The sequence below is a fragment of the Coregonus lavaretus genome, assembly GCF_964263955.1.
Source record: "Coregonus lavaretus genome assembly, chromosome: 12".
Taxonomy (NCBI): Eukaryota; Metazoa; Chordata; class Actinopteri; order Salmoniformes; family Salmonidae; genus Coregonus; species Coregonus lavaretus.
The window spans coordinates 5,909,781-5,981,435 of record NC_139999.1 but is presented as its reverse complement, the minus strand read 5'-3'; the positions used below and the strand labels follow the sequence as shown (position 1 = coordinate 5,981,435).

Here is a 71,655-nt window from a genome sequence, read left to right as displayed (position 1 = left end):
ATGATGACCTTACCTCCTCATAGAGGGTCCTGAGGAAATTGATCTCATCAGTCAGAGCTCCCACCCTGTCTTCCAGGTCTGCTTTCACCAGGTATGCTGAGTCCACATCCTGAAAGGACAACAAACTGTAGTTACCCATAGCCTAGCGGTTAAGAGCATTGGGTCAGTAACCAAAAGGTCACTGGTTCGAATCCCCGAGCCGACTAGGTGAAAAGGTGAACAATCTTGCCGATGTGCCCTTGAGCAAGGTACTTAACCCTAATTGCTCTGGATAAGAGCGTCTGCTAAATGACGAAAATGTAGCTACCACTGTTTGTCGAAACATACCAGGTGCAATTTAGATTAATCATTTCATTGCAAAGCTACTAGTTTAGGTTGAAATTGGTTTTGACGTGGTTGGTTGAGATGTTCTCTGTCTCCCCCTAAACACCCCAGGCCCGGTTCTTGTTCAGTGGTGATATGATATTTTATGAGCTTAACGTTTTTTTCATCTCGTAGAAAGTGGGCCAGGTTTGGTCATACTGTTGTCTCTGTCTCTCTGTGTCCTTTCATCTGCAGTGTTTGTCTAGCTTACCCTGACTCCCATGGTGCTGCGCTGGATCGCTGAACGCAACATCAAGTTGATGTCTTAGTGTGGTATTGTGTCCATAAATGAGTCCAATATGTGTGTTGAACTTCAGAGACTGCACCAAGAAAACACAAAATCTAAGGTGTCACTGGGGAAATGGGATGTTCTCACCTTTTTTAGGATTACAAATTCGTTCTCCAGATTGTTTCTCTTGTTGATCTCATCTTCGTATCTAGGTCAGAAGAACAGGTGACGAGATACTGGATTAGGTCACAGTAGCAAGGTTCTGGCATCCGTCATTTAGGGTTAAATAAATAGGTTGAAGAAGGCTCCTTGGCTCTGTCTCAGTTGCTTACAAATCTGTTGAAGGCTATTGAGACTTTTTGTGTTTGAAGTCCCCCACCAGCCCCTGCATGTTCCTCAGCTCTCCAGACAGACAGACAGACAGACAGACAGACAGACATACAGACTCCTACTTGTGTTTGAAGTCCCCCACCAGCCCCTGCATGTTCCTCAGCTCTCCAGACAGACAGACAGACAGACAGACAGACAGACAGACTCCTACTTCTGTTTGAAGTCCCCCACCAGCCCCTGCATGTTCCTCAGCTCTCCAGACAGACAGACAGACAGACAGACAGACAGACAGACAGACATACTCCTACTTCTGTTTGAAGTCCTCCACCAGACCCTGCATGTTCCTCAGCTCTCCAGACAGACAGACAGACAGACAGACAGACAGACAGACAGACAGACTCCTACTTCTGTTTGAAGTCCTCCACCAGACCCTGCATGTTCCTCAGCTCTCCGTCCAGCTTGGTCTTATCGTTGTTGACCACGTCCATCTGGCGGCGGAGGTTGGCCATGTAGGCCTCGAACAGCGGCTCGATGTTGGAGCGGCCCGTCTGCTTACCGTGCAGCAGGTCAAACTTAGTCTCTAACATCTTATTCTGCTGCTCCAGGAAACGCACCTAAAAGGGAGGAGAGCGAGAAGCCCTTAGCTGATGAAATAGTCGCAACAGTCCAAGCATGGGGAGGAAGATGTTGAGTGTAGTCTGCTAATACATGTACATTGTAGCAACTTTAATAGAGACCCTGGTACAACACTTTGTCTCTGTTTTAACCTCTTGGTCTAATGGTTTAAGTCTGGGCTGACAGTCGAAGGGACCTGGGCCCAAGTCCTGGTTGGACTAACCACCTCAGATTGCTGCAATATTTTGTCTTGACATGTCATTGTGGCCCTTTACCTTCCAAACGTGTTTTCTGCAGTAATGTATGGGCTTGGAGCGAACTGTTTTTTTTTTTAATTTTAAAATTGTATTATTATTTTTGATTATTTTTTTAGGGGGTGGATCAGCTTTAATATTTCAGATAGATTGTAACTTCCATCAATGTAATTGTCTGCATCACTTCCAATGTTTCTTTCTCACAAATATATATATATATATCAAATTTTATTGGCCACATGCGCCGAATACAACAGGTGCAGACATTACAGTGAAATGCTTACTTACAGCCCTTAACCAACAGTGCATTTATTTTTTATTAAAAAAAGTAGAATAAAACAAAAAAGTGTTGAGAAAAAAAGAGCAGAAGTAAAATAAAATAACAGTAGGGAGGCTATATACAGGGGGTACCGGTGCAGAGTCAATGTGCGGGGGCACCGGCTAGTTGAGGTAGTTGAAGTAATATGTACATGTGGGTAGAGTTAAAATGACTATGCATAAATAATTAACAGAGTAGCAGCAGCGTAAAAAGATGGGGTGGGGGGGCAGTGCAAATAGTCCGGGTAGCCATGATTAGCTGTTCAGGAGTCTTATGGCTTGGGGGTAGAAGCTGTTGAGAAGTCTTTTGGACCTAGACTTGGCACTCCGGTACCGCTTGCCGTGCGGTAGCAGAGAGAACAGTCTATGACTAGGGTGGCTGGAGTCTTTGACAATTTTGAGGGCCTTCCTCTGACACCGCCTGGTATAGAGGTCCTGGATGGCAGGAAGCTTGGCCCCAGTGATGTACTGGGCCGTACGCACTACCCTCTGTAGTGCCTTGCGGTCGGAGGCCAAGCAGTTGCCATTCCAGGCGGTAATGCAACCAGTCAGGATGCTCTCGATGGTGCAGCTGTAGAATTTTTTGAGGATCTGAGGACCCATGCCAAATCTTTTCAGTCTCCTGAGGGGGAATAGGCTTTGTCGTGCCCTCTTCACGACTGTCTTGGTGTGTTTGGACCATGATAGTTAGTTGGTGATGTGGACACCAAGGAACTTGAAGCTCTCAACCTGTTCCACTACAGCCCTGTCGATGAGAATGGGGGCGTGCTCAGTCCTCTTTTTTTTCCTGTAGTCCACAATCATCTCCTTTGTGTTGGTCACGTTGAGGGAGAGGTTGTTATCCTGGCACACGGCCAGGTCTCTGACCTCCTCCCTATAGGCTGTCTCATCGTTGTCGGTGATCAGGCCTACCACTGTTGTGTCGTCGGCAAACTTAATGATGGTGTTGGAGTCGTGCCTGGCCATGCAGTCATGGGTGAACAGGGAGTACAGGAGGGGACTGAGCACGCACCCCTGAGGGGCCCCCGTGTTGAGTATCAGTGTGGCAGATGTGTTGTTACCTACCCTTTCCACCTGGGGGCGGCCCGTCAGGAAGTCCAGGATCCAGTTGCAGAGGGAGGTGTTTAGTCCCAGGATCCTTAGCTTAGTGATGAGCTTTGAGGGCACTATGGTGTTGAATGCTGAGCTGTAGTCAATGAATAGCATTCTCACGTAGGTGTTCCTCTTGTCCAGGTGGGAAAAGGCAGTGTGGAGTGCAATAGAGATTGCATCATCTGTGGATCTGTTGGGGCGGTATGGAAATTGGAGTGGGTCTAGGGTTTCTGGGATAATGCTGTTGATGTGAGCCATGACCAGCCTTTCAAAGCACTTCATGGCTACAGACGTCAGTGCTACGGGTCGGTAGTCATTTAGGCAGGTTATCTTAGTGTCCTTGGGCACAGGGACTATGGTGGTCTGCTTGAAACATGTTGGTATTACAGACTCAGTCAGGGACATGTTGAAAATGTCAGTGAAGACACTTACCAATTGGTCAGCACATACATATATACATATACATAAACACACATATATATATATATATATATATATATATATATATATATATATATATATATATATATACACACATATACACATACATACACACACATACATATATATACATACATACATATATACATACATCCATACACACACACATATCCTTTTTTAAATGATATTTCCCTTCATTACTTTCCAACCCCACCACCCCTTCCCCAATTGGAGTAAACTAGTGAACAACAACGCTTAGGCCTCTACTTCCAGCCCATACAGTGGGGGAAAAAAGTATTTAGTCAGCCACCAATTGTGCATGTTCTCCCACTTAAAAAGATGAGAGAAGCCTGTAATTTTCATCATAGGTACACGTCAACTATGACAGACAAATTGAGGAAAAAAAATCCAGAAAATCACATTGTAGGATTTTTTATGAATTTATTTGCAAATGATGGTGGAAAATAAGTATTTGGTCACCTACAAACAAGCAAGATTTCTGGCTCTCACAGACCTGTAACTTCTTCTTTAAGAGGCTCCTCTGTCCTCCACTTGTTACCTGTATTAATGGCACCTGTTTGAACTTGTTATCAGTATAAAAGACACCTGTCCACAACCTCAAACAGTCACACTCCAAACTCCACTATGGCCAAGACCAAAGAGCTGTCAAAGGACACCAGAAACAAAATTGTAGACCTGCACCAGGCTGGGAAGACTGAATCTGCAATAGGTAAGCAGCTTGGTTTGAAGAAATCAACTGTGGGAGCAATTATTAGGAAATGGAAGACATACAAGACCACTGATAATCTCCCTCGATCTGGGGCTCCACGCAAGATCTCACCCCGTGGGGTCAAAATGATCACAAGAACGGTGAGCAAAAATCCCAGAACCACACGGGGGGACCTAGTGAATGACCTGCAGAGAGCTGGGACCAAAATAACAAAGCCTACCATCAGTAACACACTACGCCGCCAGGGACTCAAATCCTGCAGTGCGAGACGTATCCCCCTGCTTAAGCCAGTACATGTCCAGGCCCGTCTGAAGTTTGCTATAGTGCATTTGGATGATCCAGAAGATGATTGGGAGAATGTCATATGGTCAGATGAAACCAAAATAGAACTTTTTGGTAAAAACCCAACTCATCATGTTTGGAGGACAAAGAATGCTGAGTTGCATCCAAAGAACACCATACCTACTGTGAAGCATGGGGGTGGAAACATCATGCTTTGGGGCTGTTTTTCTGCAAAGGGACCAGGACGACTGATCCGTGTAAAGGAAAGAATGAATGGGGCCATGTATCGTGAGATTTTGAGTGAAAACCTCCTTCCATCAGCAAGGGCATTGAAGATGAAACGTGGCTGGGTCTTTCAGCATGACAATGATCCCAAACACACCGCCCGGGCAACGAAGGAGTGGCTTCGTAAGAAGCATTTCAAGGTCCTGGAGTGGCCTAGCCAGTCTCCAGATCTCAATCCCATAGAAAATCTTTGGAGGCAGTTGAAAGTCCGTGTTGCCCAGCGACAGCCCCAAAACATCACTGCTCTAGAGGAGATCTGCATGGAGGAATGGGCCAAAATACCAGCAACAGTGTATGAAAACCTTGTGAAGACTTACAGAAAACGTTTGACCTGTGTCATTGCCAACAAAGGGTATATAACAAAAGTATTGAGAAACTTTTGTTATTGACCAAATACTTATTTTCCACCATAATTTGCAAAAAAATTCATTAAAAATCCTACAATGTGATTTTCAGGATTTTTTTTCCTCATTTTGTCTGTCATAGTTGACATGTACCTATGATGAAAATTACAGGCCTCTCTCATCTTTTTAAGTGGGAGAACTTGCACAATTGGTGGCTGACTAAATACTTTTTTCCCCACTGTACATACTATATACATTTTATAGACACAGTCAAATTCTACAATAATTATATTTTGTTTGTTTTTACTCCTGAACTTCCTCCGATCATTTTCATGATGTCCATCTGGTTTGCTTCTATGTGCCATATTTTTCTAACTGTGCTCTTTCACAAAAGCTCTCAACCTATAACCTATATACTTATTATGGACACAGTATTATTTACATGAGTTATGTTGTTGTTATTAGTTGTTATTATTAGTCCCATCCTTCAGCTCCATTCAACACCTCCCATCTATCTCTTAACGCCATCCATATTAGATTTCAATTTTCCATATATTTCTCAACTGTATTGTGATGTGTCACAAAAGTTCTGAACCTTTCTCTTTCTACAGATCATAAATTGAAAATAAACATTTTGCTAAAAGTATTATTATATTATTGATCGATTGACTATGACTTTTCAGATCACCCACTAGTGCTATCTGCAGGGTTAGCTCCAGGTAAATATTGCAATCCTTCAGCCATTCCTGGACCTGAGTCCAAAAGCAAGCTACAAATGGACAGTACCAAAACAAATGATGTAATGCTTGTCTCTTCGCAGCAAAATCTGCAGAGCTGGGAAGATTGTATCCCCCATATAAATAACATTCTATTGGTAGCAAGATTTTGATATAATAATTTAAATTGAAAAATTATCTGTTTTGAATCCGGCGTCGTTTTGTGTATCAGTTCATAAACACTATGCCATGGAATTGGTACGTCAAAAATCTCTTCCCAACTATTTTGCAATCTATATGGGACGGCTGTCAATCCTTTGGTCCTTAAATGAAACTGGTATACTTTTTTATTTATCACAATTTTTTTAACCAATTATATTCTTTAATGCAAGGCCGACAGACAAGTTCCTTACTTTTTCCCCCTTCCACTTTCCTTTTCCATTTTTGCGGTAATGCTGCAATTATTTGGTTGTAATTTTGGGTAGAGCAGACATTTCCATATGTTTTTGTTAACTGCATGTGCGACATAACTCCACCAGTTCTAACGATAACATCATTTACGAAGATTATACCTTTTTTAAACATTTTGTAAAAAAAAGAAGTTTTTTTTAATCAATTAGTATATTTGAGTTTAACCACAATATTTGTTGCATTATTTGTTCTGTCGTTTCTGGAGGATTAAATTGAAATTGCAACCAACTTTCTATGGCTTGTTTTAGAAATAGTGATATTTGGGAGATTATTTCCTTTTCAAATAACTTAAAGTGAGAGGTTGTAATCTGAATAAAGGGAAAAAGGCCATTCTGGAACATTGGGTGAGACAATCTTACTAATAATCCAGAGTGAGTGCATTCATTTTTTTTCTAATGTTCTATTGTATCCATGACATTCATGATTTCCTTAAGAGCATGAGGGTGATTGTTTGTAGTGTGATTTCCTTTACGGTCCATTGAGAAATTTAAAACTGTATTATAATCTCCCACCATAATTATAGAGTATTGAATTGCTTGCAGAGTTGATAATTTATTATATATATTTTAAAAGAAGTGTGGATCATCATTATTTGGTCCGTAAAGGTTAATGAGCCATATTTGTTTATGGTCCAATAACATATTTAAAATAATCCATCTACCTTGCGTATCTGTTTGGACAATTTGCACATTCGGATCGAAATTACTGTTAATTAATATCATCACCCCTTTTGAGTTTCTTTGCCCATGGGAGAAGTATATTTCGCCCCCCCCCCCATTCCCTTTTCCACGCAACTTCATCTAGAATTGTTGAATGAGTTTCCTGTAAACAATAGATATTATATTCCTTTTCTTGGAGCCATGTAAATATTGTTATTCTTTTGTTATTATCTGCTAAGCCATTACGATTATAACTGGCTATACTTATTTCACCACATACCATAATGAGATACAAGTTTCAAATCTATTTATCATTACATATGTTTGTAAATGTACCAATAAAAAATACCATAGCGATTGACTGTCCATTTAGCTGTACCATGATATTTGCAATGTTACTAAATAACCCTCTAATTGTTCTCCACTAATTCCCCCGCTAAAGGCCCTCCCCATCCCAAGTTGGGCCGTCATCCCCCGAGGGGCCAGGACCCATCCATCGAAAACAGCACACAGTGCCACCCACAAAACACAAGCAGGTCAACCGCCAAAAGCATTTCCAATGCTCTCACCTCAATATATATACAGTATCTCCACCCCTCACATTTTTGTAAATATTTGAGGGAAAATGGCTAATTGGGCCCAATTTGGACATTTTCACTTAGGGGTGTACTCACTTTTGTTGCCAGCGGTTTAGACATTAATGGCTGTGTGTTGTGTTATTTTGAGGGGACAGCAAATGTACACTGTTATACAAGCTGTACACTCACTACATTACATTGTAGCAAAGTGTAATTTCTTCAGTGTTGTCACATGAAAGGATATACTCAAATATTCACATAAATGTGAGGGGTGTACTCACTTTTGTGAGATACTGTATATATAGCTATTTAACAATATATATCCATTCAAATATCTTGCATATCATATTTTCCATCATTATCGATTAATATGCGTAATAATGTCGGCAGTTCATGCGTAGGACTGTTACCTATAACCCAGATTGCCATTGTATTACATTACATTTTTGACAAGCAATTTTTTATTTTAGCAAACAATTATTGTGGTTCATCCTATATTCTCACTAACATCATTACCCCCTTGCAACAGATGTGGGATAATGTGGGAGTGAACTGTTTAATTAATAGACCTTTGAAGCAATCAGAAGCAATCTCCCAGACAATCTCCCAGAGTTGTTTGATATCAGCTGTGCTGAGTAGACAGATAACAGTTGATACACAGTAGAGAACAGTGCTTGTATGTTAAGTTCATTATTCTGGTTTTAACAACTGACTGAGATCTCTCTAGGATCTCAGTATTCTCTTCCCATTGACTGTCTGCGATCAACACAAAAGCTCCCTCCCTAAACACTTTAGGGGATGTTCCAGTCTTGGATGATCACACCACGTCTGACCTGTTTTTATCAGGTTACCACCGAGCTGAGAGAAATAGGACATGGTGCTTTAAATGTATTTTACTTGTTATTTGACGTCTTTAAATGTATTTGACTTGTTATATGACTTCTTTAAAATGGGCTTTGCATCCCAAGTGAATCACACCATTAGGGCATGATTTGTGTCGAGATATCTCAGGTTTCGGCTACCTCCTAAGGGGAATAGGAGCTTGTTATTGCAGGAAACCCAGAGCTGTAGAGCTGGTGATCTGTAGCGTAGAAACAGGGCACAAAGCCTCTATTGTAACTCTGTTACCCACTCCGTGAGAAAGGGGAAATATCATGTAAGCTGAGCGGTGAATCAGTGACCACGGCTGTGAAAGAGCAGGTGACTTTTTGTTTTCATGGGTTAGCTCAAGTCAAACTGATATCCAAAGTCAAAGTCCAGAGAACGCGTTTCCACCGCTCCATGGTCCAATGGCTGCGAGCTTTACATCTTTCATGAAGCTCCCGACGAACAGTTATTGTGCTGATATTGCTTCCAGAGGCAGTTTGGAATTAGGTAGTGAGTGTTGCAACCGAGCACAGACGATTTTTACACCCTACGCACTTCAGCACTCGGCGGTCCCGTTCTGTGAGCTTGTGTGGCCTACCACTTCCACGGCTGAGCCGTTGTTGCTCCTAGACGTTTCCACTTCACAATAACAGCACTTACAGTTGACCGGGGATGCTCTAGCAGGGTAGAAATTTGATGAACCGACTAGTTGGAAAGGTGGCATCCTATGACGGTGCCAAGTTGAAAGTCACTGAGCTTTTCAGTACGGACCATTATACTGCCAATGTTTGTCTATGGAGATTGCATTGCTGTGTGCTCAATTTTATACACCTGTCAGCAATGGGTGTGGCTGAAATAGCCAAATCCATTCATTTGAAGGGGTGTCCACATACCATTGTATATATTTATATATATATATATATATATATATATATATATATATATATATATATATATATTAAACCACGAGTGTCATGGATTCAATGAAAATGAAGGTACATATGTAAACTAGACACTTTAAACATTATATTTAGAAATAAATGTTTTACATTTCAACAATGTATTTGTTTTTTAAGCTGTTGAATACGGACTTCTGGTGCCAAATTCGTCTGTAAAAGTGCACCTTGTAGATGTATGCTTGTGGTCTTGTGATCATTTTGAGAAATCACATGAAACTTCTATGAATCATAATAGACGCCTTAATAATGCATAATAATAAAAATCTCTCACTATTGTGATCAATGGGATTAAATGGGTTAATGTTCCAATGCAATGAAAACAGACACAGATGGCTATCACTGTTTGTTCTCCCTTTTCCAATCAACGGCTAAACCAAACTAGCTTTCGCTCTTTTTTTGTAGCTGATTCAAAACACAGACAGAGAGACAAAACAATCAGTGCCATCTATGATGATGACTAAAACCAAAGTAGCTTGTGTAGCTGGCTTCTAATTGAATGAATGTATTGGTCAATCTAAGCAGGAAGCTAGTATAAACATTGGGACGTATCCTAATCATTCTCAGTGGTGACTACATACCTTATCGATGAATGACGCGAATCGGTTGTTGAGGCCCTTGATCTGCTCCTTCTCGTGGATGCGGGTCACCTGCAGGTTGGGGTCGATCTCCAGGTTGAGCGGGGCCAGCAGGCTCCTGTTGACAGAGACTGAGTGGAGAGGACTGCTGTGGTAGCCATTTGAGCCCCCCGCGTACAGAGAGCCGCTACCCAGGGACATGCCACTGAAGCCCCCACTGTGTCTCCGCACAGAGCCACTGGAGCTGCTGACACGCTTGGACCTCAGGCTCATGGTGAAAGGAGAGACGGACAGGAGACGGAGAAGTGGAGGGAGAGTCACAGACGGATAGATGGAGAGGAGGGAGAGTCAGAGATGGATAGATGGAGAGGAGGGAGAGTCACAGACGGATAGATGGAGAGGAGTGAGAATCAAAGTGATGCTGCAGAAGAAGACAGGACAGCAGCGGGGCTGTCTGACCTCAGTGAGTTGTCTCAGGTGTTCTGCCCTCCTTATAAAGTCATCTTCCTCAAGGTGGGGGTGGTCCTCTGGTTCTGTTATTCTCACTCTGCAGAACCAGTTAGACACCCCATTCAGCTCTCCTCTTCCTACCCCCCCCCCCACCCCTCTCTCCCCCCACCCTCTCTCTCTCCCCCCCCCACCCTCTCCCCCCCTCCTTCTCTCTCTCTCTCTCCCCCCACCCTCTCCCCCCTCTCCCTCCTCCCCCCACCCCCTCCCCCCTCCCTCTCTCTCTCTCTCTCTCTTGCTATCAGATGCCTCCCTCTCCTCCAGCTGCGCAGCACAGTAATATTTATTTGTTTTGATTGGCTATGATTCATTGATGATTTCTTAAGTTCACTAGTTCTGGCTACAATCATTTCTGTTTTGTCATATAATATATCTCACTATATCAAGATATTAGAGCAGTAACCAGTCTGCCACCACACCCAGATTGTCTTTCTGAGCTGAGTGTGTAAACAGGTCCATCCGGCCCACAGTTCTGTGGTGACTCCTGGGAGAAACGGTTTCATCTCTCTCCAGCCTGCTGTAGTGCAGTACAGTATATGCAGCACTGTCAACCACCAGAAGTGGGGTTAGAATACACTGTCAGAGGACAAACAGTTTCAAGCCCTGTAGCTGCAGTGGTTTCACACCATGTGTTGTCAGCCAGTTGGTATATTTTGTGAATTATTTCTATGTTGAAAATATATTTTGTAACGAAGATAAACAGACAACGTGGATTGGTTTACTTAGGAAAGGTTTATTGTAAAATATAGTGCAACTGAATGTTTCCTGCATAAAATATTGCATGCAGGTCTTTATTAAATAAAGCACTTGAAACATTTGAAAGCATTTGAACCAGAAACAGAGTTACAGATTTTGAATATAATGATTTATATAAATCATGTTTTGGCATGTCTTCTAGGCTTGGTCTGACTTCCCTATTAACTTTCTCACAAGTCTTTTCTTCTTCCGTGGTATTGGGTTGATACTGGGAGACTCTACTTCCTTTTCCTCTTTCTTCTGTGGTACAGTTCCAGCGGTCATCAGCTCCACCTCTACAGGGTAGTGGTCACTGATACTCAGAGCCTGCATCATTTGAGGGAGTAAAAGATTTATGAAGTAAGGGATTACCTAAAAACACTAAAAAGCCAACTCAATGGAGAATCTCAATTGAAAATGCTTTTAGTCCAAGACTCCAACAAATGGCTGAAAGATGAAATATGACATACCATAGCTTCAGATAAGTGAAAGGCTTTGTGGTAGTTGAAGGGCTTGGCTGAGTTGGGGACCATCGCCTCCAACATGTCAGCTCCGTACATCACAATCCTGATAGGATGCAAAGGAAACCAAAATATGACATGATATGTGTCTTCAGAGAACTGCTTGCAATTATGAACATATATACATTACCAGTCAAAGGTTTGGACACCCTTACTCACTCAAGGGTTTTTATTTATTTGTACTATTTTCTACATTGTAGAATAATAGTGAAGACATCAACATTTATGAAATAACACATATGGAATCATGTCGTAACCAAAAAAGTGTTAAATCAAAATATATTTTACATTTTAGATTCTTTAAAGTTAGCCACCCTTTGCCTTGATCACAGCTTTGCACACTCTTGGCATTCTCTCAACCAGCTTCACCTGGAATGCTTTTCCAACAGTCTTGAAGGAGTTCCCACATATGCTGAGCACTGAGGCTGCTTTTCCTTCAATCCGCGGTCCAACTCATCCCAAACCATCTCAATTGGGTTGAGGTCGGTGTGATTGTGGAGGCCAGGTCATCTGATGCAGCACTCAATTACTCTCCTTCTTGGTCAAATAGCCCTTACACAGCCTGGAGGTGTGTTGGGTCATTGTCCTGTTGAAAAACAAATGATAGTTCCACTAAGCGCAAACCAGATGGGATGGCGTATCGCTGCAGAATGGTTAAGTGTGCCTTGAATTCTAAATAAGTCACCAGCAAAGCACCCCCACACCATAACACCTCCTCCTCCATGCTTCACGGTGGGAACCACACATGCGGCGATCATCCGTTCACCTACTCTATGTCTCACAAAGACACAGCGGTTGTAACCAAAAATCTCAAATTTGGACTCATCAGACCAAAGGACAGATTTCCACCGGTCTAATGTTCATTGCTCGTGTTTCTTGGCCCAAGCAAGTCTCTTCTTCTGATTGGTGTCCTTTAGTAGTGGTTTCTTTGCAGCAATTCGACCATGAAAGCTTGATTCACACAGTCTCCTCTGAACAGTTGATGTTGAGATGTGTCTGTTACTTGAACTCTGTGAAGCATTTATTTGGGCTGCAATTTCTGAGGCTGGTAACTCTAATGAACTTATCCTCTGCAGCAGAGGTAACACTGGGTCTTCCTTTCCTGTGGTGATCCTCATGAGAGCCAGTTTCATCATAGCGCTTGAAGGTTTTTGCGACTGCACTTGAAGAAACTTTCAAAGTTCTTGAAATTTTCCGGATTGACTGACCTTCACGTTTTAAAGTAATGATGGACTGTCGTTTCTCTTTGCTTATTTGAGCTGTTCTCGCCATAATATGGACTTGGTATTTTACCAAATAGGGCTATCTGCTGTATACCCACCCTACATTGTCACAACACAACTGATTGGCTCAAACGCATTAAAAAGGAAAGAAATTCCACAAATTAACTTTTAAGAAGGCACACCTGTTAATTGAAATGCATTCCAGGTGACTACCTCATGAAGCTGGTTGAGAGAATGCCAAGATTGTGCAAAGCTGTCATCAATGCAAAGGGTGGCTACTTGGAAGAATCTCAAATATAACATATATTTTGATTTGTTTAACACTTTTTTGGTTACTACATGATTCCATATGTGTTATTTCATAGTTTTGATGTCTTCACTATTATTATACAATGTAGAAAATAGTAAAAATAAAGAAAAACCCTTGAATGAGTAGGTGTGTCCAAACTTTTGACTGGTACTGTATGTAAAAACCTTTGCATAGCAGTTAACCATTTCCATTAGTTCCATAGGGTTCTTTTGGATAACCTTTTTGAGAAAGGATTATGAGAAATTGAGAAAGGACTATATTGTACTGTATTTGATTTATCTGATCCAACTCATAACCTTTTTGTCGTAAATCATGAGTCTATAGCCTGTTTGGAGTAGGCCTACCTGTCGTATGTGTGGTCGTTGCCTGTGTTGGCCGTGGTGTCCACATCATCTCCAATCACCCAGTGGAATTTCTTGTCACTACGGATACGGATATTTGTCATGCCTCTCTTGGTGACATAACTTCCATCCGCGTTGAAATCGCCCAGGATCATGATGTTCTGCCAGAGACACAAACAGTGATACCACACTAAAGTACTTCTATATTCTCTTTATTTTTAAGCTAAATGCTATCAACAATTATATAATGTTGTGATAAAAAAAAAAAGTGGATAGCACTTTATTTTAAGGTGCGTGTTAGCCATTAATGTGTAGTTTATAAGTGTGTATATATATGTAGTTAATGAGTCCTTTATTATGTCATACGTTAGGCCTTAATTAACAGTTTTCTTATTCAAACAGTATAAGTCATGTGTTACTTAATAACCTCATCGTTAGCCATAATAAAGTATGTAATAAAGAGCGAGTTACACAAGAAACAGACTCTTAGTAAGAGGTCTCAATGTGGAACTAATGGCATAGTACCTCAATGTGTTCCCTATTCTAAAGTGTTATCTTCGGTTACATCTTAGAATAGGGAACACATATTATGTACTATGTTGTTATTAGTCCTACACTGAGACCTCTTACTAAGAATATTGTTCCTGTGTAACTCGCTCTTTATTAAATACTAATATGTCTTTATTATGGCTTAAAAGGAGGTTATTAAGGATTTTCCAGTAGCACATGACAATGTTTGAATAAGAAAACATTTAATTAAGGTCTAATATATGGATAATAAGACACAATAAAGACCTTATTAGTTACTTATATACACACTTATAAACTACAAATGTGTGGCTACTATTTGTACCTTAAAATAAAGTGTCAGTGAACTTTAACTTTCAAAATAAGAAGTGTGTGCACTAGTTAGTAAACCTACATCAGTCTTCCATTTTCTCTTCACTACTTTGACGACGTCGTACAGCTCGTCCAGTTCCTTCACGGAGTCTTCAGGCTTGGTGTGCACCGGGATCAACACGAGGTCTTTCAGCACTGTAGGATATAAAGCAATCATGTCATATCCTGTATGTAATGGCCTGGAACCCAACTCCAGGTCTACTGTGAACAGTCTGGAGTAGGTACCATAGTAGGGTTAGGAGTTGATCCTGACCACATAACCTGATCAGAAAAAAACGATGCATGCTATAACTAGGCCTCAGAGCTTCCCTTTATCAGGTCACATAGTCAGTAGGAACTTGGGGCCCTAATAATAGGAACTAAAGAGGATAGATGAAAATTAATGATGACGTACGTGAAGACATGACTATAATACTACCTGTATTGAGACAGGTGAAACAGGACTCTCTAGTGAAGGCATGACTATAATACTACCTGTATTGAGACAGGTGAAACAGGACTCTCTAGTGAAGGCATGACTATAATACTACCTGTATTGAGACAGGTGAAACAGGACTCTCTAGTGAAGGCATGACTATAATACTACCTGTATTGAGACAGGTGAAACAGGACTCTCTAGTGAAGACATGACTATAATACTACCTGTATTGAGACAGGTGAAACAGGACTCTCTAGTGAAGGCATGACTATAATACTACCTGTATTGAGACAGGTGAAACAGGACTCTCTAGTGAAGGCATGACTATAATACTACCTGTATTGGGACAGGTGAAACAGGACTCTCTAGTGAAGGCATGACTATAATACTACCTGTATTGAGACAGGTGAAACAGGACTCTCTAGTGAAGGCATGACTATAATACTACCTGTATTGAGACAGGTGAAACAGGACTCTCTAGTGAAGGCATGACTATAATACTACCTGTACTGAGACAGGTGAAACAGGACTCTCTAGTGAAGGCATGACTATAATACGACCTGTACTGAGACAGGTGAAACAGGACTCTCTAGTGAAGGCATGACTATAATACTACCTGTATTGAGACAGGTGAAACAGGACTCTCTAGTGAAGGCATAACTATAACACTACCTGTATTGAGACAGGTGAAACAGGACTCTCTAGTGAAGGCATGACTATAATACTACCTGTATTGAGACAGGTGAAACAGGACTCTCTAGTGAAGGCATGACTATAATACTACCTGTATTGAGACAGGTGAAACAGGACTCTCTAGTGAAGGCATGACTATAATACTACCTGTATTGAGACAGGTGAAACAGGACTCTCTAGTGAAGGCATGACTATAATACTACCTGTATTGAGACAGGTGAAACAGGACTCTCTAGTGAAGACATGACTATAATACTACCTGTATTGAGACAGGTGAAACAGGACTCTCTAGTGAAGGCATGACTATAATACTACCTGTATTGAGACAGGTGAAACAGGACTCTCTAGTGAAGGCATGACTATAATACTACCTGTATTGAGACAGGTGAAACAGGACTCTCTAGTGAAGACATGACTATAATACTACCTGTATTGAGACAGGTGAAACAGGACTCTCTAGTGAAGGCATGACTATAATACTACCTGTATTGAGACAGGTGAAACAGGACTCTCTAGTGAAGGCATGACTATAATACTACCTGTATTGAGACAGGTGAAACAGGACTCTCTAGTGAAGGCATGACTATAATACTACCTGTATTGAGACAGGTGAAACAGGACTCTCTAGTGAAGGCATGACTATAATACTACCTGTATTGAGACAGGTGAAACAGGACTCTCTAGTGAAGGCATGACTATAATACTACCTGTATTGAGACAGGTGAAACAGGACTCTCTAGTGAAGGCATGACTATAATACTACCTGTATTGAGACAGGTGAAACAGGACTCTCTAGTGAAGGCATGACTATAATACTACCTGTATTGAGACAGGTGAACAGGACTCTCTAGTGAAGACATGGCTATAATACTACCTGTATTGAGACAGGTGAAACAGGACTCTCTAGTGAAGGCATGACTATAATACTACCTGTATTGAGACAGGTGAAACAGGACTCTCTAGTGAAGGCATGACTATAATACTACCTGTATTGAGACAGGTGAAACAGGACTCTCTAGTGAAGGCATGACTATAATACTACCTGTATTGAGACAGGTGAAACAGGACTCTCTAGTGAAGGCATGACTATAATACTACCTGTATTGAGACAGGTGAAACAGGACTCTCTAGTGAAGGCATGACTATAATACTACCTGTATTGAGACAGGTGAAACAGGACTCTCTAGTGAAGGCATGACTATAATACTACCTGTATTGAGACAGGTGAAACAGGACTCTCTAGTGAAGGCATGACTATAATACTACCTGTATTGAGACAGGTGAAACAGGACTCTCTAGTGAAGGCATGACTATAATACTACCTGTATTGAGACAGGTGAAACAGGACTCTCTAGTGAAGGCATGACTATAATACTACCTGTATTGAGACAGGTGAAACAGGACTCTCTAGTGAAGGCATGACTATAATACTACCTGTATTGAGACAGGTGAAACAGGACTCTCTAGTGAAGGCATGACTATAATACTACCTGTATTGAGACAGGTGAAACGGAGGATGTAGGGCTCTCTAGCGAAGGCGTCCTCGTCTCCCACCTGGGTGTCCTCATACTGATAGCTGTCAGTCAGCTTCACATGGTCCTCTCTGTCACCAACATACATGAGGCATCCATCATCTTACAGCTGATCACGTTTACCTACAGGGCCCGTATTCATAACGTTTCCCTGAGTAGGATCAGGTCCCCCCGCTGTTTATGTACACTTGTTCATTAATTATCTAAAAAGGCTAAACTTATTCTAGATCAGTTAAATTCAGGTCTTAGATAAGCCTCAATGTAAGTGAAATCTGATTGTGTTGTCTAACAACACATTGTGTCGGTACCTGTAGAGGAAGACAAACTGTTCCTTGTAGGTGTCTCGCCCCAGTCTGGTACTTTTAACCATGGTGTAAGGATGCTTCTTGTTGGCCCTGCCAAAAGGATATAACACATGATGCCTTTTTCTTCAGTGGCATTTATTTTATTTTACCTTTATTTAACTAGGCAAGTCAGTTAAGAACAAATTCTTATTTACAACGACGGCCTACACCGGCCAAACCCGGACGACGCTGGGCCAATTGTGCGCCGCCCAATGGGACTCCCAATTACGGCCGGTTGTGATACAGCCTGGAATCGAACCAGGGGGTCTGTAGTGACGCCTCAAGCACTGAGATGCAGTGCCTTAGACCGCTACCGCCACTCGGGAGCCCAGTAAGGTGTTAATCAGTGTATTATATAGATGTGGATATATGACATGTATACAGGAGAATTGCTCGGGATTCAGGTATTGTTGTATCTTTTAGAACAAATGGTAGCAAACCTTGTGTCATTCAGCTCTCTAAGGAACGTTGTCATGGCCTGGCCAGTCCTATCAACCACTTCTAGGATCAATAAGACACTGTAGCGGGACACAATCTGGACATATGGAATAAAATGGAATGCAATGGATTAAATAGAATGGAATGGAATGAATTAAATAGAATGGAATGGAATGAATTAAATAGAATGGAATGGAATGAATTAAATAGAATGGAATGGAATGAATTAAATAGAATGGAATGGAATGAATTAAATAAAATGGAATGAATTAAATAGAATGGAATGGAATGAATTAAATAGAATGGAATGGAATGGATTAAATAGAATGGAATGGAATGAATTAAATAGAATGGAATGGAATGAATTAAATAGAATGGAATGGAATGAATTAAATAGAATGGAATGGAAGGAATTAAATAGAATGGAATGGAATGAATTAAATAAAATGGAATGAATTAAATAGAATGGAATGGAATGAATTAAATAGAATGGAATGACAGACTCAATGTTGAAAAATAAGTTGAATAGAGAATATTTCCTGAATACTGCAGGATAATCACCTTGATGAGATATTTCAGGACATTCTTATCAGCCACTTTGCTTGTGCCCAATCTTCTGACGTTGAAGGATGCCACCTTCATGATTGGTTCAGGTAATAGAGCGGTTATTATACATCTTAGTAGTAGGCAGAGAGTCTAGTCTATATACTGTCTGTATATGTTTGTCAAGATGATTAGTAAAAAATAGATATTTCACAAAAAATTACTTGAACAAATATTGTATGTATTATATGTTTCCATTCTCTTACCATACAAAAAGAGTTTAGACTTCCTGATGTTTTATGGTAGAAATTATCTGGTAGAAATAATTTGCTATTATAGTCCCCACAAAGTGTTCATCGGAGTCCGGTTCAGTCCTGGTCCTTTAATTCAGCTGTAAATTGTCAATAGATATCAGTACAGACTAAAAGGCTTTAAAGACAGAAAGCAGAACACTAGCCTTGCAGACTGTCTGACCTCAAGAAGAGCGGAAGCCTCAAAACATCTGACATATGCATACAGTTGCTTCCTGTGCAGTCTCACAGCAGTTTTTCACACGAACAACATCAACATTAAATATTATACTAATATTTCTCAGTTAACATCTTACAAAATAATAATATTGTAAACAATTTTATATGACATTAACTCAAAGAAGATTATTGAATAAGGTTGATTGATAATAGTTATCCTAAGTATTTAGTCTATTTGATTCGTATTTAACTTATTCTTTATTCAATTTCCTTACCGTGTTATGATGATGTACCCAGGAGCCGAAGGATGCTCTGATGCCTTTAGTAAACAGCAGGAGCCGAAGGATGCTCTGATGCCTTTAGTAAACAGCAGGAGCCGAAGGATGCTCTGATGCCTTTAGTAAACAGCAGGAGCCGAAGGATTCTCTGATGCCTTTAGTAAACAGCAGAAATCCGCTTCAGAGAGAACGTAGTATGGCCTGAACTGCACTAGATAACCCTCTCTCTACCTGTAAACCTGGGCGGTGGCTAAAGCTTTATAACATATCACTTCCTGTATCAGAAGAACAGTTTGTGGTATGGAAATGTTATCTATGCGTTTGCATACTTTCTTTCCATTTCCAACAACATCACAGTGAAATTTGTGTCACTGTGACACACTGATAGTGTGCTGAGTGTTTCACTCAGGCAGGCCACTTTCTTCCTAACCGCTTGGTTGTGAAATGTGTAAATACAGTACTTAGTGCCTTAGAGACCAGGTTGTATATAGTGCCTTAGAGACCAGGTTGTATATAGTGCCTTAGAGACCAGGTTGTATATAGTGCCTTAGAGACCAGGTTGTATATAGTGCCTTAGAGACCAGGTTGTATATAGTGCCCCAAAAACGTATTTGAGATGGTGACCACGTTATTATTGGATCTAGAGTGACCTTTAGTGTTGGGAACCTGTCATCTGGTCCCAGTGTATCCAGGGGCCCTATTTCTGTTCTTTATTAGGGGTAGCTCCACTCCTTCCATATTTTGTTAAATGTTTATTAGTCAGGATAGAGAGACAGAGGAAAGATAGGAGGAGAGCGTTTTCTGAAATAGCAGTGGGACGGATTTAAACCCATGCTGCAGCGGGCCAGTGGTACTGTAGGCCATATGTGCTACAGAGGCAGAGGCTTACACCACTAGATCAACTAGATCACTTATACCACTAGATCAACTAGATCACTTACACCACTAGATCAACTAAATTTACACCACTAGATCAACTAGATCACTTACACCACTAGATCAACTAGATTTACACCACTAGATCAACTAGATCACTTACACCACTAGATCAACTAGATTTACACCACTAGATCAACTAGATCACTTACACCACTAGATCAACCTAAACCACAAGGCCCCCATTTATTTTGGCCCCTCTGATCATCAGGGCAAGTTCCAAAATGTCAAGACCTCTGTAGCTCAATTGGTAGAGCATGGCGCTTGTAATGCCAGGGTAGTGGGTTCAATCCCCGGGACCACCCATACGTAGAAATGTATGCACACGTAAGTCGCTTTGGATAAAAGCGTCTGCTAAATGGCATATTATTATTATTATTATTATGACCAGGATGGCCTTCCATGCAAATAAATTCATAACAATAAATGTAAACAGGCCCTAAAAAATATGATTATTTTGTCATGTTGGTGTGGTGTTTTGTTCTAATGTTAGTGTAGGAAGAAGCTCTAGGCCTGTCCTGACTTTCACAGTTTATACACTATAGTACACACTATAGTACACACTATAGTACACACCATAGTACACACCATAGTACACACTATAGTACACACCAGAGACATCTAGAGATGTCAACTCTGACAGGAGGCCCTGGGGCTACAGAATCCAGTATAACCACAGTACTTATCTGGAATAGGAATGTCTCATCTGTCATGGAATCCAGTATAACCACAGTACTTATCTGGAATAGGAATGTCTCATCTGTCATGGAATCCAGTATAACCACAGTACTTATCTGGAATAGGAATGTCTCATCTGTCATGGAATCCAGTATAACCACAGTACTTATCTGGAATAGGAATGTCTCATCTGTCATGGAATCCAGTATAACCACAGTACTTATCTGGAATAGGAATGTCTCATCTGTCATGGAATCCAGTATAACCACAGTACTTATCTGGAATAGGAATGTCTCATCTGTCATGGAATCCAGTATAACCACAGTACTTATCTGGAATAGGAATGTCTCATCTGTCATGGAATCCAGTATAACCACAGTACTTATCTGGAATAGGAATGTCTCATCTGTCATGGAATCCAGTATAACCACAGTACTTATCTGGAATAGGAATGTCTCATCTGTCATGGAATCCAGTATAACCACAGTACTTATCTGGAATAGGAATGTCTCATCTGTCATGGAATCCAGTATAACCACAGTACTTATCTGGAATAGGAATGTCTCATCTGTCATGGAATCCAGTATAACCACAGTACTTATCTGGAATAGGAATGTCTCTGTCTATGAGTAGCTCAGAAGTTACTCTAAATCTGAGTAGTGGAATTTCGTGATTTTAGGGGCAAGACCATTTGGCCCAATCTGCCAGGGCACCAATGCCATCTGCTAGGGCACCATTGCCATTTACCAAAATAGCTAATTAAATTGATTTGATAACCGAAAAACACCAATAAATAATTAGCCTACATGCCAAATTGTAGGTGATAGCCTACGAGTACTGACTACAGTCTGTCATACTCGAGGCACTGTTACATGTTAGTCATTTAGCAGACGCTCTTATCCAGAGCGACTTACAGTTAGTGAGGGCATACATTTTTCATACTGGCCCCCCGTGGGAAACGAACCCACAACCCTGGCGTTGCAAGCACCATGCTCTACCAACTGAGCTACAGGGGACCTGTAGATAAGAGAGAAAGGCCAGTGCCTGTTGTGCAACATCACCCACCTTGCAAAGGAGGCTGTCAACATTCTGAAACTATTTAACCATAAACGTAATTGTTTAAAACCTGGACGTTTAAAAAAAAAAATGTATGAGGCATATCTTACCTTGTTCTGACCATAGGAATGTTAAGGGTATTATTTTATAAACACTTCCTCATATGCCATTGAAACCAGTATTTCTCTCATGTTCTCAACTTCCTTTCATTGTCCAGCAGCCAAATACACAATCCTAGTCATTAACAACCCATGCGCAGCGCTTTGGAGAACGGTGCTTTCCCGCTAATTGCATTTTGGAACATTCGCATTTATAGCCTCGCTTGTTTGATCAACTACTAGTTCATGATAGTTTTACATGGATGTGAAAACATGAACGTTGATTATTTTTCCAGCAGGAGTCATGGTTTCATCTTTCAATGTCCAGAAATTTGGGACGCGCAAGATTTCAGGCCCACAGAGCCTTGCTATCCTTGTTAAGGTATAGTATGATAGTCGGATGTGGCAGGGCTTGAAAACTATTACAGACTACAAAGGGAAGCACAGCCACGAACTGCCCAGTGACACAAGCCTACCAGCCGAGCTAAATCACTTCTATGCAAGCAACACTGAAGCATGCATGAGAGCATCAACTGTTCCGGATGACTATGTGATCACTCTCTCCGTAGCCGATGTGAGTAAGACTTTTAAGCAGGTCAACATTCACAAGGCCGCTGGGCCAGACGGATTACCAGGACGTGTACTCCGAGCATGCGCTGACCAACTGGCAAGTGTCTTCATTGACATTTTCAACATGTCCCTGACTGAGTCTGTAATACCAACATGTTTCAAGCAGACTACCATAGTCCCTGTGCCCAAGGACACTAAGATAACCTGCCTAAATGACTACTGACCCGTAGCACTCACGTCTGTAGCCATGAAGTGCTTTGAAAGGCTGGTCATGGCTCACATCAACACCATTATCCCAGAAACCCTAGACCCACTCCAATTTGCATACCGCCCCAACAGATCCACAGATGATGCAATCTCTATTGCACTCCACACTGCCCTATCCCACCTGGACAAGAGGAACACCTACGTGAGAATGCTATTCATTGACTACAGCTCAGCGTCCAACACCATAGTGCCCTCAAAGCTCATCACTAAGCTAAGGATCCTGGGACTAAACACCTCCCTCTGAAACTGGATCCTGGACTTCCTGACGGGCTGCCCCCAGGTGGTAAGGGTAGGTAACAACACGTCTGCCACGCTGATCCTCAACACGGGGGCCCCACAGGGGTGTGTGCTCAGTCCCCTCCTGTACTCCCTGCTCACCCATGACTGCATGGCCAGGCACGACTCCAACATCATCATTAAGTTTGCCGACGACACAACAGTGGTAGGCCTGATCACCGACAACGATGAGACAGCCTATATGGAGGTGGTCAGAGACCTGGCCTTGTGGTGCAAGGATAACAACCTCTCCCTCAATGTGATCAAGACAAAGGAGATTATTGTGGACTACAGGAAAAAAAAGAGGACTGAGCACGCCCCCATTCTCATCGACGGGGCTGTAGCGGAACAGGTTGAGAGCTTCAAGTTCCTTGGTGTCCACATCACCAACAAACTATCATGGTCCAAACACACCAAGACAGTTGTGAAGAGAGCACGACAAAGCCTATTACCCCTCAGGAGACTGAAAATATTTGGCATGGGTCCTCAGATCCTCAAAAAGTTCTACAGCTGCACCATCGAGGGCATCCTGACTGGTTGCATCACCGTCTGGTATGGCAACTGCTCGGCCTCCGACCGCAAGGCACTACAGAGGGTAGTGCGTACGGCCCAGTACATCACTGGGGTCAAGCTTCCTGCCATCCAGGACCTCTATACCAGGCGGTGTCAGAGGAAGGCCCTAAAAATTGTCAAAGACTCAAGCCACCCTAGTCATAGACTGTTCTCTCTGCTACCGCACGGCCAGCGGTACCGGAGCACCAAGTCTAGGTCCAAAAGGCTTCTCAACAGCTTCTACCCCCAAGCCATAAGACTCCTGAACAGCTAATCATGGCTACCCGGACAATTTGCACTGCCCCCCCACCCCACCCCCCTCTTTTACGCTGCTGCTACTCTGTTTACTATTTATGCATAGTCACTTTAACTCTACCCACATGTACATATGACCTCAACTACCTCGACTAGCCGGTGCCCCCGCACCTTGACTCTGTACCGGTACCCCCCTGTATATAGCCTCCCTACTGTTATTCTATTTTACTGCTGCTCTTTAGCTATTTGCTTTTATTTTTCTTAACACTTTTTTATTTTACATTTTTCTTTAAAAAACTGCATTGTCGGTTAAGGGCTTGTAAGTAAGCATTTCACTGTAATGTCTACACCTGTTGTATTCGGCGCATGTGGCAAATACAATTGTATTTGATTTAGTATACCTGATCTTATAATCCCCTTTAAGAAATATTAGGCAAACTATCCTCAAAACAAGGATGTTGTCGTGCAGATAAACAGATACAGGAATGAACATGTTCTCCTCTCCCTTCCTTTCGTCCTATCAGATTGTGTGTCGCTGTGACATCATAGTGATTCTGGAGGTGGTGGATGTGAGCGGTGCTTCAGTGGAAAAAGTTCCTGAAGGATTTAAATAAGTCAAGTGATTTCACTCAAGGTTGTGTAATTTCATAGTAGTGATTTGAACGATCATATCAGGGTGCAGTGGCCGGATGTTTTTCCAGACCATGAGACACTATACATATATAAATAAGGCCCCTGTCAGGTCAGGAAAACTCCTGGTCCTACATGATAAGAATGATTAATTACAGGTGTGTGTCATTTGATCTTGTGCTCTTGTCCAAACGGGTCCAATAAGAAGCAACACTACACTCTGAAAATCAGAGTAAGGGCCACAGGAGCACTAGAATTTAGCGTGATCCATCCATATGCCATTTGATTTAGCAAATAATATGAAAGTGAATGGCAAACAGACAGACAGGTGGAGATTGAAGCAGAGTCCATTAATAAACAGATGTAACTTCTCATCTATTCCTGTGTTTCTCAGTGCTAAAGGACTTGGTACTGATCCCAGTGTACACAACACCTGAGGACTCAGAGAAGGAGCTGGATGAGCTTTATGATGTCTTCCTGGAAGTGAAAAAGAAACGGAAGTCTGAGCTAAGCCATTGACAGAACTTAACATCACCCTTGGGTTTAGAAAGTGCACCTATATATATGAGCATTTGACAAGTAAAATACAAAAACTAGCCACATGGTGATTTCAAGATTACTCTATGTATGAGAATAACATTGATTTAAGAACAAACTGCTCTCCTAAAAACACTGTCCTCATTCTGGATGACAATTACCTACATTTGTTGTGTAATGTTTCTCTCTGTACCAGAACGTTATGATCCTAGGTGACTAACGCAGACGGGTCCTACGTTTCTAACAAGGACATGAAAGCCATCCGCATCCACAGTGACAAATTTCCACTGGGTGATTAAAGATGACTGATACCACAGCAAACACAGGCAACGAGAACACTCGACAGGTGGCTCACTGATTTGTGAACTTCATTTATGAACACCTCATGTCTGAAATGGACGATCACCTATGGAGATCATTTGTAAATGTTTTGGTGTTGATATAAGGTTGTTAAAATGTCATAAGGTATTACAAAACACATTTACTTGTGTGTAATATGGAATGACTGCTGACTTGTTCTGATCCACATCTAGGATTGTGATCTATGGGGATGACATGCTTTACGCCAGCGTGCCAAATTATTCTACTACTAGAATACATATGGCCTTTCTAAAAGACGTAAGTATGCACGTTAGACAATACAAGCCAAGTTCAATCCTGGTAGATGGTTTGATTAAATTAACACATTAGTAGCCTACATTGACAACCTGTCTACATAAGAAATACATGTAAAAAGGTGAACCCTCTGGCTTACGTCTCCACGTCTACCATTCTTTATTAGGCCCTGAAGGTGAGTGACCATTACCCTGTGGAGGTACAGCTGAAAAGACTGACACCAACTAAACAGAGTAAGCAGCATCATTGCGCTTTATTCTGAATCTCCCAAACTTTCCTCTTAAAAGAAAATCGTCAAAACAAGGAACAAAACAGCAACAGCTTTTACACACATCACTCCACACACATTCAAACATCTTGTGTAGAAATCTGCACAATAAAATGAATTGTAGATATAAGAAAACTATTTTTATGGGACTGGGAAACAGAACCCTCTACATGGACAAGAGGGGACCGTATGAAGAGGATTTATGGAACTGAAGAGAGAACCTCAACGAGAGAAGCTGAATTTACAAGTGCTGAAGATGCAGGTGGCCATGCTTGGAAGAAGTGAAACTGATTAAATCTTACCACAGCCATTTGTACTGCATGTCATGTTTGTATGTGTAGCTACTGATCTAATGCTGATGTAATAATAATATGCCATTTAGCAGACGCTTTTATCCAAAGCGACTTACAGTCATGCATGCATACATTTTTGTGTATGGGTGGTCCCGGGGATCGAACCCACTACCCTGGCGTTACAAGCGCCGTGCTCTACCAGCTGAGCTACAGAGGACCACGACGTGTTTCTTGACAGAATCTCAAAGATTATGGAGGAGTGTAAATACAGCAGTAGTTACAAGACTTTATTAGTTCAGAACTTCTTTACATAACACATTGGAAATTATTTAAAAGGGTCATTTCATGTATTTTACTCATTCTACAATAGACCCAAACAGAAAAAAAAAGGAGGTGGGGGGGTTGGATTTTCCAGGGGGCTGCGATTCAGCAAATGAGTGCATGATCTAATGCCAAATCACTTCTTTCCAGACTTCTTGATTCCACCACCAGCTGAAAGAAAATGGAGGGGATTGAGAAAACCCATCTAAAATATGTTTAACTTTTCTAGAAAACTCAAGTAGAGGCAAAAATGTATAGACTCAAAAACATCTGTGGCAAGCAGAGTATATTGAATGTCAGGCAAGAATACCCACAAAGCTAACACTGCCACCTAGTGTTAAGACAATCAGTAGGCCTATTCTCCTCAGTGCTTGTGATGCTTTTTCTTTGGCCATTATATCCTCTACAGTATAAAAACAGTTAAACATTGGCAAGGGAAAATAATACTCTATTATCTGGAGTCAGTGTATGTGTAGATTTGGGAGAAGTTGAAAGTCCACCCTTTGATTTATTTTGAGTATTGTTCAGTTTCATCAGAAAAAGCTAGGAATCCTGATTAAATTCTTATTGTCAACAAGAACAAATAAATGATTATTACTTAAAGGTCCCTTTCCTGCTGCTTTCGTCTTCAATGCCTCCAAGGCTTTCTGGTCTTCTTTCTGCTTCTGTTTGAAGGCCATTTCATCCTGGATTTGACATAAAGCAAATGTGCTCAGGATTACAATGGAAATGCAGTAGTCTACATTTTAATTCCAACCATTTTGAATTTGCAATGATACTGAGTGTTCCCTCATTAGAAGAGTTTACATGATATAGGCTACATACAATATTGTGCCAACAACACATTGACTTACATCATCCATTTCCTTAGTGGCTTTCTTGGCAGCTTTTAAGGGCTTCTTTTTACCACCTGTAAGACAAGAACATATCCCATTGAATTAATATGAATCAATGTATCATGAATGAATTCGAAGCTGAGTCACTCACCACCTTCCGGAGACACTTGAAACCCCACCTCTTTAAGGAATACCTGGGTTAGGATTAGGTCATCCTTCTACCCCCCCTTACCCCACCCCCCAAAACAAAACAAATTGTAAAGTGGTTGTCCCACTGGCTATCATAAGGTGAATGCACCAATTTGTAAGTCGCTCTGGATAAGAGCGTCTGCTAAATGACGAAAATGTAAATGTATTTCCACATGAGCATCACACAAAGCCCAGAAGGTAGCAAGCTATGTAACTAGCTAAACTGATTACGACATGCGGGAGAAATTTACACACTACACAGCTCGCTAACTATCTAGAATAACTTTGATGCATGTATTAACAAGCAGCAGTTAGTAAGAGCAATATTTGAACATATGGTACATACGAATGCCATCTCTGTAAATAGAGTCTACTTTCTAGTCTAAGTAGCATGGCCATCTTTTTGCTTTGGCATGGCTTGCCAGGCGCCAGCTATTCCGGCTACAGTAACTAGCTACATTACAATGCATTGCACGAGTTGCTAGTTAGCGAGTCTGAACAATCGTAGCTATATTTATCTAGTAGCGGCAATATTAAGTTTCACCTGAAAATAAATATCGAGCTTTATGTCAAAAACGTAAATGTGAATCTCACCTTCTCTTCCAGACATATTTGCAATTTTTTCAAGACAATCTCAAGAAAAACAACTGAGCTAGCGTGTTAGCAGTTGCGTTGTAATCCGCGCTGTTAGGACCTTACTTCCGCTCCAAACCGGATGCAGGATGTTTATGATGTGCCTGATCATAAAAATACCATTCACGTTCTGTTGCCAGCTGATCATTTGCCGAACAATCAATACTTGCAGACAGCCGGTACGTGATTATACTTATTAGGTACAAAAACAAATCAGAGAGATCAATAACTAGGAGTATAACATTATGTTAATTTAGGCTTGGGTTGCCTAAAGCAAGTTTGCAAACTGTCAGCTGCTAGCTAATTAGGTAGCTATGCTAGCTAGCCCGTGATCTATGGTAATTCATTGGGGTCGCAGCCACTGCATTATGGAAGACATCCAAAATTGCCATAGATTTTCAATTAATTGCATTAACACCAGCATTGTAGAGGTCAACTGAGCAGTGCTACAGAAATTTAAATATTCTCCTCCAGATAGCCCAACATATCTCAATCAGGGATGATACAAGGATACAGGAAATCGCTGGGCGATACAAAGTACAGTAACTAAGGTAGTGGTGTTTTGGAAGATCTAGCGAACTAAACTGTACCAGAGTTATTCAATCATTTTTGATAGCTCCGTCAAATATTATAAAACATTGATGAACATTCATTGATACATCAAGCCTCAACAGCCCACCCATATACTGCACTTTGATACAGGCTTTGACGGTACTGTTTTACAGGTGGCAGCTCCAATGTCTTCTGCTGTAGCGCGTCATAGTGAATATAACCGACTGGCTTCTCAATGAGGTACAGAGGGAAACAGCTCATACCATGGTGCCATGGGACATCATGTCTATACCATTTCCATGTCCCTTGGACGGTCAGAGGGACTGTGTATTTCAGCAGGACTTACAGCACACAACAACAGAAACCACCAACCAACCATGACCAAGCAGACAAACCTGCTGTGCCTATTCAGGAGCATGCCATAGCTACAATACAGAATCTGACTGACTTGGGGAAGCAGTGGGGACAAAAGTCTGTGAGCACCGCCTCACAGTGGAGGCAGAAGTCTATGAGCACTGCCTCAAACACAGTTAACTACTGGTGGAAGAGGTACGAGGAGTTTGTCGGCCTGAATGAAGTCAGAGATGCCCAGTCTAAAGTCACAGAGGTAAGAGAATATGCAAGCCAGGCTTATGGAACTGGAGGTTTTGATGTATTTATCTTACTACCACTTCACTGAGTTTTCCCTGACTACATGACCTGGCTAGGAGAAAACCCTAGTTTGTCCTGGGCCCCAGAGTTTGTCCTAGCCAGGTCAGATTATTCATCTCTTTCCTGATCTTGTAAATGTTGTAATGTGTTTCTTTAGGCAGAAAAGGCCTTCATGGTGACCAGAGGGATGGTGCGTGAAGCACATGGCAGCCTGGAGACCTTACAGATCAGGCTGAAGGAGGTGAGAGACCGACTGGATCGGGTCTCACGAGAGGAGGCCCACTACCTGGAGCTGGCCACGCTGGAGCACAAGCTGCTGCAGGTAACAACTGTCAACACGGGAATAAAATGGAACACACAAATCTGTAGTGTTGCACTCTGTATTTAAAGAAACAAACATTCTCACAATTTCCTGACCATAGGAGGAACGTCGCCTGCGAACAGCCTACGAGAACGCAGAGGGGGCGGAAAGGGAGAAGTTTGCCTTATTCTCAGCGGGTGTACGTGAGAGCCACGAGAAAGAACGGACGCGGACAGAGCGCACCAAGAACTGGTCCGTAATAGGCTCTGTACTCGGTGCCTTCATAGGGGTCATGGGGTCAACCTATGTCAACAGGGTACGCCTACAGGAGCTGAAGACCTTGCTACTGGAGGCCCAGAAAGGACCAGTCAGCCTACAGGAGGCTATCAAAGTCCAGGCCAGTATGCATAAGATCCAACAAGAGGAGCTGAGAGGCCTTATAGACACCCTGAGGGTGACACTTCAACATAGAGCAGCTCAGGCTGAGAAGGAGAAGAATGTGAAGAAACCAGTGGCAGCTCCTGTTCCGGTTCCAGAACCCATCGTGGTTCCACCTCCACCCCAACCCTCTGAGGCAGTTCTAAAAGAGATATTGCTCTATATCCAGAAGGCACAGTCTCTTATAGAAGGATTACAGCCCCAGCTGGGGCAGCTGGAACAGGGTGTAGGGAAGGTGGAATCGGAACTCCTGGAAGTGAAGAATTTGATTGAGACGTATCACAGTGAAGAGAAGCCGCCTGTAGTGATAAGTCAACAAGATTCACAGATGTTTGTTTGCGAAACAGAGAGTGTTATGCAAGGACTTGACCAGACGGAGAAAAGACTTGAGGCTCAGATAAACCAGACTACCATGTACAACACTGTTCTGGCTTACATAGCGCTTGCTGTCACTGTTCCTGCACTGTATGTTCTCTTTAGAGGTGTTTGACTAATGTTATGTACTGTAAAATAGTGATATTAATCTGACAGGGTCCATCTTTGATTTACAATGAAATAATTACAAATTAATATTGTGATTGCTGTTCATGTCTTTCATACAGGGAAAATGAAACCATGCACTGATGTGAAATCAATGACTGTAAATATTGAGTCTGAAATGTAAAAAATGAGAGTACTATAAATACATGAAAATGTAATACATTATAAAATATTTTGTTGTGTTTTGAATGTAGATTGTTCTATAAATTAATGTAAATGTTTAACCCGACCTCTTTATGGAATACCTGGAATAGTATAAAAGTAATCCTTCTACCCCCCCCCCCCCCCCAAATAAATAAATTGTCCCACTAGCTATCATAAGTTGAATGCACCAATTTGTAAGTCGCTCTGAATAAGAGCGTCTGCTAAATTACTTAAATGTAAAAGATTTCTCACTCCAAGAAACATTTACATAAAACGTGTATTTCACACAAAAATATGGTCAAGTGTGAGAGCATTGCCCAATTTATTTCTAAGTTGGTCCAATGATGGCAGTTATACGAGCGCCAACCCGGCCACCCGGCTTGCTGGGCGAACCAAATAGAGTGCACCTAAATATATTTCAAAGGACTTGACCAAACACAGAGCCGTCAATTAGCTCCGACCAATCATAATACTCAGTTTGGGTTTCAACGTTACATATTCATGAGATTTCGCGCGCTTTCCATACCACGTGAATATTTGGCGCGAAAACTCAGTGTGGCCAGAAAAAAAACACTTGCGCGGAAGCAGCGGAGACAAGTAAGCACGAAACAATGGCGGTGAGTGATTATTATAAAAAATAGTTATATATTAACATTGCATGCTGTTTTTTAGTTGACAGATGATTGTTTATGTCCTGTGATGGGTTAGCTAGCCTTGCTAGCGTTCTCCTTTTGCTAACAACGTTGTCTTGCCCACAAATCTTAGCTAACAACGTTGTCTTGCCCACGAATCTTAGCTAGCTACCTTATCTTGTTCACCAATCTTAGCTAGCTAAGCTTCTTATACGTTTTATTTGCCATGTCAAAGTTATACAAATAATTTAATGTAGTATTTCATTGTTCGCTAGTTGCTAGTTAGTTAGCCAGTTTGATTGCCAGGTTGTCAGCCATCAGTCGGCGAACTAGCACTCCATTGTCACAATTATAGTTAGCTAGCTAACTAGAGATACCCTGGTAACTAACTTGAAAAGTAACAATGTTTCATTTATATAGCTCATGTTCTGCTAACTAGTTAACTCTTTGTTTACCACGTTACAGTACTTTCTGCCTGTTAAACATAGTTAGGGAATCCGCATTGGAACATCTTGTTACAATAACATTGTTATGCTATAAGTCGTCACATAAATAACTAGCTAAGTTTAGCTAATCGACTTTAACGAGGATCTGTGTATTCTCCTCTTCGTCAGGATTCATCTGAGTCATATCACATGGCGACCAGCCCCAGCCGTGGTTCCAGGCGGGGAGACCTGACCTCCAGCCCCGGGAGAGACCTGCCCCCCTTCGAGGACGAGTCCGAGGGGCTCCTGGGTGATGGTCCTCTGCCGGGGGAGGAGGAGGAGGGAGATGGGGAGGAACTGATCGGAGATGCGATGGAGAGGTGAGTAAGGGGAGGTGTTCAGTCAAGGTGGACAGAGTTTATTTCATTCTAGCTAACTTGATAAACTAGCTGGGTTACTCAGGTTACAGTGTTAGTGACTGTTCTTATTCCTTGTGGTGCAGTGTAACATGATTGCAATAAAACATGTATTCAATACCTGTTAGGGATTCACTCAAATTAATTCAAAGTGGAATTGATCCTGGTCGTTTACCTCATCCTGAGTTATGACATAGTTCTTTACATGGTATTCTGGTTGCTTTATGGGTGCAGTTATTCTCAAAGCATTTTCATGTTCACCACACACTAACCCCCCCCCCCCCCCCCCCATACAGGGACTACCGAGCCATCCCTGAGCTGGACAGGTATGAGGAGGAGGGTCTGGATCTTGATGAGGAGCTGTCAGAGCTGTCTCCTGGAGCCAGGGCTGCAGCTGAGGACGCCATGAGGAGAAGAGACAGGGAGCAGGGAGGCAGGCTGAGGAGAGGTCTGCTGTATGGTGAGGATGTTATATTACATACATGAGACTCAGGGACAGGGAGGTAGGCTGAGGAAATTAGGATATTATATATATATATACATACACATTATGATAGATATACAGTACCAGTCAACATTTTGGACACTTACTCAAGGGTTTTTCTTAATTTTTTATTTTTTTTTATTTTTTTACATTGTAGAATAATAGTGAAGACATCAAAACTATGAAATAACACATGGAATCATGTAGTTACCATGCAGCACTCATCACTCTCCTTCTTGGTCAAATAGCCCTTACACAGCCTGGAGGTGTGTTGGGTCATTGTCCTGTTGAAAAACAAATGATAGTCCCACTAAGCCCAAACCAGATGGGATGGTGTATCGCTGCAGAATGCTGTGGTAGCCATGCTGGTTAAGTGTGCCTTGAATTCTAAATAAATCACAGACGGTGTCACCAGCAAAGCACCATAACACCTCCTCTCCTACTCTGCGTCTCACAAAGACACGCTGGTTGGAACCAAAAATCTCAAATTTGGACTCCAGACCAAAGGACACATTTCCACCGGTCTAATGTCCATTGCTCGTGTTTCTTGGCCCAAACAGGTCTCTTCTTCTTATTGGTGTCCTTTAGTAGTGGTTTCTTTGCAGCAATTCGACCATGAAGGCCTGATTCACACAGTCCCCTCTGAGCAGTTGATGTTGAGATGTGTGTGTTACTTGAACTCTGTGAAGCATTTATTTGGGCTGCAATTTCTGAGGCTGATAACTCTAATGAACAACTTCACTGCAGCAGAGGTAACTCTGGGTCTTCCTTTCCTGTGGCGGTCCTCATGAGAGCCAGTTTCATCATAGCGCTTGATGGTTTTTGTGACAGCACTTGAAGAAACGTTCAAAGTTCTTAAAATGTTCCGTATTGACTGACCTTCATGTCTTAAAGTAATGATGGACTGTCGTTTCTCTTTGCTTATTTGAGCTGTTCTTGCCATAATATGGACATTTTTTATTTACCAAATAGGGCTATCTTCTATATACCCCCCCCCCCCCCCACACACACACACCTTGTCACAACACAACTGATTGGCTCAAACACATTGAGAAAAGAAATTCCACAAATTAACTTTTAAGAAGGTACACCTGTTAATTGAAATGCATTCCAGGTGACTACCTCATGAAGCTGGTTGAGAGAATGTCAAGCGTGTGCAAAGCTGTCATCAAGGCAAAGGGTGGCTACTTTAAAGAATGTCAAATATAAAATGTATTTTGATTTGTTTAACACTTTTTTTGGTTACTACATGATTCCATATGTGTTATTTTATAGTTTTGACGTCTTCACTATTATTCTACAATGTAGAAAATAGTACAAAAATAAAGAAAAACCCTTGAACGAATAGGTGTGTCCAAACTTTTGACTGGTAGTGTATAGATCTCTCTTGAGGGGGCAGACTCAGGAGAGGACTGTTCTATGGTATGTACGCCATACCTTCTGGTCATGGTAAAGGCCCAGAGAGCCAAGTATACTGTAGGCCATTAAAACCCCTAGGTTTGGCCCGTAGCCTTTCTGTTTTGATAATACTGCATTAGGCGTATATATTTTCGGACTGTATCGTATCATAATCTGCGTCGTTGTGGAATATATGAAGTAACTCCAAACCTTGCTGCAGCAACGACTTCCACTAATCGTCCTCCTTTCTGGAGGATTATCCTAAGCTTGCCACATCAATGAACTATACTAATTTTCTACTCAATGGTCTTCCTCCTAACAGACAGTGAGGATGAGGATGAGCGCCCTGCCCGGAGGCGTCGCCTGGCTGAGCGGGCTGCAGAGGGGACCGGGGTGGAAGGAGAGGACGAAGAGATGATCGAGAGCATCGAGAACCTGGAGGACATGAAGGTAAGGAAAGATGGTGGTTTTAATTACCTTTTCATTTTATTATCTGTGTATTTTTTCAGATTATTATTATTATTAATTTATTTCCCTGTGAAGTCCATTAATATTGCTACCTTTTTTTATGAAATGTGGTATACAAATATATGGCCTCTGAGTGGCGCAGTGGTCTAAGCCACTAGAGATCCTGGTTCGAATCCAGGCTCTGTCGTAGCCGGCCGCGACCGGGAGACCCATGGGGCGGCGCACAATTGGCCCAGCGTCGTCCAGGGTAGGGGAGGGAATGGCCGGCAGGGATGTAGCTCAGTTGGTAGAGCATGGCGTTTGCAACGCCAGGGTTGTGGGTTCGATTCCCACGAGGGGCCAGTATGAAAAAATAAAAATAATAATGTATGCATTCACTAACTGTAAGTCGCTCTGGATAAGAGCGTCTGCTAAATGACTAAAACGTAAATAAAGATTGGTTGGTTGGTTGCAGGGTCACTCAGTCAGGGAATGGGTGGTCATGGCCGCTCCGCGTCTGGAGATCTACCACCGCTTCAAGAACTTCCTGCGCACCCACGTGGATGACAACGGACACAACGTGTTCAAGGAGAAGATCAGCGACATGTGTAAAGGTATTCAATAAAAATACTATACTCATCTATCTGGAACTTCTCACAGACAACAAGGACAGGCTGGTGAGCTATGAGGACCAAGCAGCCAGGGAGCACTTCCTGCCTGAGGCCCCTACTGAGATGTGGGGAAAAAAATACAATACATTTTTTTATTATGTATTTAAATAACCAATGATAATGTGTTTTTAAACCTTCCAGAGAACAAGGAGAGTCTGGTGGTGAACTACGAGGACCTAGCAGCCAGGGAGCATGTCCTGGCCTACTTCCTGCCTGAGGCCCCTACTGAGATGTTGAAGATATTTGACGAGGCAGCCAAGGAGGTGGTCCTGGCCATGTACCCCAAATACGACCGCATCGCCCACGAGATCCACGTCAGGATCTGCAACCTGCCCCTGGTCGAAGAGCTGAGATCCCTCAGGTAAATACGGATAGGAAATGATCATGTGTCTTCCATGATTTTTTAAAAAGTAGACTCAGCGATACAAAGTAGGCATTAGATTGGGCCGACTTCTGCAACAACAAAGACGGAGGCTAATCTCCTCTACAGCTATTATTTGACCCTGCTGGTCATCTATGAAGGTTTGAACATCTTGAAGAACGATCTGGCCTTAATAATGGCCATGTACTCTTATAATCTCCACCCAGCACAACCAGAAGAGGACTGGCCACCCCTCAGAGCCTGCTTCCTCTCTAGGTTTCTTCCTAGGTTCCTGCCTTTCTAGGGAGTTTTTCCTAGCCACCGTGCTTCTACATCTGCATTGCTTGCTCTTTGGGGTTTTTAGGCTGGGTTTCTGTATAAGCACTTTGTGACATCTGCCGATGTAAAAAGGGCTTTATAAATGTGAATTGAGGTAGAACATTAGAGCGACGCGAACTCCCATGCACACAGGCAGATACTCTGTGGGGGGTGCAGCCTCTTGCATCATTCCCTCTGTAGGACTAATAGGATTTATTTGCCTCTTTCCAATACGTGATCCTTAGTTTCTTCCTGTTCTCCTCTCCAGACAACTCCACCTGAACCAGTTGATCCGTACCAGTGGAGTGGTGACCTGCTGTACAGGTGTTCTACCCCAGCTGGGCATGGTCAAGTACAACTGTAACAAGTGTAATTTCATCATGGGGCCCTTCTTCCAGTCCCAGAACCAGGAAGTGAAGCCAGGGTCTTGCCCAGAGTGCCAGTCCTTCGGCCCCTTTGACATCAATATGGAGTTGGTGAGTCAGTCGACCAATAGATATGCTCTAAGGTAGTGGACCAATAGCAATACAGAATCTAGGTGAGTGGACCAATAGAAATTGAGAATCTAATGAGAACGAGGAAGTGAAGCCGGAATCCTGCCGAGTGCCAGTCGACCAATCAGGCTCTTGACACGTACGACCCTGGTGACTTGATTTTCATCCTGGCACCCTTCCCACTATTTCTCTGATTTTTTTTTTTTATAAATACAGAAAGAAAAAGTGGAATAATAATACTTTTTCCTTCCGCAGACTGTGTACCAGAACTACCAGCGAATCACCATCCAGGAGAGCCCTGGGAAGATCGCCGCTGGCCGCCTCCCACGCTCCAAAGATGCCATCCTGTTGGCTGACCTGGTGGACCAATGCAAACCCGGAGACGAAATAGTGAGTCAGACTCCTAACAGAACTAACCTTTTGTAGTTCTCAACAGCGTAGGGTACAGTGCCATTATCTGCTAGTGTGATGTACAAGGACTTGAACTCCATTTTCAAGTGTGGTTTCATAGGTAGATGTCAAACAACATTGTACCCCATTTTTGAACATTCATACGTTTTGTTCATACTAGTAAAAATACCAAGGCACTCTTCATATTTGGGGCAAAAGTTAAAAAGCCTTTAACTTGTCATCTTTTATATTATTCTCCCAAGTCTAACTCCTCTTTTCCTCCAGGAACTGACGGGCATCTACAACAACAACTATGACGGCTCTCTGAACATGGCCAACGGCTTCCCAGTGTTTGCTACGGTCATCATGGCCAATCATATCGCTCGTAGAGACAACAAAGTGGCCGTGGCCGAGCTCACTGACGAGGACATCAAGGCCATCGTGGCGCTGTCCAAGGACGAGCGCATCGGAGAGAGGGTGAGTTAGCAAGACCCTGCTGAGACTACACTATATACAGTGCGTTCGAAAAGTATTCAGACCCCTTGACCTTTTCCACATTTTGTTACGTTACAGACTTATTCTAAAATTGATTAAATTGTTTTTTTCCCATCATCAATCTACACACAACACCCCATAATGACAAAGGGAAAAACAAGTTTTTAGAAGTGTTTGCCAATTGAATAAAAAAAATAATAATATATATATATATCACATTTACATAAGTATTCAGACCCTTTACTCAGTACTTTGTTGAAGCGCCTTTGGCAGCGATTACAGCCTTGTGTCTTCTTGGGTATGACGCTACAAGCTTGGCACACCTGTATTTGGGGAGTTTCTCCCGTTCTTCTCTGCAGATCCTCTCAAGCTCTGTCAGGTTGGATGGGGAGCGTCGCTGCACAGCTATTTTCAGGTCTCTCCAGAGATGGAAAAAGTCAAGGGGTCTGAATACTTTCCGAAGTCACTGTATATACAAATGTATGTGGACACCCCTTCAAATGAGTAGTTTTGGCTATTTCAGCCACATATAATCGAGCATACATGCAATCTCCATAGACAAACATTGGCACTAGAATGGCCTTACTAAAGAGCTCAGTGACTTTCATCGTGGCACCGTCATAGGAAGCCACCTTTCCAACAAGTCAGTTCGTCAAATTTCTGCCCTGCTAGAGCTGTTATTGTGCTCACGTTGCTTCCAGAGGCAGTTTGGATCACGGTAGTGAGTGTTGCAACCGAAGACAGATTATTTTTAGGCGCTACACGCTTCACCACTCGCCGGTCCCGTTCTGAGCCGGTTCGTGGCTGAGCCTTTGTTGCTCCTAGACGTTTCCACTTCACAATAACAGCACTTACAGTTGACCGGGGATGCTCTAGCAGGGCAGACATTTTAGGAACTGACTTGTTGGAAAGGTGGCCATCCTATGACGGTGCCACGTTGAAAGTCACTGAGCTCTTCAGTAAGGCCATTCTACTGCCAATGTTTGTCTATGGAGATTGCATGGCTGTGTGCTCAATGTTATACACCTGTCAGCAATGGGTGTGGCTGAAGTAGCCAAATCCTTTCATTTGAAGGGGTGTCCACATACTTTAGTATATATGCTGCATCTGAGTACGCAATTTTCGGTGACCTCTTTTGGCTCGTGGGCGCTACTTTCAGAACTACTGGCTAGAAGGTAAACAAAACAATCTCTTTGTCTTGCAGCTCAGTATGTAAAGCAAATGTTGGTTGTCATTACCCGTAGCTAGATGGGCTTTAAGGAACTCCCTTTTCTAGTCGTTGTTTTCGTTCCTCGTATCATTAATATTCCCATGAATCATCCCCTTGGTCTGTCTCCTGTCTCCTCTGCAGATCTTTGCCAGTATCGGCCCCTCCATCTACGGCCATGAGGACATCAAGAGAGGCCTGGCTCTGGCTCTGTTTGGTGGAGAGCCCAAGAACCCAGGTTGGTGGACAATAGAGAAGATAATTCCTGCGTCCCCAATTCTGTACTCTTTTTCCTGAAGTGTGCACCACTCATATGCTTTTTAAATCCCTGTGGTGTAGTGCACAAGTGCACACTTCAGGGGGAAGTGATGGAGGATTGGGAGCGGAGCTAGTTTACTGACTACACTACCTGACTAAAGGAATTATAACGTGTAACAGTATTTACCTTGCTCTCTGTCCTCCAGGTGGGAAGCACAAGGTACGTGGGGACCTCAACGTGCTCTTGTGCGGTGACCCCGGTACGGCCAAGTCCCAGTTCCTGAAGTACGTGGAGAAGGTGGCCAGCAGAGCGGTGTTCACCACAGGCCAGGGAGCTTCCGCTGTGGGCCTGACCGCCTACGTACAGAGACACCCGGTCACCAGGGAGTGGACCCTGGAGGCTGGGGCTCTGGTGTTAGCGGACAGAGGGGTCTGTCTCATCGACGAGTTTGATAAGGTGAGGGTGATTCTTTTATTTTTATACCCATTAGCTGATGCCTTAGTGACCGTTTTTGGGAGCGTGTGATATTCACATCTCTCATGAGTATGGCCGGGAGTCTTTTTCTGGTCAGGATGGGAGTCTTTTCTGATCTATAACATCTAATTGGGGCCATGAGATTTCCCTGAACATGTGACCTGACCAGGTAAAAACTCTTTGCCCCACTCAAGATGTGGGAAACAGTATGTTGCTTAAAAATATCTCTCCTCTCCAGATGAACGACGCAGACAGGACCAGTATCCACGAAGCCATGGAACAGCAGAGCATCTCCATCTCCAAGGCTGGCATCGTCACCTCGCTCCAGGCACGCTGCACTATCATCGCTGCTGCCAACCCTATTGGTGGTCGCTACGACCCGTCTCTGACCTTCTCTGAGAACGTGGATCTGACCGAGCCCATCGTGTCTCGTTTTGACGTCCTGTGTGTCGTCAGAGATACTGTGGACCCAGTGCAGGTAACGCTGCATATCAACTAGCTTCTGAAAGCTAACTTCGTTCATAGATTTTCATATTTGTAATATTGGTACTAACAGGATTGTAATATAACTACTGTTGTTTAATTGATACTCTACAAAACCCTGACAACTCGACATCTGTCATCAGACCTTAACCTCTCTCTCTGCACTACGATAGGATGAGATGCTGGCTCGTTTCGTGGTGGGCAGCCACATCAAGCACCACCCCAGCAACAAGGAGGGTGGCATGGCTGGCTTGGAGGAGGTGGTTCTGCCCAACACCACAGACGTGCCTCCTATCCCCCAGGAGCTGCTGAGGAAATACATCATGTACTCCAAGGAAAGGGTCCGGCCCAAACTCAACCAGATGGACCAGGATAAGGTGGCTCGCATCTACAGCGACCTGCGCAAGGAGTCCATGGTGAGTCTGACTAGACTGGTGTTGCCACACTTCCAAAAGTCTTGTTAACTTGGCTATTCAGAACAAAACGTGAGAGAGCTGGATATCAAGGTTTCTGTGTGAACCGGGGTTTGAATCCTGCGTACCACAATACTGTGTTAGCCAGGTGAGCTTAAACCTGTCCCTAGGCTCAGGCCTGAACAGCCATAATGCAAGCTTAAACCTGTCCCTAGGCTCAGGGATCTAATGCGACTCATGTGGCAGACCTGAACAGCCATAATGCAAAATGGAATGTTGTTGACTTCAAGAATTTTTAAATGAATTTAAGAATGGATCTTAACCCTGGAATCAATAGTAATTAATAGCGTTGTCTTCTCCTAGTCTCCTGTAAGGAGAGCATCCTAGCTCAGTATATTGGGAGTGCTGTAGGATCAATAATGAGTCATAGCTGAACGTCTCCTCCCTGTAGGTGGCTGATCCATGTTAGAGTAATGTCTTGTGTGTATTATTAAATCCATGTATTATTATTGCGTAGGCGACAGGCAGCATCCCCATCACGGTGCGTCACATCGAGTCTATGATCCGCATGGCGGAGGCCCACGCCAGGATGCACCTCCGAGACTACGTGGTGGAGGATGACGTCAACATGGCCATCAGAGTCATGCTGGAGAGCTTCATCGACACGCAGAAGTTCAGCGTCATGAGGAGCATGAGGAAGGTGAGCGCAGCAACGGAGTCCTCCAATAAAGTTAACTTTCTCGTGTCCGGGAAACCAGTCTGAGGAGTTTGGTGTAAGAGGAGGCTTGCTAGACGGCGCCCTCTAGTGACATCCTGAAACCAACCCAGTCTTCTCCCCCCCGTTACCTGGCGTTCAGACAGGACAACTGGCTGCTGTTTATTCTGAAACCAACTTCCTTCCCTCTTTTCTCCCCCACCCCCCCCTCATCCTCTTCCCTCTAGACGTTTGCCCGTTACCTGGCGTTCAGAAAAGACAACAATGAGTTGCTGCTGTTCGTCCTGAAGCAGCTGGTGTCAGAGCAGGTGGCGTATCAGAGGAACCGATACGGAGCCCAGCAGGACACCATCGAGATCCCAGAGAAAGACCTGGTGGACAAGGTAATAAGCGTCTCATCATGGTGTAAAATGTCTTCCTTTCCCGGGGTAACGTACTACACCAAGCCGCTAACCACGGCGCCATCGCAATAGTCCTGAGATGGTTTTTTTAATCTCTAACCGTTGGCTTGATCTCAATAATGTAAATTTGTTTCATCTGTTTTTGTTTCTATTCAATACTGATATAGTTTATGAGTTGTTCGTGTCGCCCTCTCTCCTTCCCCAGGCCAGACAGATCAGCATCCACAACCTGTCAGCGTTCTATGACAGCGAGGCGTTCCGATCCAACAGGTTCTCTCACGACATGAAGAAGAAGTTGATCCTGCAGCAGTTCTAAAACGTGTTGTTGCCAGGGGAAAAAAATACTAGCCTCTGGCTTGTGTTCTAAATGCACCCCTATCCCCTATGTAGTGCACTACTTTTGATCAGGGCTCATAGAGTGCCATTTTGGACATGGCCTGTCTGGATGTGTAAATAATTGTAAATGTTTGTCACCCTGTTGGAGAAAAGGAAGAATCCTAATATGGACTAAATTGGCCAATTTTGTTATCAATGTTACAGTCTCTCTCGGTTAATGTACGTAGCCTATACCTTCATTCTAAACGTTTCTACTTTTGAATCTTGGAACACAACTTGTGGTGTTATCAAAAATCAAGTGTTTTTGTAATGGACTTTTTGATGTTTAGCTGTAAACTGTGTTAATGTTTTGTAAGTAAAAAACAAAACAAAAAAACTATAGTTGTGGATAGTCTAACCTGAAATCACATATTATCTTCTTGACACTGTAATATGGTGTTTTCATCTGGGCCAATGAGTTTCTGATGACCGTCATGGTTTCCTGTTCTGGTCTGTGACTAGAATTCTGGGATAATGTTTTGAGAATAAATGACATTTTGTAGAAGCTTGTCCATCACCCTGAATGTACTGAAGACATGGTCAGAAAGTGTGCTTAGAAGGACCCAAATTGACGTTTGCGGACGGTGTCACCTGCCGCCCCAATCAAGCGACATCTGTAGGCCTAGTGGCCAGCTGTGAACAGCTGGTGCGTCATCTGTTATGTTAAGGAAGTCTAGAGTTTTTGCTCGCCTGAGTTCAAATACCTCGTGATAAACTGCAAATTACACCTATTTTACGCACACCTTTCCTACGCACTTAGTTGGTATTCAGGCTTACCTTTATGAAGGTGCGTAACGGGCTTTGCAGGCGTAGTTCCCTTGCGCGCACTGAATACTAACTGTAATTCAACCCCTGAAAACTCCCACTTGCTTACCAACAATTTTTTTTTTCTCTTGGGAGTTTTCATTCAATAAGGTTCATTACGTTTATCTTCAGCCTTCCCTTCAAATACGGTGCACATTTTTTAATGATAATTCTGTTGAAGGACTTGAATACGTAAGAACTGGTTTGGGAAATAGAGATCAATGAAAGAAAACCATCTAAATAAATACATATTCTCTGTTTCAACACCAATTTGGTAGATTAAAAAAAAAAAATACTCATCTTGTACATTTATTTAGGCACATTTCTGGGTTAGGAAAGGATGTATGAATAACTGGTTTGGACAGCCTTGACGCAAGAAATATAGTGAATCAAAAAAGTGGTTTGATTCGTTATGAAAATTGCCACATTCAGTTCTATAACCCCATGGTAATGTTGGAAGATTAGTGTACGTAGAATTTGAATAGTGTGCCATAGTAGGCTATACCTTCCTCTATTGCCTACGCTAACCATGGAACTATGTGATGACAAGGCCAAGTATTGCGTCAAGCGTCGGGTTCAAACTGTTATGGCTTGGTCTGCGCTCCTCTCCATAACGATGTAATTAGCCTACATGTCTTTAAAGAAAAATATATCAACTGTTACTCAGTTTTTTTGGGGTATCTTTACTATGTATTTTTGACAACTTTTACTTCACTACATTCCTAATGAAAATTCTGTACTTTTTTACTCCGTACGTTTTCCCTGACACCCAAAAGTAGTCGTTACATTTCGAATCGGAAAACGGTCGGATTCACACACACACATATCAAGAGAACGTTTCTGGTCATCCCTACTGCCTCTGATCTGGCGGACTCACTAAACACACATGCTTCCTTTGTAAATGATTGAGTGTTGGAGTGTGCCCCTGGCTATAGTCAATTTTTTAAAAACAAGAAAATGGTGCCTTCTGGTTTGCTTAATATAAGGAACGTGAAATGATTTATACTTTTACTTTTGATACTTAAGTATATTTTAGCAATTCCATTTACTTTTGATAATGAAGTACATTTAAAACCAAATACTTTTAGACTTACTCAAGTATTTTACTGGGTGACTTTCACTTTTACTTGAGTCATTTTCTTTTAAGGTAATTATACTTTTACTCAAGTATGACAGTTAGGTATTTTTTCCACCGCTGCTGTTACTAATGACCCTCTTCAACAACCAAATGGCCGTGAAAGCATTTAGAGGAAGCAAATTAAGGTACAGTGGCTTGCGAAAGTATTCATCCCATTTGGCATTTTTCCTATTTTGTTGCCTTACAACCTGGAATTAAAATTGATTTTTTGGGGGTTTGTATCATTTGATTTACACAACATGCCTACCACTTTGAAGATGCAAAATATATTTGATTGTGAAACAAACAAGAAATAAGATGACAACATAAAACTTGAGCGTGCATAACTATTCCCCCCCCCCCCAAAAAAAAATCAATACTTTGTAGAGCCACCTTTTGCAGCAATTACAGCTGCAAGTCTCTTGGGGTATGTCTTTATAAGCTTGGCACATCTAGCCACTGGGATTTTTGCCCATTCTTCAATGCAAAACTGCTCCAGCTCCTTCAAGTTGGATGGGTTCTGCTGGTGTACAGCAATCTTTAAGTCATACCACAGATTCTCAATTGGATTGAGGGCTGGGCTTTGACTAGGCCATTCCAAGACATTTAAATGTTTCCCCTTAAACCACTCGAGTGTTGCTTTAGCAGTATGCTTAGGGTCATTGTCCTGCTGGAAGGTGAACCTCCGCCCCAGTCTGAAATCTCTGGAAGACTGAAACAGGTTTCCCTCAAGAATTTCCCTGTATTTAGCGCCATCCATCATTCCTTCAATTCTGACCAGTTTCCCAGTCCATGTCAATGAAAAACATCTGCACAGCATGGTGCTGCCACCACCATGCTTCACTGTGGGGATGGTGTTCTCGGGGTGATGAGAGGTGTTGGGTTTGCGCCAGACAGCATTTTCCTTGATGGCCAAAAAGCTAAATTTTAGTCTCATCTGACCAGAGTACCTTCTTCCATATGTTTGGGGAGTCTCCCACATGCCTTTTGGCGAACACCAAACGTGTTTGCTTATTTCTTTCTTTAAGCAATGGCTTTTTTCTGGCCAGTCTTCCGTAAAGCCCAGCTCTGTGGAGTGTACGGCTTAAAGTGGTCCTATGGACAGATACTCCAATCTCCGCTGTGGAGCTTTGCAGCTCCTTCAGGGTTATCTTTGGTCTCTTTGTTGCGTCTCTGATTAATGCCATCCTTGCCTGATCCGTGAGTTTTGGTGGGTGGCCCTCTCTTGGCAGGTTTGTTGTGGTGCCATATTCTTTTCATTTTTTAATAATGGATATAATGGTGCTCCGTGGGATTTTCAAAGTTTCAGATATTTATTTATAACCCAACCCTGATCTGTACTTCTCCACAACTTTGTCCCTAACCTGTTTGGAGAGCTCCTTGGTCTTCATGGTGCCGCTTGCTTGGTGGTGCCCCTTGCTTAGTGGTGTTGCAGACTCTGGGGCCTTTCAGAACAGGTGTATATTTACATTTGACATTTTAGTCATTTAGCAGACGCTCTTATCCAGAGCGACTTACAGTTAGATATACTGAGATCATGTGACACTTAGATTGCACACAGGTGGACTTTATTTAACTAATGATGTGACTTCTGAAGGTAATTGCTTGCACCAGATCTTATTTAGGGGCTTCATAGCAAAGGGGGTGAATACATATGCACGCACCACTTTTCCGTTATTATTTTTTTTTGAATTTTTTGAAACAAGTTATTATTTTCATTTCACTTCACCAATTTGGACTATTTTGTGTATATCCATTACATGAAATCCAAATAAAAATCCATTTAAATTACAGGTTGTAATGCAACAAAATAGAAAAACACCAAGGGGGATGAATACTTTTGCAAGGCACTGTAGTTGTATCCCATGTAGAGATAGGGTTGTAAGTCACTGTAAATGAAACAATGGAATTAAATGGAATGATAATGTAGGCTATGCCAACTGAAAGACCTGGGGCCCTACTACAGACCGCTATATCGGTCCTCTAATACAGGACTAGTAAAGGCCCAGTGCTTTATTACTTTATCCCACGGCTATGGGTGTATCTGTAGACACAGCTCCGCCACGCCTTCATTTCTTAGATCTCCACCCCGAACGAATAGCAGGTGGTTAGCTTAAATTCAAGATCAGAATACGCACGGAGAGAAAAGTGCATAAAAAGCGAACGTTCCATTTACGCATGCTTATCTCGGGTCGGAAACTGAAATCCGTTTTACCTCATTTTTACCAGCATGTCACCTCTGCAACTAGAGGCGACAAAACTCTAGATCACTTTTACTCCACACACAGAAACGCATCCAAGGCCCTCCCTCACTCTCCCTTTGGCAAATCAGACCATAACTCTATCCTCCTGCTTCCTGCTGACAAGTTAAAACTCAAACAGGAAGTACCAGTGATACGTTCAATAAGGAAGTGGTCCGATGAAGCGGATGCTAAGCTACAGAACTGTTTCACTAGCACAGATAGGCATGTGTTCCGGGATTAATCCGATAACATTGAGTTTACCACATCAGTCACACTCCACATTGCCCTCAGCAACCTGGACAAAAGGAATACCTATATAAAAAATGCTGTTCATTAAATACAGCTCAGCATTCAACACCATAGTCCCCTCCAAGCTCATCACCAAGACCCTGGGACTGAACACCTCCCTCTGCAACTGTATCCTAGACTTCCTGACGGGCCGCCCCCAGGCGGTGAGGGTAGGCAACAACACATCCGCCAACACATTAGTCCCCTCCAGTACTCCCCGTTCACCACGCCTACATGGCCTTGCACGACTCCAACGCCATCATCAAGTTTGCTGACGACATGATGGTAGTAGGACTGATAACCGATGACGACGAGGCAGCCTATAGGGAGGAGGTCAGAAACCTGGCAGTGTGGTGCCATGACAACAAGCTCTCCCTTAATGTCAGCAAGACAAATGAGCTGATCATGGACTACAGGAAACGGAGGGGAGCGCATGTCCCCATCCACATCGACGGGGCAGTAGTGGAGCAGGTCGAGAGCTTCAAGTTCCTCAGTGTCCACATCACTAAGGAATTATCATGATCAACACAGTCGTGAAGAAGGGCACTACAGCACCTCTTTCCCCTCAGGAGGCTGAAAAGATTTGGCATGGGCCCTCAGATCCTCAAAAAGTTCTACAGCTGCACCAATGAAAGCATCTTGACTGGCTGCATCACCGCTTGGTACAGCAACTGCAAGGCACCGCAAAATGCTACAGAGGGTAGTGCATACAGCCCTGGACATCACTCTGCCATCCAAGACCTAGTGATGTCAGAGGAAGGCCCAAAAAACTATCAAAGACTCCAGCCACACAAGCCACACCGTTGTCTCTGCTACCGCACGGCAAGCGGTACCAGTGCACCAAGTGTGGAACCAACAGGACCCTGAACAACTTCTACCCCCAAGCCATAAGCCATAGTTAACTAAACAAGCTAAACAAGACTGTTAAATAGCTAATCCAATGGCTACCCACTGCTGCTACTGTATATTATCTATCCTGTTACGTTTACCCCTACCTATATGAACAGTACATTCGGAAAGTATTCAGACCCCTTGACTTTTTCCACATTTTGTTACGTTACAGCCTGGATTAAATTGTTTCCCCCCCCCCTCAATCTACACACAATACCCCATAATGACAAAGCAAAAACAGGCTTGGCACACCTGTATGTGGGGAGTTTCTCCCATTCTTCTCTGCAGATCCTCTCAAGCTCTGTCAGGTTAAATGGGGAGCATCGCTGCACAGCTATTTTCAGGTCTCTCCAGAGATGTTCCATCGGGTTCAAGTCCGGGCTCTGGCTGGGCTATTCAAGGACATTCAGAGACTTGTCCCGAAGCCACTCCTGCGTTGTCTTGGCTGTGTGCTTAGGTTCATTGTCCTGTTGGAAGGTGAACCTTCGCCCCAGTCTGAGGTCCTGAGCGCTCTGGAGCAGGTTTTCATCAAGGATCTCTCTGTACTTTGCTCCGTTCATCTTTCCCTCGATCCTGTAGTCTCCCAGTCCCTGCCGCTGAAAAACATCACCACAGCATGATGCTGCCACCACCATTCTTTACCGTAGAGATGGTGCCAGGTTTCCTCTAGATGTGACGTTTGGCATTCCGGCCATAGAGTTCAATCTTGGTTTCATCAGACCAGAGAATCTTGTTTGTCATGGTCTGAGAATCCTTTAAGTGCCTTTTGGCAAACTCCAAGCGGGCTGTCATGTGGCTTTTACTGAGGAGTGGCTTCCATCTGGCCACTCTACCATAAAGGCCTGATTGGTGGAGTGCTGCAGAGATGGTTGTCCTGGAAGGTTCTCCCATCTTCACAGAGGAACTCCGGAGCTCTGTCAGAGTGACCATTGGGTTCTTGGTCACCTCCTTGACCAAGGCCCTTCTCCTCCGATTGCTCAGTTTGTCCAGGCGACCAGCTCTAGGAAGAGTCTTGGTGGTTCCAAACTTCTTCCATTTAAGAATGATGGAGGCCACTGTGTTCTTGGGGACCTTCAATGCTGCAGAAATGTTTTGGTACCCTTCCCCAGATCTGTGCCTCGACACAATCCTGTCTCGGAGTTCTACGGACAATTCCTTCGACCTCATGGCTTGGTTTTTGCTCTGACATGCACTGTCAACTGTGGGACCTTATATAGACAGGTGTGTGCCTTTCCAAATCATGTCCAATCAATTGAATTTACCACAGGTGGACTCCAATCAAGTTATAGAAACATCTCAAGGATGATCAATGGAAACAGGATGCTCCTGAGCTCAATTTCGAGTCTCATAGCAAAGGGTCTGAATACTTATGTAAATAAGGTATTTCTGTTTTTTATTTCTAAATTTGCAACATTTTCTAAAAAACCAGTTTTTCGCTTTGTCATTATGGGGTATTGTGTGTAGATTGATTAGGAAATTTTTTTATTTAATCCATTTTAGAATAAGGCTGTAACGTAACAAAATGTGGAAAAAGTCAAGGGGTCTGAATACTTTCTGAATGCACTGTACATGGCTACCTCAATTACTCATTGTTATTCGTTATTCACTGTGTAATTATTCCTCGTGTCACTATTTCAATAATATTTTTTTTTGCATTGTTGGAAAAGGACCCGTCAGTCAGCATTTCACTCGTAGTCTACACCTGTTGTTTACGAAGCTTGTGACAAATAAAATTTGATTTGATTGATTTGATTTTGTCTCTACATCTCTTCTATCAGCGAATCAAAGGCCTAGCCTGCTGTGTGTCTCAGTCTGGTCTCGTAGACTAGACTTAACATGGTAAACTATGAAAATGTATGCACTCACTAACTGTAAGTCGCTCTGGATAAGAGCGTCTGCTATATGACTAAAATGTAAATGTAAATGTAAAGCCAAGACATTCAAATTAGTATGATATGTTACCTTTACTTAAGACAAAAATGAAAGGAGGGTGCGTGTTCGAATCTCGTCACGGACAACTTTAGCATTTTAGCTAGTTAGCAACTTTGCACCTACTTACTACTTTTTAGCTACTTTGCACATCTTAGCATGTTTGCTAACCCTAACCTTAACCCTTTTAGCTAACCCTTCCCTTAACCTTAAACCTTTTAGCTAACCCTTCCCCTATTCCTAACCTTAACCTTTTAGCTAACCCTTACCCTAAACCTAACCCTTTAACCTAACTCCTAACCTTAACCCCTAACCCCTAGAGCTCGCTAACGATAGCATTAGCCACCTAGCTAACGTTAGCTACAACAAATTGGTATTCGTAACATATATACGATTAGCAGATTTGTAACATATTTTACAAATTGTAATTCGTAACATATTGTACGAATTGCAATTCGTAACATATCATACAATGATGGACATCCACAAGTTAATACATACCACACGAACCCGTAACATGTCATTCTAAATGGAGCGTCTCGATTTACTAACAGAATAATACGAAATGCTCTGAGACCAGGTTGCATCTCTACAGCTCTTCTGTCAGCAAGTCCAAATTGTGGGTGTGTAGCAGTGCAATTGGTATAATTTATAAAGGCCGGTTCTTCTAGTTTAAACTAATCACTGCACCCTTGCTATCATTTACACTAAAAAATATATGACTGTCAACATTTAATTCAGACCACAGGGTTGACCTCTGAAGTGTCACTGTTAACATTGTGTGACATACTCTGACGGGTGCTTATGCACAGACAGGCGTTGTCATATGCCGCGTTCAAGACAACTCGGAAATGTACGACTTGGACACTCGTTGAAGAAAGATGAGGCCCGAGTTTCCCACTTGGAAAATATCAGAATAGACCAATAGGAAGCGCTACACAAAAAACGTGGATACATTTGAACTCGGAGGTACCAAGTTTCCGAGTTGTCTTGAAAGCACCATAGTCGCAGCATCTGTCACAGCGAGCCTGTCTCCACGCACACAGCGCTCAGAGAGATGCAGATAATCGTGAACCGGAGCTTCCAAGTTCAGACGCTTATCACGCGTAGCGCTCCTCCTAACCAGCCAGACAATATGCGATGACTTGCGTTCTCTCTGCCCGCTACAGCTGAAAAACAACGATTAATAACAATTCTTAAATAGTCAGGAATTGTTTTCGCTGCAGTCATGGCAGGCCTGCTTCCCCCGCTTTTATTCGGTAAGTCTTGTTTTTATTATGGCAGGTCTGCTCCGCTACTGTAGTCTAGTTACTGTTATTGGTGTCGCATGATAGCCCAATCAATGTAAGCTACGCGCTTAATCTCTTTCAATTGAATGTTGCTTGGTTGTTGAAACGTTGATACAAAATTGTATCATTTGTATTTATTTCAATTATGCTTAATCGTGTATTCTAACATGATCCTTTCTACCATGAATTCTCAAACTCAATATGACTCACTGTGTGTGAGTGTCTGCAGTGATCATAAATCATAGGCCGTGTTTTCTAATGCAATATCCACATTTTTACATTTTAGTCATTTAGCAGACGCTCTTATCCAGAGCGTCTTACAGTTAGTGAGTTTGTCCAATGTGAAGATGTCCAATGTGATGCAGTGATTGTGAAGGATGTGAAGGATGTCCAAATGCGGTGCAATGATTGTGGATGAAGGAGTGCACATGTGAAGGGTTAGGGGTCATCATACCATCTACCTTTAAAGCTCCCTACCTGCCTATGCAGTGCTGCAAAGTCCGCTAGCCTCTGTCTGCAGTCCATTCTCCTATTCTCACAGCAGCATTCTGGAGAGTATTCAAGGCTGGTTGAATAGTCATTAATCATGGTATTGACCCCCATCAGATGTACATCGCCCTTCTGATTGGGTAGGAGAAGGAGATAGACGACGTCAGTGAAAGTCCTGAGATAACTCTTCAGAACAATCAGCTAAAGTGCTGGTGTGTGTAGAATATCATTGTGCACATACACAATTGGCTAAAGATGAATATGTCTTGGGTTAAAAATGAAGAATTACACAATCAATGTCAAGTCCAATGTAATACAATGATTGTGAAGGATGTCCAATGTAATACAATGATTGTGAAGGATGTCCAATGTAATACAATGATTGTGAAGGATGTCCAATGTAATACAATGATTGTGAAAGATGTGAAGAATGTTCAATGTAATACAATGATTGTGAAGGATTTTAAGGATGTCAAATGCGGTGCAGTGATTGTGAAGGATGTGAAGAATGTCCAATGTGTTGCAGTGACTGTGAAGGATGTGAAGGATGTCCAATGTGTTGCAGTGATTGTGAAGGATGTGAAGGATGTCCAATGTGATGCAGTGATTGTGAAGGATGTGAAGGATGTCCAATGTGATGCTGTGATTGTGAAGGATGTGAAGGATGTCCAATGTGATGCAATGATTGTGAAGGATGTCCAATGTGATGCAGTGATTGTGAAGGATGTGAAGAATGTTCAAAGTAACACAATGATTGTGAAGGATTTTAAGGATGTCAAATGCGGTGCAGTGATTGTGAAGGATAGGAAGAATGTCCAATGAAGGATTGTGAAGGATGTCCAATGCAGTGCAGTGCAGTGATTGTGAAGGATGTCCAATGCGTTGCAGTGATTGTGAAGGATGTCCAATGTGATGCAGTGATTGTGAGTGAGTGCACCTACAGCAGCATCCTGGAAACTATTGAGAGCAAGAAATAGTCATTAATCATGCTATTGACCCCCATGATGGGGAAGAAGACGACAAAGTAGCGCACACACACACGAAGGATGTGGTTCCTTAGGTCCAAACCAGCTGGTTAACAACATTGCCCCTTCCAGAGCTCAGCAGGAGAGCAGAGAACCAGATGATTTCCATGCAAAGGGCTGCTATATAACACAAGGAGTAACAATGGATACAGAGGAAGTTGGCCTGCAACAGAGAGATGTCAGGGAAGGAAATAATTGGTATATACTGTGGAATCAATATTTATGAACATGTTTTTTTTTTGTTGTCATTTAGCAGACACTCTTATCCAGAGCGACTTACAGTTAGTGATAGCATTATTAATTTTTTTCATACTGGGCCCCCGTGGGAATTGAACCCACAACCCTGGCGTTGCAAGCGCCATGCTCTACCAACTGAGCTACACGGGGCCATGATCATCTATAGATCCTGTTCCAAGTAAAGGAAACAATTATATAGTATCTGTTTGGTATGACGTATTAGTGTTGTTGTTGTTGTTGTTGTTGTTGTTGTTGTTGTTGTGCGAGTATGAATTATTACAGTCAGTAGTACTTAGCCTTTCTATCAGTCATGGGTCAATGAAGTGACATTCCAAGTAACGTTTTGTGAGTGGTCATAGTCTCAGTCCTGGGTGATCTCCAAGTCTTGTCCATGAAGCTAGATGCAGAATACGCTTTGAAGCTAGATGTAGAAGCCATTACTGCGTCAGCCCCTTGGTGAAGAAGGGCTGCTTTTCCAAATGGCACTCTATTCCCTATGGTCCCTGCTCGGTAGTGCACTGTATAGGGAACTGGGGTGTCATTGGGACGTATCCAAGGTTAGACGCAGACAGCCATGTGGAAACTCAGAGAGAGTACAGAACCAGATCAGTACTATAATAGCTGACCAGTAGCCCAGAGTGAATTATGTGGTTCAGTGAAACACGTTCCCATGATGCCTTACCTTGCCTGAGACCTACCTGAAGACTTGTGTTAGCTACCTGAGCTCCAGCCTTTAGCTCAACGCGCTAACACAGCCTCATGGTGTGACTGTGAGGGACACACAGGTTCAAACCCAGTTAGTCTACAGTAACTGGCTATCTTTGTGCTGAGTCACAGAGCCTTGCAGTTACTGTAGATAAGGATAAGTAAGGCTGGCTCCTCTTTGGCCACGGCAGGACAGTGAGGTCACAGCTACATTGCATTACCAAGACAGAGGTTTAGGCTATTCCTTTTTCCCAAAACACACTTTCCAGGCTGTGGCTTTTCTTTATGCAGAGTCACACAGAGGCTTTGGAGTTAGATAAGGACAAGCCTTTACAGCTGGTAGACCTCCTATCACACTAAATCAAACACATCCCTGTCCTCTTCCTGGCGTGGCTCTGTCTGTCTGTGCTGGCTCTTCAAACACATCCCTGTCCTCTTCCTGGCGTGGCTCTGTCTGTCTGTGCTGGCTCTTCAAACACATCCCTGTCCTCTTCCTGGCGTGGCTCTGTCTGTCTGTGCTGGCTCTTCAAACACATCCCTGTCCTCTTCCTGGCGTGGCTCTGTCTGTCTGTGCTGGCTCTTCAAACACATCCCTGTCCTCTTCCTGGCGTGGCTCTGTCTGTCTGTCTGTGCTCTCCAAACACATCCCTCTGTGTGTGACCGGTTCCAGGCATACGCAAAATAAGAGGTTGCTTGGGGCCTTATCCTTATCTACAGTAACTGCAAGGCTCTGTGACTCAGCATATAGAAAGCCATGGCTAGGATGTGTGTTTTGGGAATAAGGAATACATCTCAGTCTTCTTGCCATGTGGCTGGTGAGGTGGCAGAGACACAGTGGAGCTTATATGTGACCTCATAGTTCAACGTACTCAGACAGTGTGGGGTGTGATAGCCCAGCCTGTAGTGGTGACAGAGACACAGGGGAGCTTATATGTGACCTCATAGTTCAACGAACTCAGACAGTGTGGGGGGTGTGATAGCCCAGCCTGCAGTGGTGACAGAGACACAGGGGAGCTTATATGTGACCTCATAGTTCAACGAACTCAGACAGTGTGGGGGGTGTGATAGCCCAGCCTGCAGTGGTGACAGAGACACAGGGGAGGCCCAGTGTGACCTCGTAGTTCAACATATTCAAACAGTGTGGAATTAAGCTGGTTGGACTCTAGACTGTATTAAGCCATTTGTGGTTAAGACTGGGGAGAAGACAGGAGCACATTTCTTAACAGGTTAAAGACTGACAGGTGTCACTCAAGTGCTTAGTGACTTCATGTCCATCTGTCACAGCCATATATATTATCTGATTTGAGTTATTTAGCAGACACTCTTATTCCAGAGTGACTTACAGTAGTGCATGCATACATTTTCACATACTGGTCCCCCGTGGGAATCAAACCCACAATCCTGGAGTTGCAAGTGCCATGCTCTACCAACTAAACTACACGGGAACACACACAGGCCCGATTAAGACAGCGCAATTTAACACTATGGAAAAACACAGAGACAAAGGCTATACATTTACAGTATTAACTTCTATTTGTAAGGAAATCTTATTTTAGTAATGCTTTATTTCACAGCCCGATTTAAGCTGGTACTTACCTGGTATTATCTAAGAAATGGATGGAAATCTTCTCTCTCTCTTTCCTTCTCTTTCTCTTTCCTTCTCTCTCTCTTTCCTTCTCTCTCTCTTTCCTTCTCTCTCTCTTTCCTTCTCTCGTTCCTTCTCTCTCTTTCCTTCTCTCTTTCCTTCTCTCTCTCTTTCCTTCTCTCTCTTTCCTTCTCTCTCTCTTTCCTTCTCTCTTTCCTTCTCTCTCTCTCTCTTTCCTTCCTTCTCTCTCTCTTTCCTTCTCTCTCTCTTTCCTTCTCTCTTTCTTTCCAGGCTCCACACTGTTGTTCCTGCTGTCATGTGACACCCTGCTGAGTGATGGGCCACCCACCCTGCTGTCGCCCTCCCAGCCCTCCCAGCCCTCCCAGCCCTCTCCTCTGTCCCTCACCAACCTGGACCAGGATGTGGAGGAGCAGCCTGAGATGATGACAGGTACGTTAGAGAAGTGGACCAGAAACCAGAGGGTCGCTGGTTCAAATCCTATGCCCGACAGGGAAATCTGGTGGGGCATAGGCTAGCATCAGTATCCTAGAGCAAGGTATTTTATCCCCAAACTGCTCCAGGGAGTGTGACTTGGGGGTTTGGGGGCGAAAAGACAAATGTCTGTGAACTGTAGGGAAAATGTACAATGGAGTAAAGTATTATTCTCTGTAGTTCCAGGCCCCACAGTACCAGGCCTAACCTCCCAGGGACAGGAGACGTCCTCAGGGTTCTTCAGTGAGGACAACAAGCCTCTCCAGTCCTCTGTTCATCTCTGGGATGATATCAGAGACCAAGTCAACATCACTGGTCTGGACAGGAACTCCCTCAGAGGTACGTAGACTATGTATACGAAAGTGGTATGTCCTTTCTGTCAGACATCAGAGTTCCCCTGCTATATCTTATCCACTCTTTCGTGCCAAGGACAGGAGAAGGACAGGGAAGACCTTTGATAGCGTGACATGGCAGCAGGTAATGTGTCCCAAACAGCAGGACTGGACGCTCACCACCACACGCACTATAGAAGTTAATACGATATTGCTGAAATTGGTATATTTAGGCCCAGAACTGTTTATTGTGGTGGGCTGGGCACAGGCAGAGCACTGCAGAATTATTCTACATTATGTCTGCGCTGAGAGAAAGTCGATTATGATTCCTTGCATTACGCAGAAGAAGGAATGGGGATATCATTCACTGCCCAAACAGGCACGCGCACGCCACAGCGGCAGACCCTGGGTTCAAATTATATTTGAAATAATTTAAAATACTTTATCTGTGCTTGACTGAGCTCACCTATCTTAATAGACAAATGAAATAGTCCCAAAACAGCAAACTCCGCCCATCTGGCACTCCAGGCAGGCTATAGCAAAGTATTTTAATGATTTCAATTAATTTTTGAACCCATGTCTGCACGGTGGTAGCAAACGGGATTCCATGCTGCAGATACCGGGTGGAGTCGGCTTTCAGGCAGAAAGCACCACCAGCAGTTTAGTCTCTGTAGCCCCTGTTGTTATTTAGCCTAGCTTAGCCTGGTGGTTCAGTCTATGTGCTGTCTGTAGGAGTTGGCAAGACAGCACAAACAGATCTGGGACCAGGCTATGGTAGTCAAGTCTGTTTGTGCTGTAGCTAGCTCCTCTCTGTCTGCGTTTGTTCAACGTCATGACAAACATCAACGGCTCTTGACAGAGACAGAGAAGTTACAGCACCTACAGTACAACACAGCAGCAGGCTAAATGTGATGCCAGTTGCCTTTTTAGCATTAGCTCAGTCCTCCTCTCTTTCTTAGCAATAAAGACTCTCTTCAACCCACTGAACCCAGAGATCACTGAACGGATGACACCAAAGAATCCATGTGGGACATGCTGTCACTCTCATCTTTTTAGTCCAGGACTATAGGTTTAATCTGTGTCCGGGAAACCGGTTCTATGTGTACGTCATGTTTCAGTGTGACTGACTGTAGTAATGGGGGGGGGGGCAGCCTACTGTAAATCAAGCAACACTAGGGATTGACAGTCTGTCTGTGTTGTGGATAATTCATCTGTCCCAGTCACACTGACACACGTCACAACACAGACTTCAGGAGCATTCCTGAGTTAATTATAATAATTGATAGGTTATTACAGTGTGTACTAGTAAATACCTGGTCATCTCTGTACTGTAAAAATCAAGTATTACCATTTTCTCTTGTTCGTCTCAGGTTACAGTCAGACCCTCTCCCAGTCCTCCACCTCTGCTATGGAGGAACCCAGACAGGGGAACCACACCTCTCCCTTCATGGATGCGGTGGAGAACGTGGAGCGGTTGGAGCGAGAGTCCAGCGGGGAGATGGAGAGAGAGTCCAGCGGCCTCCCCCTGGAGCCTGGCTACGACCAGAGCCAGACCCTGCCTGCCACCACCACCACCACCCCTGCTGCTGACCCTCTGGCTCCTGTAGACTCAACCACCTTAGACCCACAATATGTCCCAGTACACGGGGGTTCAGAATCAACTCCTGAAGACACATTGGAGGTAGAGGTAGCAGAGGAGGAGGAGGAGGAGGAGGAGGAGGAGAGGGAGAGTCCCAGCCCTGAGGCTGACGCCTCCACCTCCAGACCAACCCTCCCAGAGGTGGGTATCTTCCCCAGCCTTGGGCCTCTCCAGCCGGACAACACCCATACAGAAAACCAGGAGGAGGGAGTGGAGGGAGAGGAAGAGGAGGCGGTGGTCCTTGGAGGACCTAGGAGTGACTCAGGAAGAGGGGGGAGAGGAGGAGAGATCTCTCCCCTGACCACAGTCCCCTTGGCATCTCTGGCGCCCAAGGTCGACTTCACGGAGGACTCCTGGGACCGTCTGGAGGACGAGGAGGTGTTTGCTGGGAAGGAGATCCAGGAGGAAGAGAGGCAGGAGAGGAGGCAGGAGGAGGAGGAGCAAGAGGTCAGGCACGGAGGAACAGAGCTGTTAACAGAGGCAGATCTCCTCCACGGTGCACACTTCTCACAGGAGATACAGCAGGTTCAGTAGTATGTCTAATCTCTACTGTAGTGGAGGTGGTTCAGTAGTATGTCTAATCTATAATGTAGTGGAGATGGTTCAGTAGTATGTCTAATCTCTAATGTAGTGGAGGTGGTTCAGTAGTATGTCTAATCTCTACTGTAGTGGAGGTGGTTCAGTAGTATGTCTAATCTCTACTGTAGTGGAGGTGGTTCAGTAGTATGTCTAATCTCTAATGTAGTGGAGGTGGTTCAGTAGTATGTCTAATCTCTAATGTAGTGGAGGTGGTTCAGTAGTATGTCTAATCTATAATGTAGTGGAGATGGTTCAGTAGTATGTCTAATCTATAATGTAGTGGAGATGGTTCAGTAGTATGTCTAATCTCTAATGTAGTGGAGGTGGTTCAGTAGTATGTCTAATCTCTAATGTAGTGGAGGTGGTTCAGTAGTATGCTAATCTCTACTGTAGTGGAGGTGGTTCAGTAGTATGTCTAATCTCTAATGTAGTGGAGGTGGTTCAGTAGTATGTCTAATCTCTACTGTAGTGGAGGTGGTTCAGTAGTATGTCTAATCTCTACTGTAGTGGAGGTGGTTCAGTAGTATGTCTAATCTCTAATGTAGTGGAGGTGGTTCAGTAGTATGTCTAATCTCTAATGTAGTGGAGGTGGTTCAGTAGTATGCTAATCTCTAATGTAGTGGAGGTGGTTCAGTAGTATGCTAATCTCTACTGTAGTGGAGGTGGTTCAGTAGTATGCTAATCTCTAATGTAGTGGAGGTGGTTCAGTAGTATGCTAATCTCTACTGTAGTGGAGGTGGTTCAGTAGTATGCTAATCTCTACTGTAGTGGAGGTGGTTCAGTAGTATGCTAATCTCTAATGTAGTGGAGGTGGTTCAGTAGTATGCTAATCTCTACTGTAGTGGAGGTGGTTCAGTAGTATGTCTAATCTCTAATGTAGTGGAGGTGGTTCAGTAGTATGTCTAATCTCTACTGTAGTGGAGGTGGTTCAGTAGTATGCTAATATCTACTGTAGTGGAGGTGGTTCAGTAGTATGCTAATCTCTACTGTAGTGGAGGTGGTTCAGTAGTATGCTAATCTCTAATGTAGTGGAGGTGGTTCAGTAGTATGTTTAATCTCTAATGTAGTAGAGGTGGTTCAGTAGTATGTCTAATCTCTAATGTAGTGGAGGTGGTTCAGTAGTATGTCTAATCTCTAATGTAGTGGAGGTGGTTCAGTAGTATGTCTAATCTCTAATGTAGTGGAGGTGGTTCAGTAGAATGTCTAATCTCTAATGTAGTGGAGGTGGTTCAGTAGTATGTCTAATCTCTAATGTAGTGGAGGTGGTTCAGTAGTATGTCTAATCTCTAATGTAGTGGAGGTGGTTCAGTAGTATGCTAATCTCTAATGTAGTGGAGGTGGTTCAGTAGAATGTCTAGTGGAGGTGGTTCAGTAAACTATGATCATATGAGGAGTAGCCTTGCCAGGAGACTCTGGTTTGAACCCAATCGGTCTCACTATGGAACTGTGTATCACACCATATATTTTCAAATCAAATCATATCAAGTTTTATTTGCCACATGCGCCGAGTACAACAGGTGTAGACATTACAGTGAAATGCTTACTTACAAGCCCTTAACCAACAATGCAGTTTTTTAAAGAAAAAAATCAAAGAAAAAAAGTGTCAAGTAAAAAAATTAAAGCAAAGCAGTAAAATAAATTAACAGTAGCGAGGCTATATACAGGGGGTGCCGGTACAGAGTCAATGTGCGGGGGCACCGTCTAGTCAAGGTAGTGGAGGTAATATGTACATGTGGGTAGAGTTAAAGTGACTATGCATAAATAATAAACAGAATAGCAGCAGCGTAAAAGAGGGGGATTGAGTGGGTTGGGGGGGCAGTGCAAATAGTCCGGGTAGCCATGATTAGCTGTTCAGGAATCTTATGGCTTGGGGGTAGAAGCTGTTGAGAAGCCTTTTGGACCTAGACTTGGCGCTCTGGTACCGCTTGCCATGCGGTAGCAGAGAGAACAGTTTATGACTAGGGTGGCTGGAGTCTTTGACAATTTATAGGGCCTTCCTCTGACACCACCTGGTATAGAGGTCCTGGATGGCAGGAAGCTTGACCCCAGTGATGTACTGGGCCGTACGCACTACCCTCTGTAGTGCCTTGCGGTCGGAGGCAGAGCAGTTGCCATTCCAGGCGGTGATGCAACCTGTCAGGATGCTCTCGATGGTGCAGCTGTATAACTTTTTGAGGATCTGGGGACCCATGCCAAATCTTTTCAGTCTCCTGAGGGGGAATAGGCTTTGTCGTGCCCTCTTCACGACTGTCTTGGTGTGTTTGGACCATGATAGTTTGTTGGTGATGTGGACACCAAGGAACTTGAAGCTCTCAACCTGTTCCACTACAGCCCCGTCGATGAGAATGGGGGTGTGCTCATTCCTCTTTTTTTCCCTGTAGTCCACTATCATCTCCTTTGTCTTGATCACGTTGAGGGAGAGGTTGTTATCCTGGCACCACATGGCCAGGTCTCTGACCTCCTCCCTATAGGCTGTCTCAACGTTGTCGGTGATCAGGCCTACCACTGTTGTGTCGTCGGCAAACTTAATGATGGTGTTGGAGTTGTGCCTGGCCATGCAGTCATGGGTGAACAGGGAGTACAGGAGGGGGCTGAGCATGCACCCCTGAGGGGCCCCCGTGTTGAGGATCAGCGTGGCAGATGTGTTGTTACCTACCCTTACCACCTGGGGGCGGCCCGTCAGGAAGTCCAGGATCCAGTTGCAGAGGGAGGTGTTTAGTCCCAGAGTCCTTAGTGATGAGCTTTGAGGGCACTATGGTGTTGAACGCTGAGCTGTAGTCAATGAATAGCATTCTCACGTAGGTGTTCCTCTTGTCCAGGTGGGAAAGGGCAGTGTGGAGTGCAATAGAGATTGCATCATCTGTGGATCTGTTGGGGCAGTATGCAAATTGGAGTGGGTCTAGGGTTTCTGGGATAATGGTGTTGATGTGAGCCATGACCAGCTTTTCAAAGCATTTCATGGCTACAGACGTGAGTGCTACAGGTCGGTAGTCATTTAGGCAGGTTATCTTAGTGTCCTTGGGCACAGGGACTATGGTGGTCTGCTTGAAACATGTTGGTATTACAGACTCAGTCAGGGACATGTTGGAAATGTCAGTGAAGACACTTGCCAGTTGGTCAGCGCATGCTCGGAGTACACGTCCTGGTAATCCGTCTGGCCCTGCGGCCTTGTGAATGTTGACCTGCTTAAAAGTCTTACTCACATCGTCTACGGAGAGCATGATCGCATAGTCATCCGGAACAGCTGATGCATGCTTCAGTGTTGCTTCCCTTGAAGTGAGCATAGAAGTAATTTAGCTTGTCTGGTAGGCTTGTGTCACTGGGCAGCTCGCGGCTGTGCTTCCCTTTGCAGTCTGTAATAGTTTTCAATTCCTGCCACATCCGACGAGCGTCAGAGTCCTGTATTGACTCTTTGCCTGTTTGATGGTTCGTCGGTGGGCATAGCGGGATTTCTTATAAGCGTCCGGGTTAGAGTCCCGCTCCTTGAAAGCGGCAGCTCTACCCTTTAGCTCAGTGTGGATGTTGCCTGTAATCCATGGCTTCTGGTTGGGGTATGTATGTACGGTCACTGTGGGGACGACGTCATCGATGCACTTATTGATGAAGCCAGTGACTGATGTGGTGTACTCCTCAATGCTATCTGAAGAATCCCGGAACATATTCCAGTCTGTGCTAGCAAAACAGTCCTGTAGCTTAGCATCTGCGTCATCAGACCACTTTTTTATTTACCGAGTCACTGGTGCTTCCTGCTTTAGTTATTGCTTATAAGCAGGAATCAGGAGGATAGAGTTATGGTCAGATTTGCCAAATGGAGGGAGAGGGAGAGCATTTTTGAATGAGTCTCTGTGTGTGGAGTAAATGTGTTCTAGTTTTTTTTCCTCTGGTTGCACATTTAACATGCTGGTAGAAATTACAGTGAGGGAAAAAAGTATTTGATCCCCTGCTGATTTTGTACGTTTGCCCACTGACAAATAAATGACCAGTCTATAATTTTAATGGTAGGTTTATTTGAACAGTGAGAGACAGAAATGTTATAAATTGATTTGCATTTTAATGAGGGAAATAAGTATTTGACCCCCTCAGCAGGGAACATGATTTAAGTTTCCCTGCATTAAAGTCCCCGGCCACTAGGAGCGCTGCCTCTGGATGAGCATTTACCAGTTTACTTACGGCCTTATACAGCTCATTGAGTGCGGTCTTAGTGCCAGCATCGGTTTGTGGTGGTAGATAAGAGAGCTACGAAAAATATATTAATGAAAGGTTGTGATTGGTTTGACAGCCTCTTATTAACTCCCTATAACCTCCTCTCTTAATGTAACCACCAGGTGATCTGTGTGGACTGGAGCGATCTGGCTGGGAAGGGTTACGTCATCCTCGACATGTCAGACAACGTTGACTGTGTGAGTACCACAACGTGACTAACTACATCAACAAAGATATTTTTTAGGACCATAATATTGCAGCAATGTATTGCTGATGTTTCTCAGAATCATTAGTTAGGGAATAGTTCTGATTTCATAAATCTATAATTGAATCAATATGGCACGATGGGATGCCATTAGATGGTAGCCTGGTTAAACCAGCCTGAACACTAGTGAAACTATATTGAGTGTAGCGTTCAGTCTGTTTTAACCAGGCAACAGATCCAGACAACTCCATTGTTCTCCTTCACTGTGAGACAACCCAGAACCCCTTTCTGTCCTCTGATAGTCGGTCCTTAATCGCAACATCCTCCTCACCCACTCCTTGGTTGTCATGCCAACCGCTGCAGAGTCATCACAGTTACCCAGCAGGGAGGAAGACAGAAACCATCCGATCCACAGAACAACACGTTTTGGAAACAGCAGCTCCTACAAAGGAGCGTGATTCGTTCAACAACATACTCGGCAGGCAGATAGAACACTGATTTATTCAAAGTTGCATGCAATGACAACAACAGACAGCATGAGTCATCACCACCCAACCTTCTCTTTTTTCCACAGAATACCATTTTTATGTTAAACAGTTGCATATTTGTCTGTCTGTTTGTTTGTATACTCTATCCTCAGGCCCCAGATCTGTTTTTTGTTTCAGCTAGCTCCTCTGTGTCATACAACTAACTACATAGGAGTTGGCTAAAGCACAAACCAAAACGATCTGACAACAACCAGGCTACCCTGGTGCCCGTTATTTTTTCACTGTGACCTCTGACCTCTCCTGTTGTTATGTTCAGGATGAGTTCCGTGTGGAGGGTGGAGACCGGCTCTTGGAGCTGCTAGAGACAGCCTTCTCTAGGAAGATGAACAGTCCTCAGGGCTCCTGGCTCATCTCTCTCTCTAAACCCACCAGACAGGACCACCAGCTGCTCATCACGCTGGCCAGCGAACACGGTACCAGATACATCAGAGAGCTGGGGCCCACTTTCTCACTTCAGTCAAGCTCTCAAACCTGGGTTTCATAGAGATACTGTCAAATGTGGAATGTGTGATCCTGAGCCGAACTTGGTCAAATGATATGAAGATGTACATGTAGATGTCCCCCAACACTGTATTCTCAAGGGTTTGCTCACTTGTGTGCTATTTAGTAACATTTTTGTGTGATTTCTGACTGTCTTTTAGGAGTTATTGCCACCAAGGACATGCTGTCAATGTTAGGAGAAATCAGGAGAGGTCTACACGAGGTAAGATACTTCTGTTCCTGACTCTATGTAAGGTTGTAATTGGTCGGCCTGGTCTCAGTCCGTCGTGTAAACGGAATAAAAGCTAACTAATATAGCACATCTGGGACCAGGCTAGTAATTCATCTGTCTGAATGAAACTGAACTGTTCCGTGTGTCTGGTTCTGGTTCCAGATCGGTATCCGGAACTACAGCAGCGCTAGCACCTGTCACTCCAGACCCAGTCAGACGCGTAGTGACTACGGGAAGCTCTTCGTGGTCCTGGTGATCATAGGTTCTGTTTGTGTGGTCATCATCGCCTCTGGTCTCATCTATATCTGCTGGCAGAGACGCCTGCGTAAGATGAAGACTAGGGTAAGTGTAGATTTACTATTAGTGCTGCAAAGCACTTTGTGACAATGTTGTCGTGAAAAGGGCTAAACGAATAACATTGGATTGATTGATCCATTGATTGTATTATTTGATAAATGGTATTGATTGATTGATTAATCGATTGATTGATCAATAGCTTTATGACTGTAAGGATGAATTATTCTACATTTCTGATGGTGTTTATAGTGGTTGGTACTCTTTCCACGCTCAATTATTTCAAACTTTGTGGTTTGATTATGTAAAAACTGTTCCTCTTTCCTCTCCTGTCCCTCCCAAGACTCGAGGCGAGGAATTCCATTTTGTGGAGAACGGCTGCCATGACAACCCTACCCTGGACATGACGAGTGATGGGGGGCAGCCGGAGATGCAGGAGAAGAAACATCACCACACCAACGGACTGACGGCTGGGTCTGGGGGGGAGGGAGGGAGCAGTGGCTGGCAGGTCAACAAACCTAGAGGAAAGGAAGAGGACACACACCTTTAGTAGAGAGAAGAAGAGTGGAGGAGGGAAAAAGGTAGCCTGGATCCAGATCTGTTTGTGCTGTCTTGCCAACTTCTATGGTCACTGTCACATTTGGCGTGGCAAGACAGCACAAACAGATCTGGGAGTCGGACTAGGCTAGAAAGAGAACTGACGATGAAGAAGCAAAACATCAGTGTTGTGAAACTTGTGAATGCATCGGCAAAAATATAAACGCAACATGTAAAGTGTTGGTCCCATGTTTCATGTGCTGAAATATAAGATCCCAGAAATGTTCCATATGCACAAGAAGCTTATGTCTTTCAAATTTTGTGCACAAATTTGTTGACATCCCTGTTAGTGAGCATTTCTCCTTTGCCAAGATAATCCATACACCTGACAGGTGTGGCATATCAAAAAGCTGATTAAACAGCATGATCATTACACCAGTGCACCTTGTGCTGGGGACAATAAAAGGCCACTCTAAAATGTTTTGTCACACAACACAATGCCACATATGTCTCAAGTTTTGAGGGAGCGTGCAATTGGCATGCTGACTGCAGGAATGTCCACCAGAGCTGTTGCCAGAGAATTCTATATAATTTCTCTACCATAAGCCGCCTCCAATGTCGTTTTGGAGAATTTGGCAGAACGTCCAACCGGCCTCACAACCGCAGACCATGTGCAACCACGCCAGCCCAGGACCTCCACAACCGGCTTCTTCACCTGCGGGATCATCTGAGACCAGCCACCCAGACAGCTGATGAAACTGAGGAGTATTTCTGTCTGTAATAAAGTCCTTTTGTGGGGAAAAACTAATTCTTATTGGATGGGCCTTGCTCCCCAGTGGGTGGGCCTGGCTCCCAAGTGGGTGGGCCTGGAAGAATAAATGAAATTGACTGATTTCCCTATATGAACTGTAACTCAGTAAAATAGTTGAAATTGTTGCATGTGGCGTTTATATTTTTGTTCAGTAAGCAGAAGTCACTTAAACAACTTCTTTAAGCTACTTAGATGTTTTATCAGTTGACTATGATTATATGAAATGAAATGATCTGCTTTCCTTTTTTGTCAACTAAAGCATGATTCACACTTATAACTTAACACTGTACATCTACAGGGCCTTTTCAGAATATTGAAACATTTATATTGAAGCGAATAGAGGCGGTATCCCTCTGTTACGAGTATGAATGTTCGTAGTTGAACTACTGAAGTTAGGATATTGTATTTATCTTAACATGTTGAATGCAGAGTTAAACGCTTTGTTCTAGCTATTTTTTTATTATGTAAAGTTGGAATGGCTGCTCTGTATCTGGTCAGTTCACATTGATCTTAGTTCAAAGTCACACAATCATTTGGAAGCATCCATTATTCCCAGCCTCCTTACAATCAAATAACTAGCTTTGTTGCCTGATCAGATTGCTTTAGCAAACTCATCTCTGGCTGCTGTGGCATGATAGCAAACAAGGGCTAAAGCACAATCACATCTGGTAACCAGGCTGCAAAACAACAGAAGCTGGCAATATTTATGATGCTTCCCTTTGATAAAAAAACCCCACCTACAAATATATATATATATATATATATATATATATATATATATATATATATATATATATATATATATATATATATACAGTCAAGTTTGGACACACCTACTCATTAAAGGCTTTTTCTTTATTTTGACTATTTTCTACATTGTAGAATAATAGTGAAGACATCAAAACTATGAAAGAACACATATGGAATCACGTAGTAACCAAAAAAGTGTTAAACAAATCAAAATATATTTTATATATTATATTCTTCAAAGTAGCCACCCTTTGCCTTGATGACAGCGTTGCACACTCTTGGCATTCTCTCAACCAGCTTCAACAGTCTTGAAGGAGTTCCCACATATGCTGAGCACTTGTTGGCTGCTTTTCCTTCACTCTGCGGTCCAACTCATCCCAAACCATATCAATTGGATTGAGGTCGGGTGATTGTGGAGGCCAGGTCATCTGATGCAGCACTCCATCACTCTCCTTTGTCAAATTGCCCTTACGCAGCCTGGAGGTGTGTTTTGGGTCATTGTCTTGTTGAAAAACAAATGATAGTCCCACTAAGCACAAACCAGATGGGATGGCGAATCGCTGCAGAATGCTGTGGTAGCCATGCTGGTTAAGTGTGCCTTGAATTCTAAAGAAATCACAGACAGTGTCACCAGCAAAGCACCCCCACAGCATCACACCTCCTCCATGCTTTACGGTGGGAACCACACATGCGGAGCTCATCCGTTCACCTACTCTGCGTCTCACAAAGACACGGCGGTTGGAACCAAAAATCTCCAATTTGGACTCATCAGACCAAAGGACAGATATCCACCAGTCTAATGTCCATTGCTCGTGTTTCTTGGTCCAAGCAAGTCTCTTCTTATTATTGCTGTCCTTTAGTAGTGGTTTCTTTGCAGCAATTCGACCATGAAGGCCTGATTCACGCAGTCTCCTCTGAACAGTTGATGTTGAGATGTGTCTGTTACTTGAACTCTGTGATGCATTTATTTGGGCTGCAATTTCTGAGGTGCAGTTAACTCTAATGAACTTATTCTCTGCAGCAGAGGTAACTCTGGGTCTTCCTTTCCTGTGGCGGTCCTCATGAGAGCCAGTTTCATCATAGCGCTTGATGGTTTTTGCGACTACACTTGAAGAAACTTTCAAAGTTCTTGAAATGTTCCGTATCAACTGACCTTCATGTCTCAAAGTAATGATGGACTGTCTTTTCTCTTTGCTTAAAATATATTTTGATTTGTTTAACACTTTTTTCGTTACTACATGATTCCATATGTGTTATTTCATAGATTTAATGTCTTCACTATTATTCTACAATGTAGAAAATAGTAAAAACAAAGAAAACCCCTTGAATGAGTAGGTGTGTCCAAACTTTTGACTGGTAGTGTATATATATCACAGTGAATTAATTTATCATAGGGCTATTTACTGTAGAAGGCCTGTAAATATGAATGTAATATGAAGTCATGCTGCTAGTATTTCTGCTGAGGCGCTGTAGCTAATGACCTACTGTAAATTAAACGTCAACAATATATCTTCTCTGCCTGACAGTATTGCCACTGCTTCAAAATGGTGGGATATGTTTTTAGTCCACAGTCAACTAGAGCTCAGATCTTTTTGAACAATATCACCAAGCTGGCACACTTCTTTCATAGCCTACACTGTGCTTGGCCTAGAAGTATTTGAAACGCTTAAATACGTAATACAAGCTAAAACTGTGTTGTGTGCGGTGGGGGAAATCATCCAAAGAATAGTAACATCTTATATGGTAAGGATAGGCTACTAAACACTGGAGGTTGGTCGCACCTTCATTTGGGAGGACGGGCTCATAGTAATGACTGGAACGGAATAAATGGAATGGTATCGAACACATCAAACACCTGGTTTCCATGGGTTTGACACCATTCCATTGACTCCATTCCAGCCATTATTATGAGCCGTCCTCCCCTCAGTAGCCTCCTGTGGTGTTAAGTTAGTGCTGTCCCCTCCTGTTTTGTTTTATTTTGCACTAGACAAGTAGATAGCCACTATGTGCTCTTTAAAATCTGTTTGACCTCTCTAGGGTTGTGTTAATTAGGCACCAAATGGAAGAAAACTGACAATCAGGGAAGGACTGCCTGGACTTGTCCAATAACAAACGTTCGTAAAACATTTTTAAAGCGTTTTCCCATTGTGTTCCCTAATGAACACGACCCAGGAAAGTTCAGAGAGCAGGTCCTGATGTTCAGGATTCGTGGGTCTGAACTCTTTCTCTGTCATTATGGTCTTCTGTAGCTCAATTGGTAGAGCATTGGCGCTTGTAACGCCAGGGTAGTGGGTTCGATCCCCGGGACCACCCATACGTAAAAATGTATACACGCATGACTGTAAGTCGCTTTGGATAAAAGCGTCTGCTAAATGGCATATTATTCATGGAAAATAAAAATTGAAAGTGTTATATAGTCCTGGACTAGTCTTATTGGAAACCAGCCGTAGGTCTGTGCCTGGGCACTTCAATGTATTGTTCCTGCACTGTTGTCTCTATGACATGAGCTGCTCAGTGTTAAAATGTCAATGTTATTGATTAAATATAAAACTGTTCATTTAAATTGAAGTGTCACCAAGTTTCTTGTATGTTATTTGTATAATTATCCCCAGGCTCCATTGCTACCAGAGTGCGAGCCGGCTGGAGACCAGTTTAGAAGTATACTGCATCTTTGTTATTTAGATTTATAAATTAACATTATTTTGTGTGAAATGTTTTTTTTTACATTCATGTTAGTTTTCATTTTTCACTGTTTTGTTATGTATCATGTAATGTATAGAAAATAAACGTTTGGGAAACGCTGCTTTGGAAGGACTCATATATATACAGTTAGTGGGTAGGACTGCTTTCAATGTGATATTGAAAAATGATACAATAGCGCCATCTAGTGTATACTATACCAATAACCCTTCCCCATTCTGGAGGTACTGTATATGTGGTTGAATCTGAATATTCTAGACATATTGATGATGGCCAGCTGACTGGCCCAATAGGTCATAAGAAAACAACGTCAACAAGGTTTTGTTTGCTGACTTTATTAGTTTGACACACAAACACTAATGTGTGGCAGGTAGCTTAGTGGGTAAGAGCGTTGTGCCAGTAACCGAAAGGTCGCTGGTTCTAATCCCCGAGCCGACTAGGTGAAAAATCTGTCGATGTGCCCTTAAGCAAGGCACTTAACCCTAATTGCTCCTGTAAGTTGCTCTGGATAAGAGCGTCTGCTAAATGACTAAAATGTGACGGCACTAAAATGTGCCATCAATGCATTACAAACAGTAGATTAATTCAGAATACTTTTTGCATTCGTGTGCAGGCAGTTTCGTTCTGTTTTCAGACGTTGTCGTAATGGCAGTAAGAATGCACATATTTTCCCATTAATAAAACAATATCTTTACATCCAACATATTTCAACAAACATTTTTTTTTTTAAACAACACACATTTCTCAAGACTCCAAACCATGTAAAAAAAGGTAACATTCTTAGAATCATCCAAAAGCAACAACTTGCATCAACTGCAATAACCACTGATCCACAGTTTTTACAGCTACAAATCAGAGCTCAAATACAAATGCAGTTTATTTTACAGTTTTAAAAAGGTATATAGACTATAATCAATTATTAATCTAATCAAAGTAATAATTTTGCACAAATATACCATCTAGACCTGTGAAGACAGGAGAATAGTTGTAGATGAGAGCCCTCTCCTCCTCACTGGCTGAAGAGAACTTGTGATGATTCTTCATGGCTGTGAACAGGAGGATGAAGAGAACAGAAGATGTTAGCTAACGGTGTTAAATGCTACTCCCAGATCTACTACTACACTACAGGCCTACTACTACACTGAACATAAATATAAAAAAAAACTTTTAACAAGGCACACTTCTGCAGCAGAGGTGCACTCTGGGTCTTCCATTCCTGAGAGCCAGTTTCATCATAGCGCTTGATGGTTTTTGCAACTGCACTTGAAGAAACTTTCAAAGTTCTTGAAATTTTCCGTATTGACTGACCTTAATGTCTTAAAGTAATGATGGACTGTCGTTTCTCTTTGCTTATTTGAGCTGTTCTTGCCATAATATGGACTTGGTCCTTTACCAAATAGGGCTATCTTCTGTATACCATCCATACCTTGTCACAACACAACTGATTGGCTCAAACGGCTCCAAACTTTTACAGATGCACAATTGAGAGCATCCTGTCGGGCTGTATCACCGCCTGGTACGGCAACTGCACTGCCCGCAACTGCAGGGCTCTCCAGAGGGTGGTGCGGTCTGCCGAACGCATTACCGGGGGCAAACTACCCGCCCTCCAAGACACATACAGCACCCGATGTCACAGGAAGGCCAAAAAGATCATCAAGGACATCAACCACCCAAGCCACTGCCTGTTCACCCCGCTATCATCCAGAAGGCGAGGTCAGTAGAGGTGCATCAAAGCTGAGACAGAGAGACTGAAAAACAACTTCAATCTCAAGGCCATCAGACTGTTAAATAGCCATCACTAGCACATTAGAGGCTGCTGCTGCCTATTGAAATCACTGGCCACTTTAAGAAATGGAACACTAGTCACTTTAATAATGTTTACATATCTTGCACTACTCATCTCATATGTATATACTGCATTCTATTCTATAATATTCTACTGTATCTTAGTCCATGCCGCTCTGTCATTGCTTGTCCATATATGTATATATTATTAAATCCCATTCCTTCCTAGTTTTGTGTGTTTTAGGTATATGTTGTGAAATTGTTAGATATTACTTGTTAGATATTACTGCACTGTCGGAGCTAGAAGCACAAGCATTTCGCTACACCTGCTATAACATCTGCTAAACACGTGTATGTGACAAATAAAATTGGATGGAAAGACATTCCACAAATTAACTTTTAACAAGGCACACCTGTTAATTGAAATGCATTCCAGGTGACTACCTCATGAAGCTGGTTGAGAAAATACCAAGAGTGTGAAAAGCTGTCATCAAGGCAAAGGGTGGCTATTTTGAAGAATCTCAAATATATTTTGATTTGTTTAACACTTTTTTGGTTACTACATGATTCCATATGTGTTATTTCACAGTTTTGATGTCTTCCCTATTATTCTACAATGTAGAAAATAGTAAAAAAGAAAAAGAAAAACCCTGGAATGAGTAGGTGTCCAAACTTTTGACTGGTATATATATATATATATATATATATATATACAAACACACACACACACACACACACACACACACACACACACACACACACACACACACACTGATCAAAAATATCCAGCGTGCCAGTGGCCATCGAAGGTGAACATTTAACCACTGAAGTTGGTTACGATGCCAAACTCAAGACCTTGGACGATGAGCATGCAAATGAACTTCCCTGAGACGGTTTCTGACAGTTGGTGCAGAAATTATTTGGTTGTGTAAATACCGGAGGCGTGGTTACACACGGTCTGCGGTTGTGAGGCCGGTTGGACGTACTGCCAAATTCTCTAAAACAAGAATGGTAGAAAAATTAACATCCAATTCTCTGGCAACAGCTCTGGTGGACATTCCTACAGTCAGCATGCCAATTACACACTCCCTCAAAACTTGCGACATCTGTGGCATTGTGTTGTGTAACAAAACTGCACATTTTAGAGTGGCCTTTTATTGTCCCCAGCACAAGGTGCACCTGTGTAAATATCATGCTGTTTAATCAGCTTCTTGATAAGCCACACCTGTCAGGTGGATGGATTATCTTGGCAAAGGAGAAATGCTCACTAACAGGGATATAAAAACAAATTTGTGCACAACATTTGAGAGAAATAAGCTTTGTGCATATGGACAATTTCTGGGATATTTTATTTCCGCTCATGAGACATGGGACCAACACTTTACATGTTGCGTTTCTATGTTTGTTCAGTGTGTTGTAGCCAACCATACTCTTCACAGTAATAGAAGGGAGGTGGTTAAACTAACCAGGCTAGCGTCATGTACAGTACATTCGGAAAGTATTCAGAGTACCAATGCCACCATGTTTCAATATGCTTTGTGTTGTAGTCAGGACAGTAAAATATATAAATGTATATAGTTAAGCAAACTTTACTATGCATGTTGTTAACCA

At 43.0% G+C, this 71,655-nt stretch overlaps 5 protein-coding genes and 2 pseudogenes across 9 annotated transcripts in view; 4 read left to right on the top strand and 3 right to left on the bottom strand.

Annotated features, from left to right (window-relative positions):
- The window catches only part of LOC311138957 (keratin, type II cytoskeletal 8-like), a gene marked incomplete at its 5' end in the record, with an annotated part of 14,176 nt that extends 3,795 nt beyond the window's left edge, over positions 1-10,381 (bottom strand). The window contains 4 exons of the mRNA XM_084173774.1: positions 14-109; positions 740-800; positions 1,328-1,536; positions 10,112-10,381. Coding sequence (XP_084029900.1) covers positions 14-109; positions 740-800; positions 1,328-1,536; positions 10,112-10,381 — 636 coding nt within the window. The remainder of the gene's footprint in view (positions 1-13; positions 110-739; positions 801-1,327; positions 1,537-10,111) is intronic.
- Positions 10,382-11,330: 949 nt separating this feature from the next.
- LOC311138963 (deoxyribonuclease-1-like) lies at positions 11,331-19,594 on the bottom strand (the record flags this gene model as incomplete). Of its 3 annotated transcripts, XM_084173782.1 has the most annotated exons (10): positions 11,331-11,677; positions 11,821-11,917; positions 13,749-13,906; positions 14,668-14,780; positions 17,247-17,359; positions 17,597-17,683; positions 18,073-18,167; positions 18,632-18,706; positions 18,880-19,004; positions 19,359-19,594. In XM_084173782.1, 9 exons carry the CDS (start codon positions 18,880-18,882, stop codon positions 11,510-11,512), a joined length of 909 nt encoding a protein of 302 aa, XP_084029908.1. In that variant the 3' UTR covers positions 11,331-11,509. The 3 variants fall into 3 exon arrangements, with proteins under 3 accessions (XP_084029908.1, XP_084029907.1, XP_084029906.1); XM_084173781.1 differs by lacking the exon at positions 19,359-19,594 and having other exon boundaries at positions 18,880-19,021; XM_084173780.1 differs by lacking the exons at positions 18,880-19,004; positions 19,359-19,594 and having other exon boundaries at positions 18,632-18,712.
- Positions 19,595-24,540: 4,946 nt separating this feature from the next.
- LOC311137859 (deoxyribonuclease gamma-like) lies at positions 24,541-26,452 on the top strand (annotated as a pseudogene). Its single transcript has 6 exons — positions 24,541-24,625; positions 25,074-25,186; positions 25,413-25,562; positions 25,750-25,834; positions 25,998-26,006; positions 26,441-26,452. The product of its transcript is annotated as a deoxyribonuclease gamma-like (transcript).
- Positions 26,453-28,452: 2,000 nt separating this feature from the next.
- Positions 28,453-31,030, top strand: LOC311138960 (mitochondrial potassium channel-like). The gene is made up of 4 exons (XM_084173777.1): positions 28,453-28,550; positions 29,097-29,530; positions 29,732-29,896; positions 29,997-31,030. Exons 2-4 carry the CDS (start codon positions 29,159-29,161, stop codon positions 30,801-30,803), a joined length of 1,344 nt encoding a protein of 447 aa, XP_084029903.1. The 5' UTR covers positions 28,453-28,550; positions 29,097-29,158; the 3' UTR covers positions 30,804-31,030.
- Positions 31,031-31,498: 468 nt separating this feature from the next.
- Positions 31,499-42,356, top strand: LOC311138950 (DNA replication licensing factor mcm2-like; annotated as a pseudogene). The gene is made up of 16 exons (XR_014615465.1): positions 31,499-31,614; positions 32,244-32,434; positions 32,767-32,930; positions 34,675-34,802; positions 35,275-35,413; positions 35,612-35,831; positions 36,418-36,625; positions 36,899-37,033; positions 37,319-37,510; positions 38,880-38,973; positions 39,200-39,450; positions 39,707-39,946; positions 40,125-40,367; positions 40,882-41,064; positions 41,307-41,462; positions 41,686-42,356. The product of XR_014615465.1 is annotated as a DNA replication licensing factor mcm2-like (transcript).
- Positions 42,357-51,352: 8,996 nt separating this feature from the next.
- LOC311138299 (uncharacterized protein) lies at positions 51,353-64,011 on the top strand (the record flags this gene model as incomplete). The annotated part of the gene is made up of 9 exons (XM_084172978.1): positions 51,353-51,647; positions 54,749-54,907; positions 55,130-55,288; positions 56,652-57,445; positions 61,825-61,899; positions 62,712-62,868; positions 63,097-63,158; positions 63,330-63,509; positions 63,805-64,011. 9 exons carry the CDS (start codon positions 51,353-51,355, stop codon positions 64,009-64,011), a joined length of 2,088 nt encoding a protein of 695 aa, XP_084029104.1.
- Positions 64,012-68,586: 4,575 nt separating this feature from the next.
- LOC311138961 (gamma-glutamyl hydrolase-like) overlaps positions 68,587-71,655 on the bottom strand; it is an 11,648-nt gene continuing 8,579 nt past the window's right edge. The window contains exon 8 of the mRNA XM_084173778.1: positions 68,587-69,305. Coding sequence (XP_084029904.1) covers positions 69,184-69,305 — 122 coding nt within the window. The 3' untranslated portion in view covers positions 68,587-69,183. The remainder of the gene's footprint in view (positions 69,306-71,655) is intronic.

Excerpts from the sequence above, each read along its gene's own strand:
- LOC311138960 (XM_084173777.1), top strand. The coding sequence starts at position 29,159 with ATGAGGTACAGAGGGAAACAGCTCATACCATGGTGCCATGGGACATCA. Across the intron at positions 29,531-29,731 it reads CCCAGTCTAAAGTCACAGAG|GCAGAAAAGGCCTTCATGGT; the intron begins GTAAGAGAATAT and ends GTGTTTCTTTAG. Across the intron at positions 29,897-29,996 it reads TGGAGCACAAGCTGCTGCAG|GAGGAACGTCGCCTGCGAAC; the intron begins GTAACAACTGTC and ends TCCTGACCATAG.